The following is a 71564-nucleotide window of genomic DNA, read 5'->3' on the forward strand; positions in this document are numbered from 1 at the left end:
ACTATCATGTGTGCTGATAATGTATCATATTGCGGTAAAGTAAAAGTGTATTAAACATTAGTATACTTAAGGTACATTATTAAATGCGCTAACAGTAACCCCGCCCACAGGTGCTAACAGTAGCCCCGCCCACAGCCCCTGACACAAGCGGATCTTAAGTCTATACCAGCAACGTTTTGGTGCTACTTAAGAACCACTTTTCCTGGTTCAGAGCCAGTGCTTTGGCTGTCGAAAAAGAAAGAACTGGTTCTAAATTAGGCTCCGAACCTGCACTCAAACTGCCTCGGGGGAAAAGGGGCACTAGGGTATAAAAGGGAGAGCGGAATCACTAGACTTTGCCTTTACACTGTATGGACTCGACACTCTACACTATATGGACTCTACACTCTACACTGTGTAGACTCGACACTCTACACTGTGTAGACTCGACACTCTACACTGTATGGACTCGACACTCTACACTGTATGGACTCGACACTCTACACTGTATGGACTCGACACTCTACACTGTATGGACTCGACAACTCTGAGTCTGAGTGTGTTTTTTACATGTAGATCTCTCGTCTGTGTGCCAGTCTTGAGGTTGATCCCTGATCTGTCTGGTCCAGACCAACCCGAAGACGGTTACTTTGTCAAACCACACAACTGACTACTAGTGGTGAGAAATCTGGACAATCACGAGACTGAACCAGCGACGGGATTCTGAGCTTATCGATCTTTCCATCTTCAGACAATCTGCCCCAAAGTTACATGAAAGTTCTGGGAACTGACTGTGTGCTACAACACGTATGCTTTAATCATGTTAAACTACTTTAATCAAGCTTTGAGGAAAGCTGCCGCTGCATGCTGACGAGCACACTGAAGGGAACCTGTGCAGGTTAAAGCAAACTAAAAAGAGGAAATAAAGGCATTTGTCTGATGATTGATTGTCGAGAGGAAAAAAAAAGAAAAAAGAGGTTACAGACAGGTTACATGGGCGGTGGAAGAAGTAAAGATGGGAATGGGAATTTTTTAAGGTCCTGTAAACATTCTAATGTTCAAATTCATTCATTCATTTTCTACCGCTTATCCGAACTACCTCGGGTCACGGGGAGCCTGTGCCTATTTCAGGCGTCATCGGGCATCAAGGCAGGATACACCCTGGACGGAGTGCCAACCCATCACAGGGCACACACACACACACACACACACACTCTCATTCACTCATGCAATCACACACTACGGACAATTTTCCAGAGATGCCAATCAACCTACCATGCATGTCTTTGGACCGGGGGAGGAAACCGGAGTACCCGGACTAAACCCCCGAGGCACGGGGAGAACATGCAAACTCCACACACACAAGGTGGAGGTGGGAATCGAACCCCCAACCCTGGAGGTGTGAGGCGACGTGCTAACCACTAAGTCACCGTGCCCCCTATGTTCAAATTATGATGACTAATTATGGACCTGGTTCTGTATCACAATATCGCATGTGGGTGATGGACTGTGGGTTTCCAGAAAAAGGTAGTTTTAATAAAATTCATTAAGAAAAGTTGAGAGAAAAGTTGCATGAGGTTGCAAATAGTGAGGTTGAGAGTGAACTGGAGGGTTCTGGAGGGTTAGAGTGAACGCTGGCGCGTCTTGGCTGCCGCTGCTCTCCCGGATAACAATAATTATTAACATCATATACACTGCGTAGACTACAATGAGGATCTATTGTCTATGGCTTGTACTTGCCTGGACTGTACTACCTCTTGTACAGTCCGCAGTACTGTTTCAATACTCTGCTGCTGAACTTTTGAGTTTCCGTCCGTGTTTGTATGATTCAACACCTCCTGCACTGCTTGCTCATCCGGACATCTTATATCTGCCAAGACGGAAATACATTCATCGTGGCTCTCGGCGGAACTTCTGGTATAATAAATCCAGTGAAATAAAGTCGCTATGGTCAGCTGTTCGACGCCCACGAAGGAACGCCGGTCGCCGCGCCGGTCAGCGTGTGCTGGCAAACCCGGCTAATTCGGCTAACTGCAGACCAAGCAACAACAACACTGTGAGTTTCGGTCTTCTTAACATCCGCTCACTTACGAGTAAGGGGCATCTTGTGCAGGATCTCCTTGCAAATCGCAAGATTGATTTTCTCTTTTTAACCGAAACATGGCAGCAACAAAATGACTTTATTGCACTCAATGACGCCATTCCGCCAGGGTTTGTTTACATCTCTCAACCACGTGACTCTGGTCGAGGAGGCGGTCTGGCGATAATCTACCGTGAGAAGTGGAGACTGATGTCTTTGAATGTTTCTGCCTCCCACTCATTTGAGGCTGCTGTTTGTCAGCTCTCTGGATCTACTCCAACTATTATCAGTACTGTATATCGACCACCAAAGTTCAACAAGGATTTTATCCCTGACTTTGCTGCTTTTTTGAATCAAATAACTACACTCTCACCAAATATAATTCTTGTGGGGGATTTCAATATTCACATGGATGATGTTCACAACAATCTTACTAAAGAATTTACATCTTGTCTGGATAGCTTCGGACTGCAGCAGCATGTGAATTTTCCCACGCATTCTAAAGGACATACTTTGGATTTAATCTGTTGTTCAGGTGTCTCTCCAGACAACCTTAATGCAGACTTTTTTCCATGTACTGATCATCTGTTACTGTCTTTTAATGTTAATCTTCCACTTTTCAAATCGAAATCTGTACGCATGATATCATTTTGAAAAATCAAGGACATTCATTTGGACAGCTTGTCTTTAAGCATTGCAAGTCTTCCTAAGGCTGACAGCTGTTCCACTCCAGATAACTTGGTCTCTCATTATAATGATAGTCTCCATAATTTGCTTAATATTTTTGCCCCACTTAAGACTAGGACTGTTTCATTTGCTGTTACTGCACCCTGGTTCACTCCTTTTCTCAGGCAATTAAAAGCAAAAGGACGACGGCTTGAGAGACTTTTTAGAAGAACTGGCCTTACTGTGCACAAGGAAATGTATTCAGAACATATGTCTTACTATAAAGAAACTATTGCCAAAGCTAAATCTACATACTATTCTGGCTTAATTGGTTCTAATGAAGGGAATTCAAGGGTTCTTTGTTCTTTATTGAAAAATTTTACAACACCCCCCGATTCACTTCCCTCTCATTTGTATTCATCTGATTTTTGCAATACTTTAGCTTCATTCTTTACTTCAAAAATTGAAGACATTCATCATCAACTTATGGCCACTCCTGTTTCTACTGTCTCAGTTTTACCTGTTCCTACACAACTGTTCTCTGAGTTTATTCTACCCTCAATTGATGACATCTTAAAACTTATTCATCAATCTAAATCTTCAACTTGTGTTCTTGATCCTATACCAACTGTCCTTGTTAAGGCTACTGCTTCCTCTCTGTCCCCTTTTATCATGGGTATTATTTATTCTTCCCTTACCACTGGAGTTGTTCCTTCTATTTTCAAAACAGCTGCTGTAACTCCAATTCTAAAGAAACCAGGATTGGATACCAACAACCTTAATAATTTTCGTCCTATTTCTAATCTTCCTTTTATTTCTAAAATTTTGGAAAAAGTTGTTGCTGCTCAACTTCATATTCATTTGTCTGGCAACAATCTATATGAACAATTTCAATCTGGTTTTCGCCCATTTCATAGCACTGAAACGGCTCTATTGAAAATTACAAATGATTTGCTTATAGCAGCTGATTCTGGCTTACTATCCATCCTCCTACTCCTTGATCTGAGTGCAGCTTTTGATACAATTTCCCACAATATTCTTTTAGACAGGCTTTCCACTATTGGCATCACCAACACACCTCTGAAATGGTTTCATTCATATCTCTCTGATCGCACACAGTTCGTTCAACTAAAATCATTCACCTCTTCGACAGTTTCCGTTACCTCTGGTGTACCCCAGGGCTCTGTCCTGGGCCCTTTGCTATTTATTACTTACCTTTTACCCCTTGGACATATTTTTCATAAGCATCAGGTCAAGTTTCATTGCTATGCCGATGACACCCAGCTCTACCTTTCCACAAAACCACATTCCAAACTCCCTCCATCTGCTCTTACTGATTGTCTCATTGACATAAAATCATGGTTTTCAGCAAATTTTCTTAAACTAAATAGTAATAAAACAGAATTTCTCATTATAGGCACAAAATCTGTGCTTAACAAATTCTCAAATTTTCTTATTTCCATTGATTAATCTCTCATAGCTCCCTCATCTCAGGTTAAGAGTCTTGGTGTCATCTTTGATAGTACCCTTTCTTTCACCTCTCATGTAAATAATGTTACTCGGGCTGCATACTTTCACCTTCGAAATATCAATAGGCTTCGCTCCTTTCTCACGATCCAATCAACCACCACTCTTGTTCACAGTCTAGTAACCTCCCGGCTTGACTACTGTAATTCCCTTCTTATTGGGCTTCCTCACAAAACCCTTCATAAGCTGCAACTTGTTCAAAATTCTTCTGCCCGCATTATTACTCGTACTTCCTCTATCCATCATATTACACCTGATCTGGAACAGCTTCATTGGCTTCCCATTATTTTTCGTATTAAGTATAAAATTCTTCTTCTAACATTTAAAGCTATCCACAATCTTGCACCTTCATATCTTCTTGATCTTCTTCATACTCCAAAACAAACTCGTACTCTTAGATCTTCTTCTTCCACTCATTTCATTGTTCCCTCTGTCCGTCTTGTAACTATGGGGAATAGAGCTTTCAGTTACTCTGCACCTCAGCTCTGGAACTCACTTCCATCTGAACTCCGTAATATAGTTTCTCTTTCATTATTCAAATCTCAGCTTAAAACTCATCTGTTCAGTTTAGCTTATTCTACTCCATAATTTGTACTGCTGGTCTAATTTGTATCGCAATGTAGCTATTCGATTTTGATTGTCTTTGTTGTTTTTTGTACGGTGACCTTGAGTGTTCAAAGGCGCCTTTAAATAAAATGTATTATTATTATTATTAAAGAAAAAAAGGGAAAATAGACGAGAAGTAGATCGGGTTGTATATAATATTTGGGCAACTGAGGCCTAAACCAGAGCACACAAATTAATACACACAAACTAATTCACAATCTTCTTCTCTTCAGTGTTTTAAATCTTTTGCAGACCCAGACCTGGATGGCTGCCCACTCAGACCGCCACCTCATGCACCTCACAGACAAACAGTAACCAACCACCACCTTGTTACACCGCTGCGGCTTCTACACCCGACTAACAGACGGTTTCCTCTCCATCAGGATGTTACACACGCAGACACACACAAAGGAATGCAGCTCTCAGTAAAAATGCATATGACAAAAATCTCTTTATGTAGACAAAAGGACGAGAAAACAGTCTCCAGTTATCTCGCACGATTGACAGAAGTACACGATGCACACAGCGGCCTCGAACGCCCTGATAACATGGCTGCAGCTGCTGATCTCACACTTACAGGGGTGGGTAAGTCTGACTTTATTATGCAATGCGAGAAAGAAAAGCTTAAAGGTGGGGTCTCCGATGTTTGAAAGCCAATCACCAAAACAAACACGCCCCTAACCCAAACGGGTCCCACCCCTGTATCGATAGCTCCGCCCACACGTACATATGTAACCCAGGCAACTAACGGAAAGAAATGCCTTTATCATAGTTGAAGGGAAGAACAATACGATTGTAGATAAAACATTCATTCATTCATCTTCTACCGCTTCTACCATTCTACATCTTCTACCGCTTATCCGAACTACCTCGGGTCACAGGGAGCCGTCATCAGGCATCAAGGCAGGATACACCCTGGACAGAGTGCCAACCCATCACAGGGCACACACACGGGCACACACACACACTACGGACAATTTTCCAGAGATGCCAATCAACCTACCATCCTCCGGGGGAGGAAACCGGAGTACCCGGAGGAAACATGCAAACTCCACACACACAAGGCGGAGGCGGGAATCGAACCCCGACCCTGGAGGTGTGAGGCGAACGTGCTAACCACTAAGCCACCGTGCCCCTGTAGATAAACAAACAAACAAGCAAAAATGACACACAAGCATAATCATGTAAAGGACAAAGGCATATATTAGTTCTGTGTAACAAAACAAAACCAACGTTACTCACCTATCGAGAAGGAAGCCTGTTCCATGTCTAGCAAAAAATCAGAGTTTGCTGTTACACTTGTGAATGAAACCTGTGCTAAATATAATGAGCCCAGGTTTAAAGAAATGCCTGTGATTACACCTGTTGAACAAATACAGATACTGTTCCTAGTTGTCTCAGGAGCAGAACACTCTGTGATTGTGTGAATTTTACACTTCACCTAAAATGAGCAATCGCTCCCTGTTTATCAGGGACGTCAGTCATTCAGACATTCTCAGCGCCCTTAAGGTGCGAAACCGTAACTACACAGAGACCATTTGAATTCTCTTTTTGGTTTCTGAGTATTGATCAATAAATCTGTTGGGTCGAGATTTGATGTGCAAATAAAATTTAAATCTGATCAGCACATCACTAGGCTTTAATACAGAATGTGGAGATGACTCCTGCTTTGTAAAACAGTATCTCAGATCTCTGCATGTGTACTGATGGAAACTGTGTGCTTTTTCTTTTACTGATGTCACACACACTCTTGTGGGAAGAGCAAAAATTCTCATCTGTTCTTCTCACACAGACGACATAAACCCAGAAACTTTACACTGCACTGACCACAGACACGCACCAGATAAGAGCTGTGAGAAAGAGTGGTATAGGAAGTTAATTAAGCCAGATGTTCTGATGTTGAAGCGTTTGATATGGAGTGAGAACAGATAGATTAAGGTAGATTTATTTCAGGTTTCAGCTCGAGCTGGTTATTCACACCCATTCCAGATGAACCATGCATCTCCACAGCCAAATCCGCCGATGATGAGTGGGAAATTCTTTGGGTAAATGGATGTTACAGGTCACTCAGACTTATGACCGGGAACAAACTGAGCAGCCAGCTGTCTTTTACAGCTCAAAATTCAATGCATATATCACACCACTAAATTGTATGGTTAGGGCAAAGAGAGATGTGGAGATCCGACCTGATGATCAGATCCCAGCCCACGGTGAAAAATTGAAGCAACGTGTTTGTTCAGGGCCAGAACTGAAAAAAGGCTCAATATCCCCTAAAACCAGAAGCTATAGCAGGTATAACACCGGTGTTCAACTCCCTGTGTGTGTGAGAGAGAGAGAGTGTGTTTGTGTGTGTGTGTGTGTTTGTGTGTTTGTGTGTGTTTTTGTGTGTGTGTGTGTGTTTGTCTGTGTGTTTGTGTGTGTGTGTGTGTTTGTGTGTGTGTCTGTGTGTGTCACTCACACACATTTTTGAAGAATACAGTGCTGTGTGTGTGAAATCCAGCATCTTTTCCACAGTTCACTGATAACTATTTTCAAACGAGGGTTGATGACCTACTTATGAAACACTTCAACTAGCACACGTTCTCCCCTGTTTGTTGTGTGTGTGTGTGTGTGTGTGTGTGAGAGAGAGAAAGAGTGTGTTTGTGTGTGTGTGTGTGTGTGTGTGTGTGTGAGAGAGAGAGAGTGTTTGTGTGTGAAAGTGTGTGTGTGTGTGTGAGAGTGTGTATGTGTGTGTGAGAGAGAGAGAGTTTGTGTGCGTGTGTGTGAGAGAGAGAGAGAAAGAGTGTGTTTGTGTGTGTGTGTGTGTGTGAGAGAGAGAGAGAGTGTTTGTGTGTGAAAGTGGTTGATGACCTACTTATGAAACACTTCAACTAGCACACGTTCTCCCCTGTTTGTTGTGTGTGTGTTTATACACCAAAACAAAAAAAACCTGAACAGTGATTTAGACTCATGGACCATAAGTCTGTAACCTAGTGACCCAGAGTTAATGTATCCAGTGATAGAGACATAAACACTTCTGTACGTCGCTCTGTATAAGAGAGAGTCACATGCTGTAAATGTGTTAATGTTAATGTGTGTTAATGTAAACAAACACTAATTTTTTCATTAAAATGGAGATGTTTCCACTGAAGGAAGCCATAAGGATTCAATGTAGGGGGTTTTACAGCTGAATAGGAAGATAAGAACCTTAATTAACCAGTCCAGTAAAACCCTTAAACATGTGCGTGTGTGTGTGCGTGTGTGTGTATGTGTGTGTATGTGTGTGTACGTGTGAGTACGTGTGTGTACGTGCATGTGTGTGCGTGTGTGTATGCGTGTGTACGTGTGTGTATGTGTGTGTACGTGCATGTGTGTGTGCGTGTGTATGTATGTGTGTATGTGTTTGTGCATGTAAAATAGACACACAATACACACACATACATACATGTACATACATACATACATACATGCACATTGTGCGTGCGTGTGTGCGTATGTATGTGTGTATGTGTGCGTGTGTATGTGTATGTGTGTGTGTGTATGTGCATGTGTGTGTGTGTGCGTGTGTATGTATGTGTGTGTGTGCGTGTAAAATACACACACAATACACACACAATACACACAATTTCTCTGGACTCACAGTCTCCTCTTTTCTATTGTAATTATTTCACAGATTAATTTTCAGAAATATGCAAGGAGGATTGTTTGTGTGTTGAGGTTTAGAGATACACAGCGAGTGTGTGTGTGTGTGTGTAATCCTCAGGTTTCTTACATTACATCAGGAACTTAAAAACAGTGAAGAAGGTAGAGACCTGGGTTCTGTGCCCCAAAAAGCCTGGAACCTCGTGCTCTAGAACCTGTCAGGAGTTTAGTGTTCAGCTGAAACAGACGTCTCTGCAGGAGATTTGGTTGATGAATGAATCCTTGTTAAAATGTCGTGATGACACAAATCTCTGAGTCTTTATGACTGCTGATGGTTTTATTATCTAACATTACACACGTCTCAGGTTCCACTTAAATCAGTTTTAATGGAGTACATTAAAGAACGTGGGACGAACCTGTGACCTGTCGTCTGTGATGAATCCAGAACATCTGAACCATGTGAAGTCCTTGAGCTGCTCACGTGATTTACAAATTGTTCATTAATTGTGGGGATCTTGAAGGCGTGTTGTTCACACTGTGAGATATAACTAACACACACACACACACACACACACACACACACTGCAGTGCAGGAGAACAGGCTCAGGTAAGTGTTTTAGCATAACACAGGATATTAATGTTCACTTCATCAGTTTGGCGTCTTGTTGTTTCGCCTCTGATTATTTTAAACTCTGAGACTGGAGGCTTCTGAAATAAATGCCTCAGGAGATTGCACAAGTCATTAGATCTGTTTATTGTCAGTAGAGCATCTCTGGACACGTCCCTGTGAATTTGCGGTTGCTATAGAAACGATAAAGTATTAGAACAGTAATATAAAGCTGTGCTACTGTTACAGAGAATTAATGAACACCTTCTGACCGATCAGATCTCAGCAGCAGCTCTGTGGTGGTTTAGTGGTAAATAAACTGACGTTTCGGTTATTGGTGTGTAGAGAAGGTGCTGGGGGTGTTTATTACGGCAGTGTAATATTATGGGATGTTTTTGTGCTGACTTCACACACATGTAGAAAATCTCAAATGTGAAAATGGAGGAACTTCCAGGTCTGACCTTTTACTTTCACTTCTACATTACCCCTCCCCCCCACGTATGTATACACACACACGCACACACACGCACACACACACACACATACATACACACTCACACGCACACACACATGCACACACACATACACACACACAAGCACGCACGCACATACACACACACATACACACACACATACACAAGCACACATGCACATACACACACATGCACACACACGCATACATACACACACACATACACACACAAACACGCACACATACACACACACACACACACGGACACACATGCATACATACACACACTCATACACCCACAAACACGCACACATACACACACAAAAACATGCACACATACACACACACCTACACACACACATACACACACACACGGACACACATGCATACATACACACACACATACACACACACATACACACACAAACACGCACACATACACACACAAAAACACGCACACATACACACATGCATACACACACAAACACGCACACATACACACACAAAAACACGCACACACACACACACACACACACACCTACACACACACATACACACACACACGGACACACATGCATACATACACACACACATACACACACATACACACAAACACGCACAGATACACACACAAAAACACGCACACATACACACACACACCTACACACGCACACATACACACAGACACACGGACACACACGCACACCGCATTCATACATAAACACATCATTTCTGTTAATAAATGACTGATTGAATAGTTCAAATAATTCTATTTATAAACCTATAAATGAAAATAAAATTCTTTTTTAAATTTCCTCACTTTTTTCTTTGCACTGCTTATTTCTGGTCAGATCTGCTGCTGGTTACGTAAAACATTATATCTATGTATTGTGACCTGAATGTTTGTGTAGTTGCTGCTCTGTGCTCATAACTGCCTGCGGCTCTGACACGAACAGAGACGTCATGTGGAGCTGCAACAAGAATGTGAAGGATAATCTGATGTTCTCACTGATTCGTGCAATATTCTTCTTCTGTTCCTGTCATTATTCAGTCTGATGAAGAACCTGAGAAATTATTTATTCATTATTCCTCTTGAAACCAAAACAAAAGGAGAAGTAAATCATTTTTAAGGAAAACCGACAGGAAGCTGTGCAGGGAAACTCCGGGTATCATTAATGCTCATTATTACACAATCTACACATCAGTGGGACAGGATGCTGTGTGTGTGTGTGTGTGTGTGTGAGAGAGAGTGTGTGTGTCTGAGGAGTATCGAGCTGATGGTGAGAAGGATACTCGTCTCACACTGAGTTAGAGAGAGAGCGCAGTACAATGCCACCGACCGACATGAGTGAGTTTACTCTTTAATTATCTGTAAAGTTTAGCTTTAACATGTTATGTAAAGTCAGAGAGAGAGAGAGAGAGAGAGAGAGAGAGAGAGTGAGAGAGAGAGAGAGAGAGAGAGAGAGAGATTTGATTTTTAACTCAGCTTTATTAGATAAGCAATAAATTACAATACGTTAAAAACTAGCAGCACTTTTCCTTAAAAAATGTTATTTAGTGTAAAAGGGTGTTAAAAATGAGCTCATCATCATCAATAAAACAGATAACATTTGCATAACACCGTTTCAACATAAAAGTGCTCAAATCATTCATTGCCCTAAAAAAATTAATTCTATAAATAATAAATCTATATTCTATAAAAATTAAAATCCATTTTGACTCTAGCTTTCACTAGAGCCCTGAAAACAGAAATGGGACTGATTAAACCTTTTTTTTCTATTTTGTTTTTTCGACTCATGTAAATGGCCATCTTTGCTTCCTCGACAATAAAATTAATCAGTTCCCATTTCTGTTTTTCTCTTTTTTTGTACCCAGCTCCAAAAATAAAACCTACCTGGGACCATGTTTCACTAAAAGAGATAAAAAGTGTTTTCAGCAGCTCAAACAGAGGGTTAAGTCTTTTGCATTGTAAAAAACAGTGAAAAACATTTTCTGTTTCTGTGCAAAAAGGACAAGTCTTTAAAACATCTGGATTTATCTTAGAGATTAAAACATTGACCCCCACATGACCGCTCCATGTAAAATCCTCCACTGTAAATCACCTGCTCTCTTCCTTAGTGGTAATTTATAAAAAACTCTCCACGTCGGTTTAGTGTCATCTAAAACCCCCAGCTTGTCCCTCCACCGTGTCTTTCCTCCCCTCCAGCTTTCTTTTGTTTACAGTTTTCACACAACATTTGTAAATGTCTTTTCCTTTCGTATCATAAATAGGTAAAACATGTCTTTTTTCTACATCGAGGTACAACCCATTAAAGCCGTGAAGCTTTGGTAACAGTTCCAGTTCAGGGAAAGGGTCGCCTCTATCCGGTGTTTCAGTCCCTTCGTGATATTCCTTCAATAAAAGCAGTTCTTCTTTAGATAACCTGTTAGTCCATTTACTGATGTTGCTTTCAGTGTATCGCAGTGATCGTATCCCCAGTTCTTTGGCCACTGCTCCCGTGTTCTTGAAGTCTGGTCCTGCAGCATCCACCAGCCTCCTCAAGGTCGTGAAATTCCGGCACAGCAGAGTTTGTGTGAGGCCTGCAGAAGTGTCTCTGATGTCCAGTCGTCCTCCTCCCACCAAAGGCTCTTCTAGAAGCCAGTACAGTGAGACCGCCGGGCCTTGGGTTATGATGTCTGCGGCTGAGTCTACAAAGCTTTGTCTGTCGGGGAAGTGCTGGTCTATTTTAACTCCCTTCATGTTCTTCGTTTTTTGGAGAAAACTTTTTATCTCCTTAGCTGTGTATACACCTGCCCGTTCCTTATCATGTTTGGCCTCGTCACCGTCGGTGTCAGTGTTGGTGTCTTGCTCACTGCCCGACTGCATCACTGCTTCTTGACTGATTACAATTTCTTTTCCTTGTTCTGTCTCCACAAGCCCTTTCTTCCTAGTCTGAGGGCCACTACTGCTTTAGACTTCCTTTTGGATCTGACCACAGTGAAACCTGCATCAGCTGTGATCAGATCTGTGTTGTCTGTAGCTACAGACTCCTCGCTACTCTGATGTCCAACCGTCTCTGTGTTCTGTCCTGGATCGTCATTATTAAATTTTGGATTTTCCTGGTCTGCTTCTGGCCCAGTTGTTTCCTCCTTTCCTTCCCGACCTTCTGTGTTACTGCTTTGCTGTTTTATTTCCTCCTGCTTTTCTGTCTGTACACTGCTTTTCTCACTGTCATGCTTGTCTTTCCCATCCTGTGTTCCTGTCTCCTGACCACCATTAACCTCTTTCTCAGGACAGTTCCTGAACATATGTCCCTCCTGACCACCCAAAACACTTTAACACTCCGGAAGATGCAAAAATGACAAATTCCTCTCCATTTTCCTTGACTTTAAACACAATATTCAGATCCTCATCCCTGTTGTTCAAGATCATGTACACAAATCTCCTGTAGGACAAGATGTGCTTCATCTCAGGATCTTTGTAGCCTGTTGTAATTGGTTTTATCTCAGACACTGGTTTCCCAAACCTAGCCAGTTGTTCTAGCAGTACTTTATTGTCAATGTAGGAGGGGGACATTGGACAAAATAACCCTTTTCGAGGGGCTGCTGAGGGGGAAAACTTTGATTAGTGTGTCCTTAATCACAACTCCTCTAGCGACCACAAACTCAACTTTGTGGATCTCATCCACGAATATCACCACAGCCTTATTCATGCAGCCAGCAGAGACAATGCTCCTGCCGCCGATTAGCTTAGTCACCGCCGCGGCGCCTCCTCTACGGAGGGGGAGAGAGGGGGGGAGAGGGAGGGGGGAGACAGAGAGAGAGAGAGAGAGAGAGAGAGACAGAGACAGAGACAGAGAGGGATAGAGACAGCGAGAGGGGGAGAGAGAGAGGGGGAGAGAGAGACAGAGAGAGGGGGAGAGAGAGAGGGAGAGGGGGAGAGAGAGGGTGGGAGAGAGAGAGGGAGAGAGGGAGAGACAGAGAGAGGGGGAGAGAGAGAGGGAGAGGGGGAGAGAGAGAGGGGGAGAGAGGGGGGGGAGGGGGGAGACAGAGAGAGAGAGAGAGAGACAGAGAGAGAGACAGAGAGAGAGAGAGAGAGAGAGAGAGAGAGAGAGAGAGAGAGACAGAGCTCTGATCTGATCTTCTGTGTTTATTATTTCTTCTCCACTGATCTGTGCTGTGAATCACTTTATTTCCTGTTCTGTAACACAGCGTGTTCTCGAGCAGGTTACAGACTCCACATGTTGGTCATGTTCAGTAGATCCCTCTGCTGGATCAGATCTTGTCTCAACACACAGAAAAAGAACTTCTGATCTTCTGTACTAATGATTTATAGCCTGATCCACGTCCCACATTCACTAAAGTTACACACCACCCAGAAAGCAGAGCAACACTGAACATGTTATTGTCTTTCTTTTTAAAAGATCACACACACACACACACACACACACACACACACACACACACACACAGGTGATAAAGAGGAAATGATGTCAATAATAATAATCTCATTATATTCAGTTTATATAATATTTATTTCTCTCTATCTCTCCCTCTCTCTCTCTCCCTCTTACTTTCTCTCTCTTTCTCTCTCCCTCTCTCTGTCTCTCTCTCTCTCTCTCCCTCTTACTTTCTCTCTCTCTCTCTCTCTCTCTCTCTCTCTCTAACTTTCACTCTCTCCCCTCTCTTCATCTTCATCTGCCCCACCCCTCCCTCAGGGATGTCTGTGGATTTGGCTGGTCCACCCTCTCCCACTCCGTCCCTCATCGAGGTGAAGGAAGAGACGCGTTTGGTGTTGAAGAGTTTTCTCGGTCATGTTCTTGCTTTCGCTCCTGAAGATCGACCGGGGAGAATCGGGGGAGAATATCATGACCCCAACAAGTACAGGTACACACACAGACACACAGACACACACACTTTGTTTTGGTCACCTCAGTGCCCTTTGTACTGTCATCTTTTCACACTATTAAACTTCTCTCTCTCTCTTACACACACACACACACACACACAGACACAGTGTGGTGCCAAAAGAGATGCAGAGGCAAGATGAAAGCGGATGGGATTCTCTGGATGAGAAGATCAGTGCTGCGGAGGAGAAGAAACACGGCATCAAAAATCTGATAAAGAGGCGTCTGAGGCCACGCCCCTTTTCTCAACGACACACCAACAAGGACGCCAGCGCTGACCAATCACAGAACGGCTCTGTGTCTAACCAGGGAGAAGTTCCAGCTCCAGTGAAGAAAAATGTAGCTTCAGGGTCACAGGGCTATACAGAGGTAAAGAGGAATGGATGTGTTGATTCCTTGATTCAGTGATTTTTGACTCGTCGATTCTTTGATTCATTCAGGATTTTTTTTTGTATCCAAAATCTGTCTGTTTTCTGAAAGGATGAAAAACTCTCGGCATCTGACGAGGATGGAGAGCGGAAAGCAAACGAAAAAAAGAAAAAGAAGAGCAAACTGAAGCTGGTGGAACTTTTTAAGAAAAAAAGCACAAAGAAAGATGAGTCGCGTCCCCAGCGGCCGTCGTCACTTCCTGTGAAAGTGGATGTGGGGTCAGTTAAAACTCCGCAGTCGCCAAGTGAGTTAATGTTTGATGTTAAATAAACCTTCTTCCAGCTGAATGATGCTCTTCAGATGCAGATCTCAGTGTGGAGTAAATCACTTGTGTTTATAATCTGTGTGTGTGTGTGTGTTTTCCAGGAAAACATTGTGCAGAAGGAGGTGCAGGAGTTCGACTAACTGCATTGAACAATTACTGTATGATGGAGCTCACTGTGTGTGTGTGTGTGTGTGTGTGTGTGTGTGTGTGTGTGTGTGTGTGTGTGTGAGCTGTGAACACACCGAGCTGCATGTAAACACTACTGATGACACTTTTCTTGTCTCTTTTATACAGTCGTCTATTTTATGATTGAATGTTGAATGTTTCTTTTTTAATGTGCTGGGAGTTTTTTTTTTTAACCAAAATAGAAGTAAAAATAAAATAATATTAATAATAAAATAAAATTATAATCTGTCTGTATTATTTTTCTTTGTAACAGAAGATTTATTTGTTTGAACATTTATAAGTCTTTATTGTCGTTATTGTACACGGTCAGTAGTTCAGTAAATGTCTCTGACGCTCTGTAATAAGGACTAACATACATTTAAAAAAGAGTCAAACAGGAAGTCATCATCACTTTCATCACTTTATTTATAAAGCACATTTAAAACAGCCACAGGTCTGACCAAAGTGCTGTACAATAAAAAAGTGTTAATAAAAAAATACTCAGAAAAAATAAAAAGATATTAAGACAGGAGATAATAATAAAAAGCAAAATAGAATTAAACAAAAGTAAGAAGAAAATGAAAAGGAAAACTATAGAAATGCCGAGGAAAAGAGATACGTTTTTAAAAGGGACTTAAAGATGGACAGAGAGGGTGATAATCTTAATTCTATTGGCAAATCATTCCAAAGCTGTGGCCCAATTACTGAGAAAGCTCGATCGTGAAGTACGTAATGAAGAGTGAGAGATGGAAATGAACACAGATACAGTGGTTATAGATGTTTTCACAGCCCTGTAATAACTGCAGGATTTTCAGTAGTCAGAAGGTTAAACCTCTGCTTTAATCTCTGTCTGTCTTTAAGTCGATCTGTTCTCATCTCTGACACAAAAAGCAAGTCATTTTTTTTACTCATGGTCATAAATCTTGGTAAATAAACTGTAACTGAAGGTGTGTGTGTTTCTGAACCCCGTGTCTGTCACTGAGAAGTTCAGCATCAGTCGCCTCGCCTCTGTCCTGAGTTCTGTTCTGTTTCAGGTGTAAAGTCGGTTATTTTTACTACGCAGGTAAATACATCTACAGATTTGGCATATCGCTGAGCTTAAACTCCACAAAAACGATTTCTTTGGAGTTATCCGTCGTACGCTCCAGGAGGCAAGCAAAGTTCTCCTGGTCACACTGAACCACATCAGAGTATCCACTGGTGCCGTGATTGATGATGTATGGTTCAGCCCATCCTGCGGGATTTTTAGGAGTCTTATTCAAATAAATCCCAAGATTCTTTCTCTCCTTTTTGTCAGTTGTGTGTGAAAACATGAGCCATGTTTCAGTTCCATGCTGGAAGCTCACTACACTCCCCTGGCAGCCACTAGGGGGCTCCACCAATTTCTCATTACTTCTCCCATTACTTCTGATTTTTTGAAAACTCTCTCCTTTGTCCTCACTAAAAGCCTCCACTCTATGACCCTCAGTGCTTCTTGCACTGCAGTATAACACGTTCTTGCCCTCGCTATTCACCTCTGCCATCTCACACTCAATGGACTCGTCACTTAATTTATTTCCAACGCTCCAGTTAGAGCCATGATCGTCACTATAGAATGCAAAAGAATAGGGTTTAGTACAAGACGTATATTTATAATAAGCGTAAGCAGGAACGATGAGTCTGCCACCATCCTTCATCTGAAGGCCGTGTCCAGGTCCTACACCGAACGTGGCCCAATTATGGATCTCATCACCAATCACGCTTTCTGTCAAATCTGTCAATTCTGACCAAGTCTCACCACTGTCACTGCTAGTAATGTAACATAACCTAGCAGCGTTATTACCTGACTTTATCTGCTCTTGCTCAGTGATACTACCACGCACACAGATAAAGAACAGAAAGAGACGTTTGTTTTTTTCGTCATAGACAGGACACGGGTTCATGGTGCGATGATCCAGCATCTTTGCTTCTTTGAGCTCCTCAACACCTGACCACTGAAAAGAAAATGAGCAAATCAATGGCCATGATATTAAAACTTGGATTAGAGCATTTTTAAATGAAAGCTAGCCGTGTCTGCTTCAGCATTATCACCTGAACACTTCCATTCTGCCGCTTTCCCCTGTTGAGGACCAGCACTTTCGCATGCTCATCCTTGATTGAGGTTCGCTTCTCAGCAAAAGCCAGAAAGGTTTGGTCAATGTAGATTAGAGCTGGGATTCGGTAGAAATCCGAATCCTTATTTGTGAACACAGTTGTTGGGGACAATCCTGGTGTCTCTCTGTGTCTCCCTGTGCTGTTTTCCATTTCTCCAAACTGTGACTTTATCTGAAAACACATGAGATCAGAGTCAGATGAAGTGACTTTTCTGCTCCTGATGCAGCTTGTTTTTTATTCACAAGAACATCTTATTCTAATAGATTATTAAATGAATGACACTGTAGATCCTGTATCTGTATCTGTATCTGATTAAAGTGTTAAATCCCATCAGTTCAGCAGGAACAGCCCTAGAGGTTAGAGGGGATCGTGGTATTTCACTCATCTCTCAGTGTGACTACGGGGTGAAATCAGCAGGCGTGTGGAGGAGCACAGGACCGAGCTGCTGTATGAAAGGAGACTAAAAATATTTTACATGCAGGACAGAAGAAATGTTGACTTTCATTCATCCTAATTGTAGAAAAACATGTTAGATAATGGAATGAATATAAGTAAGTGTGTGTGTGTGTGTGTGTGTGTGTGTGTGTGTGTGTGTGTGTGTGTGTGTTTGTGTGTAACGCTAACAACATCTTAATTATCTCACTTCCTAATATCTACTGAATATATTTTGCATGCTGGAATCCTGAGCTGATTTCATGTTGCCTTTTGTCTGTGACCTCATCTCATGATTAGGGGCATTACTGGGGTTCGAAGGGATGTGGGGGTAATTATTATTACCTCACCAACTGTCCCAATGAATGAACGACTGTCCAATGTCCGTGTAGTAACAACAGTGCCACCTGCTGAACGGTAAAGGTACTGTTCTGTTTAACAGCTCGACACGTAGGTTTTAACGTGTAAACGTGTAAAATAAGCTCTAACGGACAGACGGTACTGGTACTGATATGTCTTGCACTTTATTTGTGGTGTAAAATGGTTTGTCTTCATAAGACCTGGGGCTTTAGACAGTACATGAGGGGATTAAACCCCACTCTCATAATAATTCTTTGTTCAGTTTGAATAAAGGATGTGTTGAGAACAGACACTGCACACCTAACACCAGCTCCTGTTCACACCTTTATTGCACATTTTTAATGGCTTTTGTTGCACATAAATCATGACACAGACCATCTTCCCAGTCTGTCTCACTGCAACACTGCTCGAACCCTGACTCTGTGGTTCTGCTGCTGCTCTGTGGTTCTTCTGCTGCTCTGTGGTTCTTCTCCAAACTAAAGCTAAACCTCAACTGGACTTGTACACAGCTCACTGTACAAATATTCACTAAAACTGCACACCTTTTGCTCCTTACTCAGAAACAGATGCCATATTCATCTCAGCGGTTGTAGTACATTCATACACTATAGTTTTCTATATTTGTCAATATATATTTTCCTTCTACAGCTAATTCCAGTTATTGTACAGTTTATTCCACGTCGTGTCTGTTTGTATTTTATTTTCATAATAAGTATCAAACAGCATTTGACTGCATGTGATAAAGAGGACGAATGTGGAAGTGAGAAATCAAACCTGAATTTAAATCTAAAACACCAAACTGTGTTAAAGCTGCGTGAGAACATGATACAGATGCTACTCACCTGCTCAGGTTGCTTCTGCACCACAGACGTTTGGTCCGTCTCTATTGTGGAGGTTCCTCAGAGCTGGAGAGAGAATGAAGTCAGCTACAATCTGCACTCAAGCAGAGATCTATCTATTAAAGGATGAAGTGCTGCAGAGAGAGTTGAAGAAAAGTCTCCTCTAAAGATGCAACACGGTTCAAGATGAATATATACTCAGAAATGGGTGTTGTCAATTTACATATTATTGAATATTCATAAGGAACCAAGAAAAGTGCTCAAATAATTGGATAATGTAATCTCAAATTTTTGCTATTCATGAGTTCCCAGAAATACCAGGGTATGACTTTCCTGTGTTGAAAGGGTGGAGTGTGTGGAGCAGAGGGCAGGGGGAGGTCCAGTGTCTCCAGTCTCTCATCTGAAACCAGCAAAATGTTGAATCTTGTTTCAGAAATCTATTTCACACAAAAAGAAATAAGGTGAAATTAGATAAGGGTGAAGGTGCAGCTAATTAATTATAAGTAATTATTGTCTACAGACCCTCAGAGCCATCATCTACATACTACATCACATTTAATTATCTTTCTTTCTTAATATTCCTATTGTAAGAAATTACAGATAAATGTACCCAGATTCCACTCCAAGATACACGTCGAAACGAGCTCATTTCCAAAAAGGTTTAAGTATCATAAGGTAAAACGTTTAGATCTCTAAATGAATAAAACTTGATTAAATCGTAAGTATGGGAGCAGCAGCGACAGGGTCTGTGACCGCGATTACCATTTAAAGTGACCATTTGGGTGATAACTGTAATACCAAGTCAAGGTCTATCTGACCACGATAAACACTTAAAGACACTCACTGTTTGGGAGACACTCAGTTCTCATGCACAATAAACATTTAAAGTCATCCGGCTAGATAACATTGTGTATCCCAGCCATTTGGAAGACACTCAGTTCTCACGTACAATACACATTTAAAGGGAAACACCATTTAAACTACAGAAAGGAAAACAGTATAAAATGCTTGAGCAGGACTTGTCCTGTGTTCTTACTGACGCTGATGAACCCAAAGTACTTCATGTATTTTGTCACTGCCACGTTGGGATAAACTACTTGTTCTTCATTAAGATCTACGGTTCAGATCGAAGATTAAGATTAACAGTTAACTAGCTAGCCTGTAGTCACAGAAACTGTGTATACGATTTAAGAAAGGTTTAGAGTTTGTAAAAATGCTGATTGTTAAGTACGTCTCTAAACACGGTTCTCAGGGAATGTTTGATGGAATAGAGAACGTTGTTGATAAACCGTATGAGTACGAGGGCTATTTCTAAGTTTGAAAATGACTCTAAAATGCCCAAGAACACAAAAGGAAAAATTGCCAATGCACTGCAAGCAGTTCTTGCATCGTACAAAGTCACTAGAAAGACTTTAAATGCATAAAGGCTGAAAATGACGACTATTGAAATACTCTAGAAAGAAGAAATGGTTATTATGCAGAATGAGATTAGAACACTCCTTAGAACAAACAACAGCATGCTTAGTTCATACATGGAAACATTGTTTAAAGATTTAGAGGAAGCAAAGTTTAGTTGTCAATTCCTGATAAAAAAAAACAAAAAAAAAACTGCACAACTAGCAGCAGTAAGTTTGTATATAGCATGTTGTGTAATCAAATTCCTGAAATGTTAGAAAGTAATGAGAACTCGGAAAGAGATTCTCAGTAAGTCAGCAGTCAATATTCTGACTCTACAGTTAGATTTCCTATGGCACCAATTCACTCAACTACAACTGTGTGCTCTGTAGAGTTTAAAGCAATAACACGAGGTAGTGTGGTTTTGTCCGACGTACTGAGACATTGTTTTAAACTAATGTTTTAAGTCCAAAAGTGCTGTGGCTAAGAAGACTGTTTTAAAATATAACAAAAAAACCTGATGTACTGAGGTTTTGTCCGACTTACTGTGAATGTGTTACATTTTAAACTGTTTGTTTGTTAGTGTTTGTGAGGTGTGAGTATTTTTGTTTGAGTGTTGTGAGTGTTTTTGTTTGTGTTGTGAGTGTTTTTGTTTGAGTGTTGTGAGTGTTTTTGTTTGTGAGGTGTGAGTGTTTGTTTGTGAGGTGTGAGTATTTTTGTTTGCGAGGTGTGAGTGTTTTTGTTTGAGTGTTGTGATTGTTTTTGTTTGTGAGTTGTGAGTGTTTTTGTTTGAGTGTTGTGAGTGTTTTTGTTTGTGAGTTGTGAGTATTTTTGTTTGCGAGGTGTGAGTGTTTTTGTTTGAGTGTTGTGAGTGTTTTTGTTTGTGAGGTGTGAGTGTTTTTGTTTGTGAGGTGTGAGTGTTTTTGTTTGAGTGTTGTGAGTGTTTTTGTTTGTGAGGTGTGAGTGTTTGTTTGTGAGGTGTGAGTATTTTTGTTTGCGAGGTGTGAGTGTTTTTGTTTGAGTGTTGTGAGTGTTTTTGTTTGTGAGTTGTGAGTGTTTTTGTTTGTGAGTTGTGAGTGTTTTTGTTTGTGTTTTGTGAGTGTTTTTGTATGAGTGTTGAGTGTTTTTGTTTGTGCTTGGTTGTGAGTGTTGTGTTATTGTTTGTGTATGTTTGTGAGTGGTTGTGAGTGTTTATATTTGAGTGTTGTGAGTGTTTTTGTTTGAGTGGTTGTGAGTGTTATTTGTGTTATTGTTTGTGTATATTTGTGAGTGCTTAAACTCTTAACACGGTTAGCACAACATCCGTCTTTGTAGGCTATACAATTAACACATTTCTTGTTGCTTTGATACAAAATGCATACAGTTAACACCAATTTAAAATGCTTGAACTTCTTTTACACACAAACTCAACCAAGACCAAAACAATGTCATTTTACAGTCAAATTTACAAATGCTTTCACACTGTATGTCAGAACAGATAACATCATGTTCTAAACATAACTTATATAGACTAAAGTCAAAGTCAACAGCTGTTCATATTGTGAATTGAAACACAAATATATTCCCTGTATTTTATTCCATTGCTAATGAGAAACAGCTTATTGCAGTTATGCAAATATATAAACCACTGCTGATTTCCATCTAGGACCCACACTCAGGTGTTGAGGTTTGTTCAATCGCATGCTCATATGTTCTAAAAGAGGACTCTTTGGGCTGATCTTGTGTGGAAAAGGAACAATCTAGAGCAACACAAAGAGGGAAAGAAAGAAAGAAAGAAAGAAAGAAAGAAAGAAAGAAAGAAAGAAAGAAGGAAAAAAAAATGTCTGCACGAGGGAGAGGAAGACGAGTACCAGGACAAGGGAGAGGAGTTAGAATGTGTGGTGGCGCTCAAAGAAGGACCAGAGCTACTGTAGGGTAACTGATCAAATAAGAGCTACTCTCATTGACCATGTCATAAACCACGGGCTATCATACAGAGAGGCTGGTGAACGAGTACAGCCAAATCTCAGCCGGGACACAGTGGCATCCATTGTCAGTATTTTCAGAGAAACCAACAGGTAGGATTTTGCTTCTCCTACAGCAAAGTGTAAATAATTTGACCATTTACTGTACTAGAGTGACTGTATGCCTCCGGTCTCTAATATGTAACTGTATTTTGTCCCTCTAAGGATTCAACGTCTACCTCAGAATGTGGCCAAATGCAGAAGCCCGGGCAGATTAGAAGATTACTTTGTTTTTTTTACAGTACTATAATTCTGGTGCTTTTTCTGTTTGTATATCTTGCAGTAATGTCCTTTTGCAAATAAAGTCTTTACTGCAGCAATTCTGTGTCTGTATTTTACATAAACTGTACATTTTATAAAGCTACTCTGAGATGGTCATTCGTTTTTTGTATTGAATTTCTGCAGCAAAAGAAACAAAATGCATGCATTTACTAAACCCAACAAAACAAAAATGTAGAGAGGCTTCAAAAGAAACTACAGTGCAAAACACGACCTATGATCAATACAATATACTGTCTATTGTATAAGGGAAGAACTGACACATAAAATAATGTAGTTTCTGTCATTTCAGCTGATGATAGTGTTTTTTTTGTCATTGTGTTATGATTGACTAAATGTTCCTGTTGGAAGAGAACGTTTATTTGTTTATTTATATGGATCCCATTAGCTGAAAGTCTGCGCAATCAGCTAGTCTTCCTGGGGTCCAAACACTACAACAACAACATTTCAATCATCACAATTGATATATATACACCTATACACATTACATATATATACACATACATACACATACGCATACTCATACATACATAAAATCTGGTTTTGATTCATAACAGGACTAGACATAAATACAATATGATTTATAATTACATTAATCAAGACATATAAAAACCTACATCAACACATAACACCGTAGACTACTTTTAAATAACAGCTTATTATGAAGCTGACGAACTTCAATGGGAATGTTATTCCAGATGACAATAGCTCTATACAGGACAGTTTTCTTCATAAAATTAGTTTTTGGGTGGGGAGTCATTATATGACCTTTATTTGCCTTTCTGGTGTTATGATCGTGCACAGAATTACAGTACACTATTTGATTAAACAGAGAAATAGGCATTTTCATTGTCAATGTATTATATATCATGGTGCTTAAAGTAACTGTTATTCTTTGGTTTAAAGTGAGCCATGAAGGAGTAGAATACATCTGATCTCTACTTGTTTTAATTGAGCAGCCCAGAACAAGTCTTGCTGCTTTATTTTGCACAATTTGTATTTTTGTCAAGTCCTTTTTAGATGCAGAGGACCACACCTCAGTACAGTATGACAAATGACATAATATAATGACTCTGTAATTATTTTTAAAGTGTCCCGATTTACATAATGGCAACATTTTTTTGTTACTGCAATGCCGCATCCCATTCTGTTAACAATAGTATTTATGTGATCTGTCCAAGAAAGACTACTATCAATAACCAAACCCAACAGTTTAGCCTTCTCTACTTGTTGTATTCTTTGCCTGGCTATATGTAACTTTAATTCCGATCCAAGCATCAATTTTTGTTTTGATCCAATAATCATACTTTTAGTTTTGGATATATTTAATACTAATTTGTTTCCACTAACCCACTCATACACCGAATCTAATTCTCTAGAAAGAACATGATTAATTTTATCACATGAATCTGAAGCATAGTAAACAGTTGAGTCATCTGCAAACATTGTCATTGATGCTTTTTTAACAGTTAAGGGCAAATCATTAATAAAAACAGAAAACAAAAGAGGACCCAAACAACTTCCTTGTGGTAAACCGCATGCTAAAGCTTTATAATTAGATAAAGAACCATTATAAAAAACCCGCTGAGTTCTGTAGGAAAGATAACTTTTCATCAGTGCAATAGCAGAAGGAGTGAAGCCATAGCTCTTCAATTTCTTAATTAAAATATTGTGGTCTATTACATCAAAAGCGGCACTGAAGACCACACCAACTAATTCAGAATTATCCATACTTCTAAGCCATCCATCAGTCATCTGTGTGAGAGCCGTACATGTAGAATGTGCCTTTCTATATGCATGCTGAAACATAGTCATCAAATTATTTTTCTGGAAATATTTACTAATTTGTGTACGAATAATCCTTTCCATAACTTTACTGAGTGCAGGCAAAATACTTATAGGTCTGCAGTTTTGCCCATTATAAGATAATCGATTGTCTTTTATCAATGGAATAATTTTCCCTTCCTTCCACAGAGTGGGATAAATCCCACTCACTATACACTGATTAAATATATGACACAACGGATCAGCAATATATTCGGCTGTTTTATTCAATACTAGGCTGTCCAAGTTGTCTGTGCCTGGACTACCATATGTTGGAAGAGACTTTAACAGGGCCATCACTTCTGCAGTTTGCACACAATTAAAGTTAAAGTTACACATTTTATTAGCCATGATTTCCTTTTTGATCAGTTCACAGTAATTAAAATCTTGTGTTCCAAAACCTTTTCTTAAATTACTAACTTTATTTATAAAATAATCATTAAAATAGTCTGCAATATCTTTAGATTCTGTTATAAAACCTCCATCAGACTCTACAAAAGAAGGGGATGCATTTCTATTTCTACCCAGAATTTCATTTAAGATATGCCAAAGCTTATTACCATCATGTTTAACACTATCAATTCTGTTTTTGTAATACTCTTTCTTTTTCCTTTTATTCATTTTAGTAACTTGGTTCCTTAATTTACAATATTTTAATCTGTCCTCTAATAATCTTGTTTTCACAGCCACTTGTTTAGCCTCATCTCTTTGCGTCATCATATTTTTCAATGTTGAATCAATCCACCTTGCAGTATGTGTTTTTCTTACCATATTTTTCATCGGTGCATATTTATTAACAATGCTCAAAAGCATACTCATAAAAACATCCAAGGAAGCTCCTGGGTTGTGGCCACTGTACACATGTTTCCAATTGACATTTTTAACTTCTCCCACAATCCTTTCAATGGCAGATACTTTATAAAACCTTTTATAAGTACCAAAAATAGCTTTAGCTTTAGGGACTTTAGCTAAACGTGTTAGTGTTTTGAATAATTATTTGATTTTGAAACGTGTTTGCAGTGTTTTGTTAGACAAAGTGTATTGTGTTGGTTTATTATTGTATTTTGAAAATTATTTTTGGGGTTTAGTTTACAATGTGTGATTTTGAGCATGAAATTAACCGTTTTGCCAATTGTGTGTTTTACTAAACCCAACAAAACAAAAATTTAGAGAGGATCTAAAAGAAACTACAGTGCAAAACACGATCTATGATCAATACAATATACTGTCTATTGTATAAGGGCAGAACTGACACATAAAATAATGCAGTTTCTGTCATTTCAGCTGATGATAGTGTTTTTTTTGTCACACGTCACAAACACTCACACCTCGCAAACAAAAATACTCACACCTCACAAACAAACACTCACACCTCACAAACAAAAACACTCAACACTCAAACAAAACACTCACACCTCACAAACACTCACACCTCACAAACAAAAACACTCACAACACTCAAACAAAAACACTCACACCTTACAAACAAAAACACTCACAACACTCAAACAAAAACACTCACACCTCACAAACCAAAACACTCAAACCTCACAAACAAAAACACTCACAACACACAAAGAAAAACACTCACACCTCAAAAACAAAAACACTCACACCTCACAAACAAAAACACTCACAACACTCAAACAAAAACACTCACACCTCACAAACACTAACAAACAAACAGTTTAAAATGTAACACATTCACAGTAAGTCGGACAAAACCTCAGTACATCAGGTTTTTTTGTTATATTTTAAAACAGTCTTCTTAGCCACAGCACTTTTGGACTTAAAACATTAGTTTAAAACAATGTCTCAGTACGTCGGACAAAACCACACTACCTCGTGTTATTGCTTTAAACTCTACAGAGCACACAGTTGTAGTTGAGTGAATTGGTGCCATAGGAAATCTAACTGTAGAGTCAGAATATTGACTGCTGACTTACTGAGAATCTCTTTCCGAGTTCTCATTACTTTCTAACATTTCAGGAATTTGATTACACAACATGCTATATACAAACTTACTGCTGCTAGTTGTGCAGTTTTTTTTTGTTTTTGTTTTTTTTATCAGGAATTGACAACTAAACTTTGCTTCCTCTAAATCTTTAAACAATGTTTCCATGTCTGAACTAAGCATGCTGTTTTTGTTTGTGAGGTGTGAGTGTTTTTGTTTGTGAGTTGTGAGTATTTTTGTTTGTGAGGTGTGTGTTTTTGTTTGAGTGTTGTGAGTGTTTTTGTTTGAGTGTTGTGAGTGTTTTTGTTTGTGAGGTGTGAGTGTTTTTGTTTGAGTGTTGTGTTTTTGTTTGAGTGTTGTGAGTGTTTTTGTTTGTGAGGTGTGAGTGTTTTTGTTTGTGAGGTGTGAGTGTTTGTTTGTGAGGTGTGAGTGTTTTTGTTTGTGAGGTGTGAGTGTTTGTGAGGTGTGAGTGTTTTTGTTTGTGTGTTGTGAGTGTTTTTGTTTGAGTGTTGAGTGTTTTTGTTTGTGCTTGGTTGTGAGTGTTATTTGTGTTATTGTTTGTGTATGTTTGTGAGTGTTTTTGTTTGTGAGTTGTGAGTGTTTTTGTTTGAGTGTTGTGAGTGTTTTTGTTTGTGAGTGTTTTTGTTTGAGTGTTGTGAGTGTTTGTGAGTGTTTGTGTTTGTGAGTGAGTGTTTATGAGTGTTTATGAGTGTTTATGAGTGTGAGTGAGTGTTTGTGAATGTGAGTGAGTGGTTGTGAGTGTTTGTGAGTGTTACTTTAGTTGAACTCGAGGCCAGATGCAGTGTGTCTGTGTCCAAAGCAGGGAGACTTTTGAGTTTAAAAGCCCGACGTTTTGTGGCTGTTTTGTTTGTTTGTGTCTGAAGTACTGGAGCTGTGGATAACAGTTAGTCTATTTGACTAACAGTTAACTAGCTAGCCTGTAGTCACAGAAACTGTGTATACGATTTAAGAAAGGTTTAGAGTTTGTAAAAATGCTGATTGTTAAGTACGTCTCTAAACACGGTTCTCAGGGAATGTTTGATGGAATAGAGAACGTTGTTGATAAACCGTATGAGTACGAGGGCTATTTCTAAGTTTGAAAATGACTCTAAAATGCCCAAGAACACAAAAGGAAAAATTGCCAATGCACTGCAAGCAGTTCTTGCATCGTACAAAGTCACTAGAAAGACTTTAGATGCATTAATCCAAGATGGCAGCACTGTGTTTGTCTTGTCTGATTTGTTAGTCTGCAGTTTGTTTGGTTTTTTTTTAATACAAGTTGTACATTTTTTACACCTTGTACATCTTGTATTTTAAAAGTGAGTGTTTATTGTAAGAAGCCGCTTTGAAATCGGACTCATTGAGTCTGGATTGGAGTCGGACCGCGTTGGGTGAAGCGTGCTATCTGTTGCACTACCCCGGGACTCGCTTTGGAAAGCGGTTGTGTTAAACATCGGTGAATGGAAAGTTACGGCTGTTTCGTGAAGAACTCCCAGATATTAAACTAACTGGAGCTCACAGGTCATTGTAGCGGCGGGGATCTCTGCAGCCAAGGGTCGTGGAATTACATCTGTCTGAGCGAGCTTGTTTCGAAGTTTGTCTGCACGATATTCACTTCTACGTTGATATCATGAAAGTGCTCCTTTTTTGTGGGGTGATCTTCATGCCCGGTCTATGGGACATACCGAGGAAAGCGGAAGATAAGACGAGTCATTTGCTGCGCTTCCATATGTATCTGCCAACAAAATGTACGGACAGTATTTTCATATTTCGGGCTGTTAGTAATTCCGTGTTAATGGACATAAGGACAAAGAGCTCACCTTGTAATCCTTCATTAAAAAATCTAAGGAAGCGATAATTGATAATGTTGTTGCTTTTACTGGCCGGTATTAATCCAAATCCTGGTCCAGTTGGAAGTGTTTTAACTCCTTTGGATTTTTCAAATAGATCAGGCCTTGGTATTGTACACTTAAATGTTCGTAGCCTGTTGTCAAAATTAGATCAAGTACAAATATGGGCCAAGATGACCAAAGCTGATGTTTTGGTTATTTCTGAGACGTGGCTAAAAAAATCAATCTCAAGCCACGACATTGCATTAGAGGGGTATAATGTGTTTCGGGCTGATCGTAAAAGTAAAGGGGGTGGGGTTGATATATCAAATCAAACTTTCATGTTACTGTTCTTAAATCAGTTTCTATCCCTAAACAGTTTGAGCTTTTGGCTATTGATCTGGAATATGGAAAGGATTGTCATTTATGTATAGTTTGGTTGCTATAGACCACCAGCAGCCATCAGTGACGCTCTCACCTCACTGTCAGCTGTTTTATCTGACCTGCTTTCAAAAGACCTTGTTATATTGGGGGATTTGAATTGGAACTGGTTAACATCAAACTCAGATCAGTTTAAAGCATATAGTGACTCTGTGAATTTTACTCAACTTATTGAATCACCTACACGACCAAATTATAAGAATCCAAGTAAGGCCACTTTAATAGATTATTATACTAACAAACAAACCCCATAAATACACACATACAGGGGTTTTTCCTGATGATGTCAGTGATCATTGTACTGTTGTCGTTATAAGGGATTGTAAAATTCCCAAAGTAAAACCTAGACTTATTACAAAAAGGAGCTTTTAAACTGTTTGATAAACAAGGTTTTTTTTTTTTTTTTTTGCATTTGTTTGCATCTGATTGGGATATATTGTTTTTAATACCTAATGTGTCCACTGCATGGCAGTATTTTCACACTTTATTTTTGAAGATTGTAAACAGGCATGCACCTGTTAGGACATTCAGAGTAAAGGGACGTGATAACCCATGGTTCTCACATGAATTATCTGACCTCCTTCATGAAAGAAATTTGGCTTGGGCCATAGCGAGGAAATCGGATACAGAAAGAGATTGGGTAGCATTTAGAACATTGAGAAACAAATGTACAGCTCTCATGCGTAGATCGAAATCTGAATATTATCTAAATGAAACCACACAAAATCTCAATAACCCTATTAAATTTTGGAAGACCATCAAATCACTTTCTCCCTCCACGTTATATAATGATTTTCCTGATCAAATTTTAGTAAAAGATAGCTTTCTTACTAGTAGGACGGATATGGTAAATGTTTTTAATAAGCATTTCATTTCTTCAGGTTCAATTTTTCATGAAATTCCTCTGAGTGTTATACAAAATCCATCTCCGCTTCTGAGAGAAGACAGCTCTACTTTTAAATTTTCTACTATTTCAAGAAGTGAAGTTTTAAAGGCTTTAAAAAAACCTGGATATTAAGAAGTCTGCAGGACCTGATGAAATTGAGCCATATTTTTTAAAATTAGCTGCTGAGATTATTGCTGGCCCACTATCTTATATTTTTAATTTATCATTGGATCAGAATGTTATTCCTGATGTCTGGAAATCTGCTTTGGTTGTTCCCCTGCTGAAAGGTGGAGATCCAACCATCTTAAATAATTATAGACCGATTTCCAAGTTATCAGTGATAGTCAAAAATTTTAGAATCTATTGTCAGTGAACAGCTAAAGGAATTTTTATCTAGCAATAGTATTTTGTTCAGGTATCAGTCCGGTTTCAGAAAGAATCATAGTACGGTAACTGCCACTATGAAAGCTCTAAATGACATTACTTGTGCCCTAGATAGTGGAAGATCATGTGCTGCAGTGTTTATTGATTTGGCTAAAGCTTTTGACACTGTCACAATCATGGTATTCTCCTATCGCGTCTACACAGTATCGGTCTTTCTGAAACCGCATTAGGTTGGATTAGGAACCACTTAAAGAACAGGTGTCAAAGGGTGCAAATTTAAGGGGTTTCTCTCTGACAAGCTTTGTATTGAATCTGGCGTGCCACAGGGGTCCATTTTGGGTCCCCTGTTGTTTACATTATATATAAACAATCTTGGTGATAATTTATTAGATGCAAGCATTCATTTATATGCTGACGATACCATCATTTATTGCTTTGCACCATCCATTAATAGCTGCATCTTAAAGTTGCAGGAAGCATTTGCAATAGTTCAGCATAACCTTATCTCTTTAAAATTAGTTCTGAATGATAAGAAAACAAAATATATGATCTTCTCGAGGAAATATAAGTGTGTATCTTCTCTTCCGTCGCTTTACACTCTACAGGGTAATTCTATAGAGCTAGTTTCCTCCTATAAATATCTAGGTTTTGTGTTGGAAGAGGACTTATCATTTAAGTTACATGTTAAACATTTGTTGCCTAAGCTAAGGTTACAACTGGGGTTTTACTTTCGAAATAGTGCTTGTTTTTCACAGTCGGCAAAGAGAAAGTTGGTGGAAGCTACCTTCTTACCTGTCTTAGATTATGGAGATGTTTTTTACAGAAACACCACTAAGGCTCTTTTATAATCATTGGACTCTGTTTATCACTCTGCTTTAAGATTTATAACTCGTACCAATCATTATACTCATCACTGTGCACTGTACTGTATGAAATGGTAGGTTGGCCTTCGCTTCACTTAAGAAGATACAAGCATTGGCTTATATTAGTGTACAAGGCCATAGTTGGCCAGCTTCCTTCTTACATAAATAGTCTACTAACTGTCAGTAGTCAAGGGCATAATCTGCGTTCAAGTAGATATATTCTTTTGAATGTTCCCTTAATGAAGACAGAGTTTGGAAAAACTGCTTTTACTTATAGTGCATCAACTGCTTGGAATGAGATTCAAAGATCATTGAAATTGAGCGTACTTATCTCAATGAATGAGATTAAGCTGTATCTCAACCGAACATTCCAAACTGTCTGCACTTGTTCTTAATTTTGTTTTAATCTTGTTTTATTGTTGTTGGAAATGTGTGTGTTGTGATTATTGTTCTATGTACTTAATTTGTTTGATGTTGTCTATTGTGTGCTGCTACCTTGGCCAGGGCTCACTTGTAAATGAGATATTTATCTCAATGTGATTTTATCCCTGGTTAAATAAAGGTATAATAAAAAATAAATAAAATTAAAGGCTGAAAATGAGCAACTGCAATCTAGACTAGATGATGGGATTATCTCTAAAAGAGATGACCAGACTAGTGAAATACTCTGGAAAGAAGAAAAGGTTAGGATGCAGAATGAGATTGTACGCCTTAAAACTAACAACAGCATGCTTAGTTCATCTGTGGAAAAATTGTTCAAAGATTTAGAGGAAGCAAAGTTTGCTTATCAATTCCTCATAAAAAAATAGCACAACTGCACAACTAGCAGCAGTAAGACATCTAGTTCAAGTTCAAAGTGTTTCTTGTCATCTGCACAGACAGAAAGCATGTTTCACTGCACAATGAAATTCTTACTTTGCCGTCCACACTAAATGTCATACAGTAAAAGATCAAATAGAATAAAAAATAAGAGCAAAAAATAAAAGCAATAAAGATGAGGTACAGTTCTTAATAGAGGCAATAAAAAGTGAGGTGGTGCAGTTCTGAAAGAACTTGTGAGTGTGATGCCTTGGAAAAATAATCACCCCACACTAACTATGAAGCTTGTGATATCATCCTAGTGCATGTCCACAATAATCTTACACGAGTAATAGTTTTAAACAGGAGAACCACAACTCTCAATCTCTGTTCTATCTTTGTTAATGATAACCACATGTTAACACTTTGTCCGATTAATGATACTTTACTTTGTATAATACCAGAGACAGATCGGTTCATAGGAAAATATTACTTTCCATATGAAAATTTCACCCTACAGACAATGTCATTGATTCCAGAGGAACATCTAGGCTTTGAGGCAGATGTCCCAGAATTTGATTTTGAGTTACCAAAATATATAATAATATGTTATTATATAATATGATAATGTCATTATGTCATAATGCAAATAAAGGATGACCATATTGTCAAAAGTCTTGTAGGAAAAGATAATATTTTGACTAAACAAATGCATGATGGTGACTTTAAATTATTGCCTATTCTGGCTTCTCAGGTGAGGTTTGGATTAGGGATGAGTGAGTACAGCATTATCTGTATCTGTATCTGTATCTGTTAACCATATGAATTATCTGTATCTGTATCTGTACTCGGAGTGGGTGGGACCTAACCCGGAAGCAGGCGGGGCGTGTCTTGAAATGGGCGGGGCTTTAACCGGTATGTTATTTTAAGCATGCAATTGATATGGGTTGATCAGAAATTGTTATATTTATCGCTGATTAGAAAAATATTTACAGGACAGCATCAGGATTGAGCTTCAGATCAATGGTTTTGATCACGATAGCAAACGAACTATATTACAGAACAAGTTTTGCAACAATGAAAACAAAACAATGCAGTGCAATTATGAAGTAAAATGTAATGAACAACATAACTTTCTTTTTTAACTTTTCATTGTTTTATGATCAGTGTGATTTTTTTTTTATTTTTTTGGTTCTTTTTTTATTTCCACATCAGGTGTGTGTATGTGAGTGTGTGTGTGTGTGTGTGTAGCTTATTAATTAATTTGTACTATTTATAACACTAGCTTACTACCTTTATGTTTTTATGAAATACAGCAAAAACGTGTCAGACACTCAGTGTCTGGTTACTGGTTAGAGACAGCTGAAGGTTTAAAAAAGAAAAAAAATCTCCGACAGGCAGAGACGCAATGCGAGTCACATTCTACCAAGCAAGCACCACGTCTGAACGAACCCACGTTTACCAGAACTCTACTGGTTAGTATGTACGTATTATTAACGTTACAACCCGAAGTAAAAAGCTGAAGAAACCCTAAACGTTAACGGAAAAGACCCGCGAACCCGAGTGACTGAGGGAGAGACAGAGAGCTGTTCTGTGTGTGACTGTGAGTGAGCAGAGCGAGACACAGCAACACAATACATCTGTATGTGTGTAGGGGAGGGGCGCTGTGACTAGCCTATCACTGTAGGGGAGGGGCGCTGTGACTAGCCTATCACTGTAGGGAAGGGGCGCTGTGACTAGCCTATCACTGTAGGGGAGGGGCGCTGTGACTAGCCTATCACTGTAGGAGAGGGGCTGTGACTAGCCTATCACTGTAGGGGAGGGGCTGTGACTAGCCTATCATAGAACGCTGACACAATCAGATACCCAATGATGATTTTCATTCAATCCGAGCACAGATATTGACTCGTATTACTCGTATAATACTCGTACTCGGCAGAAGTGCTTTATCTGTACCGGATACATCTCTAGTTTGGATGAAGGGATTCTCTGAGGGAATCAAAAGAACCAAACCTAAGACCTGCCCCCTAACGTGTCCCCTAGGACCGGTCCACAGGACTTTCGGCTGACGGAAATGCGTCGTCCAGATCGGAGATGCCGCAGCAGGATCCCGAGGAAAAAGAAGATCTGACCAAGAGGTCCTTCAAATTCTTGTTCTTCCTGTAGGCAGAAACCAAGTGAAATCTTTGCAGCGGTGAGTGTTCACTCTGAACCTTCTGAAAATGATCTTTAACGGTAAAATTCACTATTATAGACCGGATGTTATACGTGGTAATAAACGGGATGACATCCTCGGTGTCGGGCTTCACGGTCGGTCCCTGACTGTGTAGATAATGTAAAGTGTGATTTTTAACTTTACGGAGGAACCTTTTGGAGTAGCCTCTCATTCGAAGGGCTCTAAAAAGAGTACGAGTGGCCCCTTCAAAATCCTCCCGTCTGGAACAAATTCTATGGAACCGAATCAGTTGGGATTTGACCAACCCTGCAAATGTGTGCCTAGGATGAAAACTATGTTTGTGAAGAAGACAATGTGTATCAGTTGGTTTGAAATACACTTTTGTCAATAATGTCTTACTGTCCTCAGACGTAGGAGAAAAGAACACCGTAGTGTCCAAAAAATCGACCGAATCACTGTGCATATGTGCCTTAAGTCTAATAGTCCTATGATGTGTGTTAGCTAGAGCAACAAAGCAATTAAACGACTCCAAACCGTGGAGCCAGACACCAAAGATGTCATCCAAGTACCTGAAGTAAAGAATAGGAATCTCCGTAAGTTTGGATAGCAACGTATATTCCCAATGAGCCATATAAATGTTAGCATAAGAAGGAGTAAACATCTTGCCCATCGCCGTGCCCTGAATTTGTAAATAGTACTGGGAAAGATTTGCCCCGAATCTTCTCAATGAAATCATACGTGTCTTTTAGATAACTATTGTTGTAAACTTTTTCCAGAGAAGACCAGGAGACTTGGATATCCTTGTGCAGTAGTCTTTATTGTAGATACACGATGAAACGAGTCTGCAAGTCAGAGCGTACTGGCACGGGCGCTGCAGTCATCAAGTCTGACTTAAAGTTGTAATACATTGTAAATATACACATTTTAGGGGGCAGTCCAATCAGATAGAGACAAAACACTCGGGTGACAATCAAAGCATGAAAGGATGTAACAGCCCCCACACCAGATCCTGGAATTTCACCCACCCTTAATCCCATTAACATAACAGTCTTTCTCAGACCCCTTCATTATCATAGAAACGAGTTCACTTCTAATGCTTGGCATTCCTTCTTGACTCAGACCTTGAAACCCATTGCCACCTTAAACAATGGGACAAATGGTGCAAAGAGACAGATGATACCCTGAGTTACCTTGTCCCTTTCCTTTGATATTTATGAGATACAGGAACCACAAGTCTAATGTGAAGTTTGAATTTAACTAGCATTGTAACTTTTGTAACTGTTGATTTGGCTTCTACATGATCCACAAAATATGCTAGAACTAAAAGGAAATAAAACAATGACTTAAAATTATTTTCCCACAATTCCCCCTTTGAGAGTTCTAATAACTCTCACAATAGATTTGTCAATAATAATAACAAAGTTAAAATCATGCTCAGTTTTCTATTTACAAAATATATCTGGCTTGAGTGCTTTAACATATAGCCAGAATTCTTGCAACTTTGAGTTGCAGGCAAAAGAAAACTTCTTAAGGGCAATAGTTCTTTGTTGTTTTCTAGAGTCCAAAGCTTCTGCAGTGCACATTGTAGCTTGATATATGATGTCCCTTTTGTCATCAGGTAAATGAAGACAGTAAGAATTGTTGTTGTCTGCCAGTCCTGAGCAGTTGTTCTGCAGATGTCTTCAGATGTCAGTGCTTTGGTGCTTCTGTTGCCTTGGTTGTCGCAGTGCTTTTCAGTCCTTGTATCTGTAACACAAACATAAGAAGGCGAGCAAGAGAGAAGCAGGAGAGCAATATTTCCATACTACAGTTTATATTCAGGATCTATGTGATCATATAGTTTTTAGTTTCAAAATCTCTGTGATCGTATAGTTTTTTTAGTTTACTTTCCCTAATCTGCAGTGTTATGACACCTAAGGACCAGTTAGGTAGGGATAAGCTAATAAAAGGGGAATTCTATAAGGAAGTCTTCACCACCGGGTTGACCCCCGAGGCCTACTGCCTTCGGTTCCTCCCTGGGCTCCTTACTGGTCTGTGTGTCCTAGTCTATCCCTGCAGGTGATAGATCTACTTAACAGTGTGAGACATGAGTCCTGAGACTTTTTCCTTGAAATAGTAGCATTCTGGCAACTTCCTTTTCCTGTAAAATAGATCCTGTTTGCTCTCTGTACTTGACCTGATGCTTGTGGTCTATATGGACAATGAAGATTCCACTTCATTTTAAGCATTCGGGCAACTTCTTTCAATGATTTCAAAATCTACAACTACAGAGACATCAGTTTTTCCCTTACATAGGTTCATTGAGATTTAATCTACCTGTAAGTGTTAAAAAGGCCCTGGTGGGGCTGGGGTATGTGCTGCTGATGGGATGTTATTCTGTTGGCATACAACCGTGTTTGTCTGGCTCTGTGGCTATACCTCTAAAAGCCGGATTCCAGGATTCCACCAGTGATTTGACAAAGGTTGAATCATTGCTGCTGGACTAATGTGACCTAAGTTATGTAACTGCTGAGCCAAATATGGCAGAAGTGATTCTGGTGCCATATATTTTCCCCCTTTGGTCCAGCAGCCTGTAAAATCAACCATGGCTCCCTTATCTAACCATTTCCATGCTTCATACATTGGAACATCTTTGTAGAGGTCTGTTTTTTTAGCAGCTACGTCTGCAAGAGCTTTACCCTGTGATTCTGCAGTGTTAGGTTTAGAATCTGGGAGATGACTAGAAGCTACTACATCAGATACAGAGGTCATTGCTTTTCCTGCTCTATTATTCCCTCCAATGACTTGAGCTGAACCATCAACAAACAATTCAAAATCAGCATTATTTAGCAGAGTCTCTGCAATAGCCTTTGAAGATGAGTGTGTAAGCATAACACAGTCATTAGTCATTTCTTCATCCTCTAAAGGAACATCAGTCATTGCAGACCTCACACAAGAGGATGGGTTAGTGACAGGGGCATGGTCCAAAACCAAGTTGAGGGCTGTGAGAGTAGTTAACCAATTTCCCCAACAGGAGGAGGTGATTTTAGCTTGATTCTTTGATGTGGATACTGAATTTGGGCACCTGACTTTTATTGTTTGGCCTAAAACTGCATTTGTACAGGCCTGAACAAACTGTCCTAGGGTTTCACTAGAAAGAGGATGAACTACCTCTGGGTTATAAGCAGGCTGGGTGGGTGAGGGGTTATGTTGTAAATTTCTTCTGCTATCTTGCTGCTTTTTCCTACAGTATTTTACCCAGTGCCCTGATTTTCCACAATAGTTACATGTTCCCTCTCTCTTAGGGAATCCGGGTTCTTGCCTAGTCTCTGCATAGGAATTATTTAGCAATGCTGCGGCTGTTCTGACTTTTATCTTAACATCAGAATCCCTTTCCCAGATGGCTAACCTGTCCAAGTTGCTGTAGGCAAAGCATTCCTGTACTCTGATGAAAGGCCATCAAACCATGCCCTGACTAATGGTCCCTTATCATCTAATACATCATCTGGACTGTTAGCTATTCCACTGTATGCAACAGCTGATTGACAAAATCTTTCAGTGTATTCACTTACAGTTTCTTCCTTTTTTTGCACACAACTAGTGACTCTGGCCCATATTCTCAAATCCATATCATGGATTTGAGAAAGTGGATTCAAAAAATGGTCGACATATTGTGCCGAATTATACCACTCGATTCCGCAGTCGGAAACAATAGGGCGACCCTGGGGAACCTCAAAAGGAACAGTCCATGCCTCGGGATCTTTGTGCACCTTTGGAAGCAAATAAAAGCGACGGGGCCGTGGTGGATTCGGCCCTATAAGGTACATTTTTTGTTTGTGATTGATATAACCCTCATTCTGTAGTTGCTGAAAAATATCAACCAATAAAGACTGTGTTTGATTTTGTATCGAATGTGGTAATTTAACATAATGATCTGTATTATCAAGTTGTCGACGAGCTTCTAATAAATATTGCTGTTTGTCTAAAACGACCACCGCAGAACCTTTATCAGCCGGTTTTATAACAATCTCAGTATTGTTCTTTAATTGTATTAAAGCTGATCTCTGATCTGGAGCCAAATTGTCCCTGTCTGACAACGACCAATTGAGTTGAGTAACTGTACTATAATTCTTACCTATTCATTTTGAAATTGGTAAAGAAATTGTCTCAATTCTGGGGGTCCAATTTGATTTATTGAGAAATGGTAAACGTTCTGTGTTCGATTCATAATCAAAATAATCTAACAATTTCAACGTTCTGTTGAAGGCATGGACGTCCTCCAAGAGCTCACCAGGGACCACCCTCCGTGGCGTCGGCACAAAAGTCAAACCCCTGCTCAAAAGCTGTTCCTGCGAATCTGTGAGTACAAATGTTTTAGAAAGATTAATAATGTTATTTTGTACGGTGTGTTTAATAGAAATACACTTTTCCGAGTCTAGCAGTTTAATTGGTCAGACCAATATGCAAAGATGTCGATCGCCGTCTGCCTAGTCCAGTGGACCGGATCCTTAGGGTCCACCCTGAACCTGAGAGGAGAAAGTTCGTTAAGAAACTTTGAATTATTGCAGATAAACTCATTGAGTTTTCTGAGATTCTCCTGTTGAGAGGCAGGGAGCAGATCAGAGAAATGAATAACAGGGGTATAAACTGTCGCATTAGGAAAAGCCGTCGCCGCCGATCTCCACAACTCCTGTAGTTGTTTTTTGGACGTCTGTTGGAACAGCTGATCTTTGTTGTTGATACCCAGAGCCAAAATCACTTTCTGAGTGTTCGGGTTGGGCGTCAGTTTCTGCAGGATCTTGGCAATGTGTAAAAAATTAGCACCCGGAAAACTATCTATCTGTACTGAAGGATTATGAAAATGTGGGATACGGGCCAGATTAGAATCTCCGATAAATACTATAGGTTTATAAACCTTCAGGTACCACTCCTGAATCTTTCTGGTGGACCTCGGATGTTTAACGGGAAAGCGGGGGGCCCCAGTTCTATCAATGTCAGCATGTTGAACAGGAACCACCTTGAGCGAAACATCTCCTAATGAAGTGTCTGCGGATTGTGAAAAAGACAGGTCTAATGGTACCACGGAAGGCCGGGGAGAAAATGAAACTAAAGTCGAGGCTTCAGGTAAGACCTTAGTCAAGGGAGCTGAGTCCTTTATTTCGCCTTTCATCATAGCCTCTTTGACTAATCCTGGACTAGCCTCCCTGGTGGAGTCAAAATTTACTGTGCAAGGCAAAATAGTTTGTGATATCGGGACAGCTACATTACTAATGACCAAATCACATGATTGTATCTCGCTATCAACCTGTATGTCAACAATCCTATCCATCTGACGAGGATGGAGAGCGGAAAGCAAACGAAAAAAAGAAAAAGAAGAGCAAACTGAAGCTGGTGGAACTTTTTAAGAAAAAAACCACAAAGAAAGATGAGTCGCGTCCCCAGCGGCCGTCGTCACTTCCTGTGAAAGTGGATGTGGGGTCAGTTAAAACTCCGCAGTCGCCAAGTGAGTTAATGTTTGATGTTAAATAAACCTTCTTCCAGCTGAATGATGCTCTTATTTTGTGTTGCTTATTGTGTTCTGTTCGTGTGAAAGTTTGCGAGTTGTAATCTCCACTAATGTTTACGCAGATTATTTATAATGGGTGAAAATCATTCTGTTTATGATTACGTCTCATAAGCGTGTGTAAAAATCTGCCCTCCCTCTCCAGCGCACCCTCCTGAGTTCTACAATGGCGTGGCAAAAAAACTGGACCGAATCGCTCAGCAAAGCGTGAAGAGAAAATCGCCGACTAAACCTGAACCCATCCAGCCCAGAAGTAATGAACACACACATCCTCATTTAGACGAGTCCTCCTGCATTCCAACATTTATATACTCATCTTGTTTTTTTTTATCCATAACTCTGGTTTGTTCTGACTTCATCCTGATTGTACACAGAAGACAATAAAGAAGCCATCGTACAGCAGCTCGTCCACATACTGACAACGGAAGGAGACAGCATTAATGAGAAGGTGAGCAGGATACAGTGAATGTCACATGATCTGTCTGATGTTAGGCCTTCACACTCACTCACTCATCTTTCACTTATTCATTCATTTATCTATTAATACACACTTATCACACACTCATTCCACTTTAAGTCACTGATTCACAAACTCACTCATTCACTCACTCACTGAGTCACTCATTGCTTCACTCAGAGATTGACTCAATCACTGATTCATTCACTAACTGACTCATTTACTGATTTATACACTAATTGACTCACATACTAGTTCATTTACAGATTGACTCACTCACTGATTCATTCACTAATTGACTCACCCACTGATTCATTCACTAATTGACTCACCCACTGATTTATTCACAGATTGACTCACTCACTGATTTATACACTAATTGACTCACATACTAGTTCATTCACTGATTGACTCATTTACTGATTCATTCACTCACTGACTCATTTACTGAGTGTGTGTGTAAGTGTTAGACGTGTTGGATATTTATTTTTACAGATTAAAGCTAATCCTCTGCTGCATAAGTCTCTGAGCCGGATGTCCTACGCGTCCTTCGCCAGGCTGCTCGACTCCTGTGCCAACGAAGCTGTAGACCCGCCCCTTCCTGTGTCCGAGAGCCCCACCTTGCGGCGTGTGGCCATCACCATGGAGATGACCCGACGGGTCGTCATGACGACGGGCGTGACGCAGCGTGTGGAAGGATATGCTGAGCGCTACATGGAGAACTTCGCTCCCTGGGTGAAGAGTCAGGGAGGATGGGTAAGGAGCAGAGACTCTCGTTCATTCACCCACTCCCTCTCTTTTTGTCTCCCTATCATTCATTCCTATCTTCCTGTTTTTTAATCTGTTTTTTTTTCTCATTCTTCTGTTGTTGGTGCTGTAATCTATTTCCACACTCTAGATCTATTAGATGGTTCAGTGTGTAGCTGTTCATCTCACCAGCAGGTGGCAGTGTGGAGTAAATCACTTGTGTTTATAATGTGTGTGTGTGTGTGTGTGTGTGTGTTTTACAGGAAAACATTGTGCAGAAGGAGGTGCAGGATTTCGACTAACTGCATTGAACAATTACTCTATGATGGAGCTCACTGTGTGTGTGTGTGTGTGTGTGAGCTGTGAACACACCGAGCTGCATGTAAACACTACTGATGACACTTTTCTTGTCTCTTTTATACAGTCGTCTATTTTATGATTGAATGTTGAATGTTTCTTTTTTAATGTGCTGGGAGTTTTTTTTTTAACCAAAATAGAAGTAAAAATAAAATAATATTAATAATAAAATAAAATTATAATCTGTATTATTTTTCTTTGTAACAGAAGATTTATTTGTTTTAACATTTATAAGTCTTTATTGTCGTTATTGTACACGGTCAGTAGTTCAGTAAATGTCTCTGACGCTCTGTAATAAGGACTAACATGCATTTAAAAAAGAGTCAAACAGGAAGTCATCATCACTTTCATCACTTTATTTATAAAGCACATTTAAAACAGCCACAGGTCTGACCAAAGTGCTGTACAATAAAAAAGTGTTAATAAAAAAATACTCAGAAAAAATAAAAAGATATTAAGACAGGAGATAATAATAAAAAGCAAAATAGAATTAAACAAAAGTAAGAAGTAATTAAAGTAAGAAGAAAATGAAAAGGAAAACTATAGAAATGCCGAGGAAAAGAGATACGTTTTTAAAAGGGACTTAAAGATGGACAGAGAGGGTGATAATCTTAATTCTATTGGCAAATCATTCCAAAGCTGTGGCCCAATTACTGAGAAAGCTCGATCGTGAAGTACGTAATGAAGAGTGAGAGATGGAAATGAACACGGATACAGTGGTTATAGATGTTTTCACAGCCCTGTAATAACTGCAGGATTTTCAGTAGTCAGAAGGTTAAACCTCTGCTTTAATCTCTGTCTGTCTTTAAGTCGATCTGTTCTCATCTCTGACACAAAAAGCAAGTCATTTTTTTTACTCATGGTCATAAATCTTGGTAAATAAACTGTAACTGAAGGTGTGTGTGTTTCTGAACCCCGTGTCTGTCACTGAGAAGTTCAGCATCAGTCGCCTCGCCTCTGTCCTGAGTTCTGTTCTGTTTCAGGTGTAAAGTCGGTTATTTTTACTACGCAGGTAAATACATCTACAGATTTGGCATATCGCTGAGCTTAAACTCCACAAAAACGATTTCTTTGGAGTTATCCGTCGTACGCTCCAGGAGGCAAGCAAAGTTCTCCTGGTCACACTGAACCACATCAGAGTATCCACTGGTGCCGTGATTGATGATGTATGGTTCAGCCCATCCTGCGGGATTTTTAGGAGTCTTATTCAAATAAATCCCAAGATTCTTTCTCTCCTTTTTGTCAGTTGTGTGTGAAAACATGAGCCATGTTTCTTTTCCATGCTTGAAGCTCACTACACTCCCCTGGCAGCCACTAGGGGGCTCCACCAATTTCGCATTACATCTGATTTTTTGAAAACTCTTTCCTCCGTCCTCACTAAAAGCCTCCACTCTATGACCCTTAGTGCTTCTTGCACTGCAGTATAACACGTTCTTGCCCTCGCTATTCACCTCTGCCATCTCACACTCAATGGACTCGTCACTTAATTTATTTCCAACGCTCCAGTTAGAGCCATGATCGTCACTATAGAATGCAAAAGAATAGGGTTTAGTACAAGACGTATATTTATAATAAGCGTAAGCAGGAACGATGAGTCTGCCACCATCCTTCATCTGAAGGCCGTGTCCAGGTCCTACACCGAACGTGGCCCAATTATGGATCTCATCACCAATCACGCTTTCTGTCAAATCTGTCAATTCTGACCAAGTCTCACCACTGTCACTGCTAGTAATGTAACATAACCTAGCAGCGTTATTACCTGACTTTATCTGCTCTTGCTCAGTGATACTACCACGCACACAGATAAAGAACAGAAAGAGACGTTTGTTTTTTTCGTCATAGACAGGACACGGGTTCATGGTGCGATGATCCAGCATCTTTGCTTCTTTGAGCTCCTCAACACCTGACCACTGAAAAGAAAATGAGCAAATCAATGGCCATGATATTAAAACTTGGATTAGAGCATTTTTAAATGAAAGCTAGCCGTGTCTGCTTCAGCATTATCACCTGAACACTTCCATTCTGCCGCTTTCCCCTGTTGAGGACCAGCACTTTCGCATGCTCATCCTTGATTGAGGTTCGCTTCTCAGCAAAAGCCAGAAAGGTTTGGTCAATGTAGATTAGAGCTGGGATTCGGTAGAAATCCGAATCCTTATTTGTGAACACAGTTGTTGGGGACAATCCTGGTGTCTCTCTGTGTCTCCCTGTGCTGTTTTCCATTTCTCCAAACTGTGACTTTATCTGAAAACACATGAGATCAGAGTCAGATGAAGTGACTTTTCTGCTCCTGATGCAGCTTGTTTTTTATTCACAAGAACATCTTATTCTAATAGATTATTAAATGAATGACACTGTAGATCCTGTATCTGTATCTGTATCTGATTAAAGTGTTAAATCCCATCAGTTCAGCAGGAACAGCCCTAGAGGTTAGAGGGGATCGTGGTATTTCACTCATCTCTCAGTGTGACTACGGGGTGAAATCAGCAGGCGTGTGGAGGAGCACAGGACCGAGCTGCTGTATGAAAGGAGACTAAAAATATTTTACATGCAGGACAGAAGAAATGTTGACTTTCATTCATCCTAATTGTAGAAAAACATGTTAGATAATGGAATGAATATAAGTAAGTGTGTGTGTGTGTGTGTGTTTGTGTGTAACGCTAACAACATCTTAATTATCTCACTTCCTAATATCTACTGAATATATTTTGCATGCTGGAATCCTGAGCTGATTTCATGTTGCCTTTTGTCTGTGACCTCATCTCATGATTAGGGGCATTACTGGGGTTCGAAGGGGTGTGGGGGTAATTATTATTACCTCACCAACTGTTCCAATGAATGAACGACTGTCCAATGTCCGTGTAGTAACAACAGTGCCACCTGCTGAACGGTAAAGGTACTGTTCTGTTTAACAGCTCGACACGTAGGTTTTAACGTGTAAACGTGTAAAATAAGCTCTAACGGACAGACGGTACTGGTACTGATATGTCTTGCACTTTATTTGTGGTGTAAAATGGTTTGTCTTCATAAGACCTGGGGCTTTAGACAGTACATGAGGGGATTAAACCCCACTCTCATAATAATTCTTTGTTCAGTTTGAATAAAGGATGTGTTGAGAACAGACACTGCACACCTAACACCAGCTCCTGTTCACACCTTTATTGCACATTTTTAATGGCTTTTGTTGCACATAAATCATGACACAGACCATCTTCCCAGTCTGTCTCACTGCAACACTGCTCGAACCCTGACTCTGTGGTTCTGCTGCTGCTCTGTGGTTCTTCTGCTGCTCTGTGGTTCTTCTGCTGCTCTGTGGTTCTTCTCCAAACTAAAGCTAAACCTCAACTGGACTTGTACACAGCTCACTGTACAAATATTCACTAAAACTGCACACCTTTTGCTCCTTACTCAGAAACAGATGCCATATTCATCTCAGCGGTTGTAGTACATTCATACACTATAGTTTTCTATATTTGTCAATATATATTTTCCTTCTACAGCTAATTCCAGTTATTGTACAGTTTATTCCACGTCGTGTCTGTTTGTATTTTATTTTCATAATAAGTATCAAACAGCATTTGACTGCATGTGATAAAGAGGACGAATGTGGAAGTGAGAAATCAAACCTGAATTTAAATCTAAAACACCAAACTGTGTTAAAGCTGCGTGAGAACATGATACAGATGCTACTCACCTGCTCAGGTTGCTTCTGCACCACAGACGTTTGGTCCGTCTCTATTGTGGAGGTTCCTCAGAGCTGGAGAGAGAATGAAGTCAGCTACAATCTGCACTCAAGCAGAGATCTATCTATTAAAGGATGAAGTGCTGCAGAGAGAGTTGAAGAAAAGTCTCCTCTAAAGATGCAACACGGTTCAAGATGAATATATACTCAGAAATGGGTGTTGTCAATTTACATATTATTGAATATTCATAAGGAACCAAGAAAAGTGCTCAAATAATTGGATAATGTAATCTCAAATTTTTGCTATTCATGAGTTCCCAGAAATACCAGGGTATGACTTTCCTGTGTTGAAAGGGTGGAGTGTGTGGAGCAGAGGGCAGGGGGAGGTCCAGTGTCTCCAGTCTCTCATCTGAAACCAGCAAAATGTTGAATCTTGTTTCAGAAATCTATTTCACACAAAAAGAAATAAGGTGAAATTAGATAAGGGTGAAGGTGCAGCTAATTAATTATAAGTAATTATTGTCTACAGACCCTCAGAGCCATCATCTACATACTACATCACATTTAATTATCTTTCTTTCTTAATATTCCTATTGTAAGAAATGACAGATAAATGTACCCAGATTCCACTCCAAGATACACGTCGAAACGAGCTCATTTCCAAAAAGGTTTAAGTATCATAAGGTAAAACGTTTAGATCTCTAAATGAATAAAACTTGATTAAATCGTAAGTATGGGAGCAGCAGCGACAGGGTCTGTGACCGCGATTACCATTTAAAGTGACCATTTGGGTGATAACTGTAATACCAAGTCAAGGTCTATCTGACCACGATAAACACTTAAAGACACTCACTGTTTGGGAGACACTCAGTTCTCATGCACAATAAACATTTAAAGTCATCCGGCTAGATAACATTGTGTATCCCAGCCATTTGGAAGACACTCAGTTCTCACGTACAATACACATTTAAAGGGAAACACCATTTAAACTACAGAAAGGAAAACAGTATAAAATGCTTGAGCAGGACTTGTCCTGTGTTCTTACTGACGCTGATGAACCCAAAGTACTTCATGTATTTTGTCACTGCCACGTTGGGATAAACTACTTGTTCTTCATTAAGATCTACGGTTCAGATCTAAGATTAAGATTAACAGTTAACTAGCTAGCCTGTAGTCACAGAAACTGTGTATACTATTTAAGAAAGGTTTAGAGTTTGTAAAAATGCTGATTGTTAAGTACGTCTCTAAACACGGTTCTCAGGGAATGTTTGATGGAATAGAGAACGTTGTTGATAAACCGTATGAGTACGAGGGCTATTTCTAAGTTTGAAAATGACTCTAAAATGCCCAAGAACACAAAAGGAAAAATTGCCAATGCACTGCAAGCAGTTCTTGCATCGTACAAAGTCACTAGAAAGACTTTAAATGCATAAAGGCTGAAAATGACGACTATTGAAATACTCTAGAAAGAAGAAATGGTTATTATGCAGAATGAGATTAGAACACTCCTTAGAACAAACAACAGCATGCTTAGTTCATACATGGAAACATTGTTTAAAGATTTAGAGGAAGCAAAGTTTAGTTGTCAATTCCTGATAAAAAAAAACAAAAAAAAACTGCACAACTAGCAGCAGTAAGTTTGTATATAGCATGTTGTGTAATCAAATTCCTGAAATGTTAGAAAGTAATGAGAACTCGGAAAGAGATTCTCAGTAAGTCAGCAGTCAATATTCTGACTCTACAGTTAGATTTCCTATGGCACCAATTCACTCAACTACAACTGTGTGCTCTGTAGAGTTTAAAGCAATAACACGAGGTAGTGTGGTTTTGTCCGACGTACTGAGACATTGTTTTAAACTAATGTTTTAAGTCCAAAAGTGCTGTGGCTAAGAAGACTGTTTTAAAATATAACAAAAAAACCTGATGTACTGAGGTTTTGTCCAACTTACTGTGAATGTGTTACATTTTAAACTGTTTGTTTGTTAGTGTTTGTGAGGTGTGAGTGTTTTTGTTTGAGTGTTGAGTGTTTTTGTTTGTGAGGCGTGAGTGTTTTTGTTTTTGAGGTGTGAGTGTTTTTCTTTGTGTGTTGTGAGTGTTTTTGGTTGAGTGTTTTTGTTTGTGAGTTGTGAGTGTTTTTGTTTGTGAGGTTTGAGTGTTTTGGTTTGTGAGGTGTGAGTATTTTTGTTTGAGTGTTGTGAGTGTTTTTGTTTGTGAGGTGTGAGTGTTTTTGTTTGAGTGTTGTGAGTCTTTTTGTTTGTGAGTTGTGAGTGTTTTTGTTTGCGAGTAGTGAGTGTTTTTGTTTGAGTGTTGAGTGTTTTTGTTTGTGAGGTGCGAGTGTTTTCGTTTGCGAGTTGTGAGTGTTTTTGTTTGCGAGGTGTGTGTTTTTGTTTTTGAGTTGTAAGTGTTTTTGTTTGTGAGGTGTGAGTATTTTCGTTTGAGTGTTGAGTGTTTTTGTTTGTGCTTGGTTGTGAGTGTTGTGTATGTTTGTGAGTGGTTGTGAGTGTTTATATTTGAGTGTTGTGAGTGTTTTTGTTTGAGTGGTTGTGAGTGTTATTTGTGTTATTGTTTGTGTATATTTGTGAGTGCTTAAACTCTTAACACGGTTAGCACAACATCCGTCTTTGTAGGCTATACAATTAACACATTTCTTGTTGCTTTGATACAAAATGCATACAGTTAACACCAATTTAAAATGCTTGAACTTCTTTTACACACAAACTCAACCAAGACCAAAACAATGTCATTTTACAGTCAAATTTACAAATGCTTTCACACTGTATGTCAGAACAGATAACATCATGTTCTAAACATAACTTATATAGACTAAAGTCAAAGTCAACAGCTGTTCATATTGTGAATTGAAACACAAATATATTCCCTGTATTTTATTCCATTGCTAATGAGAAACAGCTTATTGCAGTTATGCAAATATATAAACCACTGCTGATTCCCATCTAGGACCCACACTCAGGTGTTGAGGTTTGTTCAATCGCATGATCATATGTTCTAAAAGAGGACTCTTTGGGCTGATCTTGTGTGGAAAAGGAACAATCTAGAGCAACACAAAGAGGGAAAGAAAGAAAGAAAGAAAGAGGGAAAAAAAAATGTCTGCACGAGGGAGAGGAAGACGAGTACCAGGACAAGGGAGAGGAGTTAGAATGTGTGGTGGCGCTCAAAGAAGGACCAGAGCTACTGTAGGGTAACTGATCAAATAAGAGCTACTCTCATTGACCATGTCATAAACCACGGGCTATCATACAGAGAGGCTGGTGAACGAGTACAGCCAAATCTCAGCCGGGACACAGTGGCATCCATTGTCAGTATTTTCAGAGAAACCAACAGGTAGGATTTTGCTTCTCCTACAGCAAAGTGTAAATAATTTGACCATTTACTGTACTAGAGTGACTGTATGCCTCCGGTCTCTAATATGTAACTGTATTTTGTCCCTCTAAGGATTCAACGTCTACCTCAGAATGTGGCCAAATGCAGAAGCCCGGGCAGATTAGAAGATTACTTTGTTTTTTTTACAGTACTATAATTCTGGTGCTTTTTCTGTTTGTATATCTTGCAGTAATGTCCTTTTGCAAATAAAGTCTTTACTGCAGCAATTCTGTGTCTGTATTTTACATAAACTGTACATTTTATAAAGCTACTCTGAGATGGTCATTCGTTTTTTGTATTGAATTTCTGCAGCAAAAGAAACAAAATGCATGCATTTACTAAACCCAACAAAACAAAAATGTAGAGAGGCTTCAAAAGAAACTACAGTGCAAAACACGACCTATGATCAATACAATATACTGTCTATTGTATAAGGGAAGAACTGACACATAAAATAATGTAGTTTCTGTCATTTCAGCTGATGATAGTGTTTTTTTTGTCATTGTGTTATGATTGACTAAATGTTCCTGTTGGAAGAGAACGTTTATTTGTTTATTTATATGGATCCCATTAGCTGAAAGTCTGCGCAATCAGCTAGTCTTCCTGGGGTCCAAACACTACAACAACAACATTTCAATCATCACAATTGATATATATACACCTATACACATTACATATATATACACATACATACACATACGCATACTCATACATACATAAAATCTGGTTTTGATTCATAACAGGACTAGACATAAATACAATATGATTTATAATTACATTAATCAAGACATATAAAAACCTACATAAACACATATCACTGTAGACTACTTTTAAATAACAGCTTATTATGAAGCTGACGAACTTCAATGGGAATGTTATTCCAGATGACAATAGCTCTATACAGGACAGTTTTCTTCATAAAATTAGTTTTTGGGTGGGGAGTCATTATATGACCTTTATTTGCCTTTCTGGTGTTATGATCGTGCACAGAATTACAGTACACTATTTGATTAAACAGAGAAATAGGCATTTTCATTGTCAATGTATTATATATCATGGTGCTTAAAGTAACTGTTATTCTTTGGTTTAAAGTGAGCCATGAAGGAGTAGAATACATCTGATCTCTACTTGTTTTAATTGAGCAGCCCAGAACAAGTCTTGCTGCTTTATTTTGCACAATTTGTATTTTTGTCAAGTCCTTTTTAGATGCAGAGGACCACACCTCAGTACAGTATGACAAATGACATAATATAATGACTCTGTAATTATTTTTAAAGTGTCCCGATTTACATAATGGCAACATTTTTTTGTTACTGCAATGCCGCATCCCATTCTGTTAACAATAGTATTTATGTGATCTGTCCAAGAAAGACTACTATCAATAACCAAACCCAACAGTTTAGCCTTCTCTACTTGTTGTATTCTTTGCCTGGCTATATGTAACTTTAATTCCGATCCAAGCATCAATTTTTGTTTTGATCCAATAATCATACTTTTAGTTTTGGATATATTTAATACTAATTTGTTTCCACTAACCCACTCATACACCGAATCTAATTCTCTAGAAAGAACATGATTAATTTTATCACATGAATCTGAAGCATAGTAAACAGTTGAGTCATCTGCAAACATTGTCATTGATGCTTTTTTAACAGTTAAGGGCAAATCATTAATAAAAACAGAAAACAAAAGAGGACCCAAACAACTTCCTTGTGGTAAACCGCATGCTAAAGCTTTATAATTAGATAAAGAACCATTATAAAAAACCCGCTGAGTTCTGTAGGAAAGATAACTTTTCATCAGTGCAATAGCAGAAGGAGTGAAGCCATAGCTCTTCAATTTCTTAATTAAAATATTGTGGTCTATTACATCAAAAGCGGCACTGAAGACCACTCCAACTAATTCAGAATTATCCATACTTCTAAGCCATCCATCAGTCATCTGTGTGAGAGCCGTACATGTAGAATGTGCCTTTCTATATGCATGCTGAAACATAGTCATCAAATTATTTTTCTGGAAATAATTACTAATTTGTGTACGAATAATCCTTTCCATAACTTTACTGAGTGCAGGCAAAATACTTATAGGTCTGCAGTTTTGCCCATTATAAGATAATCGATTGTCTTTTATCAATGGAATAATTTTCCCTTCCTTCCACAGAGTGGGATAAATCCCACTCACTATACACTGATTAAATATATGACACAACGGATCAGCAATATATTCGGCTGTTTTATTCAATACTAGGCTGTCCAAGTTGTCTGTGCCTGGACTACCATATGTTGGAAGAGACTTTAACAGGGCCATCACTTCTGCAGTTTGCACACAATTAAAGTTAAAGTTACACATTTTATTAGCCATGATTTCCTTTTTGATCAGTTCACAGTAATTAAAATCTTGTGTTCCAAAACCTTTTCTTAAATTACTAACTTTATTTATAAAATAATCATTAAAATAGTCTGCAATATCTTTAGATTCTGTTATAAAACCTCCATCAGACTCTACAAAAGAAGGGGATGCATTTCTATTTCTACCCAGAATTTCATTTAAGATATGCCAAAGCTTATTACCATCATGTTTAACACTATCAATTCTGTTTTTGTAATACTCTTTCTTTTTCCTTTTATTCATTTTAGTAACTTGGTTCCTTAATTTACAATATTTTAATCTGTCCTCTAATAATCTTGTTTTCACAGCCACTTGTTTAGCCTCATCTCTTTGCGTCATCATATTTTTCAATGTTGAATCAATCCACCTTGCAGTATGTGTTTTTCTTACCATATTTTTCATCGGTGCATATTTATTAACAATGCTCAAAAGCATACTCATAAAAACATCCAAGGAAGCTCCTGGGTTGTGGCCACTGTACACATGTTTCCAATTGACATTTTTAACTTCTCCCACAATCCTTTCAATGGCAGATACTTTATAAAACCTTTTATAAGTACTAAAAATAGCTTTAGCTTTAGGGACTTTAGCTAAACGTGTTAGTGTTTTGAATAATTATTTGATTTTGAAACGTGTTTGCAGTGTTTTGTTAGACAAAGTGTATTGTGTTGGTTTATTATTGTATTTTGAAAATTATTTTTGGGGTTTAGTTTACAATGTGTGATTTTGAGCATGAAATTAACCGTTTTGCCAATTGTGTGTTTTACTAAACCCAACAAAACAAAAATTTAGAGAGGATCTAAAAGAAACTACAGTGCAAAACACGATCTATGATCAATACAATATACTGTCTATTGTATAAGGGCAGAACTGACACATAAAATAATGCAGTTTCTGTCATTTCAGCTGATGATAGTGTTTTTTTTGTCACACGTCACAAACACTCACACCTCGCAAACAAAAATACTCACACCTCACAAACAAACACTCACAACTCACAAACAAAAACACTCACAACACTCAAACAAAACACTCACACCTCACAAACCAAAACACTCAAACCTCACAAACAAAAACACTCACAACTCACAAACAAAAACACTCAACCAAAAACACTCACAACACACAAAGAAAAACACTCACACCTCAAAAACAAAAACACTCACAACACTCAAACAAAAACACTCACACCTCACAAACACTAACAAACAAACAGTTTAAAATGTAACACATTCACAGTAAGTCGGACAAAACCTCAGTACATCAGGTTTTTTTGTTATATTTTAAAACAGTCTTCTTAGCCACAGCACTTTTGGACTTAAAACATTAGTTTAAAACAATGTCTCAGTACGTCGGACAAAACCACACTACCTCATGTTATTGCTTTAAACTCTACAGAGCACACAGTTGTAGTTGAGTGAATTGGTGCCATAGGAAATCTAACTGTAGAGTCAGAATATTGACTGCTGACTTACTGAGAATCTCTTTCCGAGTTCTCATTACTTTCTAACATTTCAGGAATTTGATTACACAACATGCTATATACAAACTTACTGCTGCTAGTTGTGCAGTTTTTTTTTTGTTTTTATTTTTTTTATCAGGAATTGACAACTAAACTTTGCTTCCTCTAAATCTTTAAACAATGTTTCCATGTATGAACTAAGCATGCTGTTTTTGTTTGTGAGGTGTGAGTGTTTTGGTTTGTGTGGTGTGCGGGTTTTTGTTTCTGTTTTGTGAGTGTTTTTGTTTGTGAGTTGTGAGTGTTTTTGTTTGAGTGTTGTGAGTGTTTTTGTTTGTGAGGTGTGAGTGTTTTTGTTTGAGTGTTGTGAGTGTTTTTGTTTGAGTGTTGTGAGTGTTTTTGTTTGTGAGGTGTGAGTGTTTGTTTGTGAGGTGTGAGTATTTTTGTTTGTGAGGTGTGAGTGTTTTTGTTTGAGTGTTGTGAGTGTTTTTGTTTGGGAGGTGTGAGTGTTTTTGTTTGTGAGGTGTGAGTATTTTTGTTTGTGAGGTGTGAGTGTTTGTTTGCGAGGTGTGAGTGTTTTTGTTTGAGTGTTGTGAGTGTTTTTGTTTGAGTCGTTGTGAGTGTTATTTGTGTTATTGTTTGTGTATGTTTGTGAGTGTTTTTGTTTGTGAGTTGTGAGTGTTTTTGTTTGAGTGTTGTGAGTGTTTTTGTTTGAGTGTTGTGAGTGTTTGTGTTTGTGAATGTTTGTGAGTGGTTGTGCGTGTGAGTGAGTGTTTGAGTGTTTGTGAGTGTTTATGAGTGTGAGTGAGTGTTTGTGAATGTGAGTGAGTGGTTGTGAGTGTTTGTGAGTGTTACTTTAGTTGAACTCGAGGCCAGATGCAGTGTGTCTGTGTCCAAAGCAGGGAGACTTTTGAGTTTAAAAGCCCGACGTTTTGTGGCTGTTTTGTTTGTTTGTGTCTGAAGTACTGGAGCTGTGGATAACAGTTAGTCTATTTGACTAACAGTTAACTAGCTAGCCTGTAGTCACAGAAACTGTGTATACGATTTAAGAAAGGTTTAGAGTTTGTAAAAATGCTGATTGTTAAGTACGTCTCTAAACACGGTTCTCAGGGAATGTTTGATGGAATAGAGAACGTTGTTGATAAACCGTATGAGTACGAGGGCTATTTCTAAGTTTGAAAATGACTCTAAAATGCCCAAGAACACAAAAGGAAAAATTGCCAATGCACTGCAAGCAGTTCTTGCATCGTACAAAGTCACTAGAAAGACTTTAGATGCATTAATCCAAGGGTCGTGGAATTACATCTGTCTGAGCGAGCTTGTTTCGAAGTTTGACTGCACGATATTCACTTCTACGTTGATATCATGAAAGTGCTCCTTTTTTGTGGGGTGATCTTCATGCCCGGTCTATGGGACATACCGAGGAAAGCAGAAGATAAGACGAGTCATTTGTTGCGCTTCCATATGTATCTGCCAACAAAATGTACGGACAGTATTTTCATATTTCGGGCTGTTAGTAATTCCGTGTTAATGGACATAAGGACAAAGAGCTCACCTTGTAATCCTTCATTAAAAAATCTAAGGAAGCGATAATTGATAATGTTGTTGCTTTTACTGGCCGGTATTAATCCAAATCCTGGTCCAGTTGGAAGTGTTTTAACTCCTTTGGATTTTTCAAATAGATCAGGCCTTGGTATTGTACACTTAAATGTTCGTAGCCTGTTGTCAAAATTAGATCAAGTACAAATATGGGCCAAGATGACCAAAGCTGATGTTTTGGTTATTTCTGAGACGTGGCTAAAAAAATCAATCTCAAGCCACGACATTGCATTAGAGGGGTATAATGTGTTTCGGGCTGATCGTAAAAGTAAAGGGGGTGGGGTTGATATATCAAATCAAACTTTCATGTTACTGTTCTTAAATCAGTTTCTATCCCTAAACAGTTTGAGCTTTTGGCTATTGATCTGGAATATGGAAAGGATTGTCATTTATGTATAGTTTGGTTGCTATAGACCACCAGCAGCCATCAGTGACGCTCTCACCTCACTGTCAGCTGTTTTATCTGACCTGCTTTCAAAAGACCTTGTTATATTGGGGGATTTGAATTGGAACTGGTTAACATCAAACTCAGATCAGTTTAAAGCATATTGTGACTCTGTGAATTTTACTCAACTTATTGAGTCACCTACACGACCAAATTATAAGAATCCAAGTAAGGCCACTTTAATAGATTATTATACTAACAAACAAACCCCATAAATACACACATACAGGGGTTTTTCCTGATGATGTCAGTGATCATTGTACTGTTGTCGTTATAAGGGATTGTAAAATTCCCAAAGTAAAACCTAGACTTATTACAAAAAGGAGCTTTTAAACTGTTTGATAAACAAGGTTTTTTTTTTTTTTTTTGCATTTGTTTGCATCTGATTGGGATATATTGTTTTTAATACCTAATGTGTCCACTGCATGGCAGTATTTTCACACTTTATTTTTGAAGATTGTAAACAGGCATGCACCTGTTAGGACATTCAGAGTAAAGGGACGTGATAACCCATGGTTCTCACATGAATTATCTGACCTCCTTCATGAAAGAAATTTGGCTTGGGCCATAGCGAGGAAATCGGATACAGAAAGAGATTGGGTAGCATTTAGAACATTGAGAAACAAATGTACAGCTCTCATGCGTAGATCGAAATCTGAATATTATCTAAATGAAACCACACAAAATCTCAATAACCCTATTAAATTTTGGAAGACCATCAAATCACTTTCTCCCTCCACGTTATATAATGATTTTCCTGATCAAATTTTAGTAAAAGATAGCTTTCTTACTAGTAGGACGGATATGGTAAATGTTTTTAATAAGCATTTCATTTCTTCAGGTTCAATTTTTCATGAAATTCCTCTGAGTGTTATACAAAATCCATCTCCGCTTCTGAGAGAAGACAGCTCTACTTTTAAATTTTCTACTATTTCAAGAAGTGAAGTTTTAAAGGCTTTAAAAAAACCTGGATATTAAGAAGTCTGCAGGACCTGATGAAATTGAGCCATATTTTTTAAAATTAGCTGCTGAGATTATTGCTGGCCCACTATCTTATATTTTTAATTTATCATTGGATCAGAATGTTATTCCTGATGTCTGGAAATCTGCTTTGGTTGTTCCCCTGCTGAAAGGTGGAGATCCAACCATCTTAAATAATTATAGACCGATTTCCAAGTTATCAGTGATAGTCAAAAATTTTGGAATCTATTGTCAGTGAACAGGAAAAGGAATTTTTATCTAGCAATAGTATTTTGTTCAGGTATCAGTCCGGTTTCAGAAAGAATCATAGTACGGTAACTGCCACTATGAAAGCTCTAAATGACATTACTTGTGCCCTAGATAGTGGAAGATCATGTGCTGCAGTGTTTATTGATTTGGCTAAAGCTTTTGACACTGTCACAATCATGGTATTCTCCTATCGCGTCTACACAGTATCGGTCTTTCTGAAACCGCATTAGGTTGGATTAGGAACCACTTAAAGAACAGGTGTCAAAGGGTGCAAATTTAAGGGGTTTCTCTCTGACAAGCTTTGTATTGAATCTGGCATGCCACAGGGGTCCATTTTGGGTCCCCTGTTGTTTACATTATATATAAACAATCTTGGTGATAATTTATTAGATGCAAGCATTCATTTATATGCTGACGATACCATCATTTATTGCTTTGCACCATCCATTAATAGCTGCATCTTAAAGTTGCAGGAAGCATTTGCAATAGTTCAGCATAACCTTATCTCTTTAAAATTAGTTCTGAATGATAAGAAAACAAAATATATGATCTTCTCTTCCGTCGCTTTACACTCTACAGGGTAATTCTATAGAGCTAGTTTCCTCCTATAAATATCTAGGTTTTGTGTTGGAAGAGGACTTATCATTTAAGTTACATGTTAAACATTTGTTGCCTAAGCTAAGGTTACAACTGGGGTTTTACTTTCGAAATAGTGCTTGTTTTTCACAGTCGGCAAAGAGAAAGTTGGTGGAAGCTACCTTCTTACCTGTCTTAGATTATGGAGATGTTTTTTACAGAAACACCACTAAGGCTCTTTTATAATCATTGGACTCTGTTTATCACTCTGCTTTAAGATTTATAACTCGTACCAATCATTATACTCATCACTGTGCACTGTACTGTATGAAATGGTAGGTTGGCCTTCGCTTCACTTAAGAAGATACAAGCATTGGCTTATATTAGTGTACAAGGCCATAGTTGGCCAGCTTCCTTCTTACATAAATAGTCTACTAACTGACAGTAGTCAAGGGCATAATCTGCGTTCAAGTAGATATATTCTTTTGAATGTTCCCTTAATGAAGACAGAGTTTGGAAAAACTGCTTTTACTTATAGTGCATCAACTGCTTGGAATGAGATTCAAAGATCATTGAAATTGAGCGTACTTATCTCAATGAATGAGATTAAGCTGTATCTCAACCGAACATTCCAAACTGTCTGCACTTGTTCTTAATTTTGTTTTAATCTTGTTTTATTGTTGTTGGAAATGTGTGTGTTGTGATTATTGTTCTATGTACTTAATTTGTTTGATGTTGTCTATTGTGTGCTGCTACCTTGGCCAGGGCTCACTTGTAAATGAGATATTTATCTCAATGTGATTTTATCCCTGGTTAAATAAAGGTATAATAAAAAATAAATAAAATTAAAGGCTGAAAATGAGCAACTGCAATCTAGACTAGATGATGGGATTATCTCTAAAAGAGATGACCAGACTAGTGAAATACTCTGGAAAGAAGAAAAGGTTAGGATGCAGAATGAGATTGTACGCCTTAAAACTAACAACAGCATGCTTAGTTCATCTGTGGAAAAATTGTTCAAAGATTTAGAGGAAGCAAAGTTTGCTTATCAATTCCTCATAAAAAAATAGCACAACTGCACAACTAGCAGCAGTAAGACATCTAGTTCAAGTTCAAAGTGTTTCTTGTCATCTGCACAGACAGAAAGCATGTTTCACTGCACAATGAAATTCTTACTTTGCCGTCCACACTAAATGTCATACAGTAAAAGATCAAATAGAATAAAAAATAAGAGCAAAAAATAAAAGCAATAAAGATGAGGTACAGTTCTTAATAGAGGCAATAAAAAGTGAGGTGGTGCAGTTCTGAAAGAACTTGTGAGTGTGATGCCTTGGAAAAATAATCACCCCACACTAACTATGAAGCTTGTGATATCATCCTAGTGCATGTCCACAATAATCTTACACGAGTAATAGTTTTAAACAGGAGAACCACAACTCTCAATCTCTGTTCTATCTTTGTTAATGATAACCACATGTTAACACTTTGTCCGATTAATGATACTTTACTTTGTATAATACCAGAGACAGATCGGTTCATAGGAAAATATTACTTTCCATATGAAAATTTCACCCTACAGACAATGTCATTGATTCCAGAGGAACATCTAGGCTTTGAGGCAGATGTCCCAGAATTTGATTTTGAGTTACCAAAATATATAATAATATGTTATTATATAATATGATAATGTCATTATGTCATAATGCAAATAAAGGATGACCATATTGTCAAAAGTCTTGTAGGAAAAGATAATATTTTGACTAAACAAATGCATGATGGTGACTTTAAATTATTGCCTATTCTGGCTTCTCAGGTGAGGTTTGGATTAGGGATGAGCGAGTACAGCATTATCTGTATCTGTATCTGTTAACCATATGAATTATCTGTATCTGTATCTGTACTCGGAGTGGGTGGGACCTAACCCGGAAGCAGGCGGGGCGTGTCTTGAAATGGGCGGGGCTTTAACCGGTATGTTATTTTAAGCATGCAATTGATATGGGTTGATCAGAAATTGTTATATTTATCGCTGATTAGAAAAATATTTACAGGACAGCATCAGGATTGAGCTTCAGATCAATGGTTTTGATCACGATAGCAAACGAACTATATTACAGAACAAGTTTTGCAACAATGAAAACAAAACAATGCAGTGCAATTATGAAGTAAAATGTAATGAACAACATAACTTTCTTTTTTAACTTTTCATTGTTTTATGATCAGTGTGATTTTTTTTTTATTTTTTTGGTTCTTTTTTTATTTCCACATCAGGTGTGTGTATGTGAGTGTGTGTGTGTGTGTGTGTGTAGCTTATTAATTAATTTGTACTATTTATAACACTAGCTTACTACCTTTATGTTTTTATGAAATACAGCAAAAACGTGTCAGACACTCAGTGTCTGGTTACTGGTTAGAGACAGCTGAAGGTTTAAAAAAGAAAAAAAATCTCCGACAGGCAGAGACGCAATGCGAGTCACATTCTACCAAGCAAGCACCACGTCTGAACGAACCCACGTTTACCAGAACTCTACTGGTTAGTATGTACGTATTATTAACGTTACAACCCGAAGTAAAAAGCTGAAGAAACCCTAAACGTTAACGGAAAAGACCCGCGAACCCGAGTGACTGAGGGAGAGACAGAGAGCTGTTCTGTGTGTGACTGTGAGTGAGCAGAGCGAGACACAGCAACACAATACATCTGTATGTGTGTAGGGGAGGGGCGCTGTGACTAGCCTATCACTGTAGGGGAGGGGCGCTGTGACTAGCCTATCACTGTAGGGGAGGGGCGCTGTGACTAGCCTATCACTGTAGGGGAGGGGCGCTGTGACTAGCCTATCACTGTAGGAGAGGGGCTGTGACTAGCCTATCATAGAACGCTGACACAATCAGATACCCAATGATGATTTTCATTCAATCCGAGCACAGATATTGACTCGTATTACTCGTATAATACTCGTACTCGGCAGAAGTGCTTTATCTGTACCGGATACATCTCTAGTTTGGATGAAGGGATTCTCTGAGGGAATCAAAAGAACCAAACCTAAGACCTGCCCCCTAACGTGTCCCCTAGGACCGGTCCACAGGACTTTCGGCTGACGGAAATGCGTCGTCCAGATCGGAGATGCCGCAGCAGGATCCCGAGGAAAAAGAAGATCTGACCAAGAGGTCCTTCAAATTCTTGTTCTTCCTGTAGGCAGAAACCAAGTGAAATCTTTGCAGCGGTGAGTGTTCACTCTGAACCTTCTGAAAATGATCTTTAACGGTAAAATTCACTATTCTGGTAATAAACGGGATGACATCCTCGGTGTCGGGCTCCACGGTCGGTCCCTGACTGTGTAGATAATGTAAAGTGTGATTTTTAACTTTACGGAGGAACCTTTTGGAGTAGCCTCTCATTCGAAGGGCTCTAAAAAGAGTACGAGTGGCCCCTTCAAAATCCTCCCGTCTGGAACAAATTCTATGGAACCGAATCAGTTGGGATTTGACCAACCCTGCAAATGTGTGCCTAGGATGAAAACTATGTTTGTGAAGAAGACAATGAGTATCAGTTTTGAAATACACTTTTGTCAATAATGTCTTACTGTCCTCAGACGTAGGAGAAAAGAACACCGTAGTGTCCAAAAAATCAACCGAATCACTGTGCATATGTGCCTTAAGTCTAATAGTCCTATGATGTGTGTTAGCTAGAGCAACAAAGCAATTAAACGACTCCAAACCGTGGAGCCAGACACCAAAGATGTCATCCAAGTACCTGAAGTAAAGAATAGGAATCTCCGTAAGTTTGGATAGCAACGTATATTCCCAATGAGCCATATAAATGTTAGCATAAGAAGGAGTAAACATCTTGCCCATCGCCGTGCCCTGAATTTGTAAATAGTACTGATTATCAAATTCAAAATCATTCCTAGTCAAATTGATCTCCAAAAGCACCAAATCGTCAGGTCGAGCGGGGTCCGGATGTCTACCAAAACACTCACGGACCGCGCTCAGACCCAAACGGGTGTCAATGTTGGTATAAAGCGATTCAATATCGGCTGTAAAGAGAAAAGCATGACTCGGGAAAGATTTGCCCCGAATCTTCTCAATGAAATCATACGTGTCTTTTAGATAACTATCATGGATTTGAGAAAGTGGATTCAAAAAATGGTCGACATATTGTGCCGAATTATACCACTCGATTCGACCCTGGGGAACCTCAAAAGGAACAGTCCATGCCTCGGGATCTTTGTGCACCTTTGGAAGCAAATAAAAGCGACGGGGCCGTGGTGGATTCGGCCCTATAAGGTACATTTTTTGTTTGTGATTGATATAACCCTCATTCTGTAGTTGCTGAAAAATATCAACCAATAAAGACTGTGTTTGATTTTGTATCGAATGTGGTAATTTAACATAATGATCTGTATTATCAAGTTGTCGACGAGCTTCTAATAAATATTGCTGTTTGTCTAAAACGACCACCGCACAACCTTTATCAGCCGGTTTTATAACAATCTCAGTATTGTTCTTTAATTGTATTAAAGCTGATCTCTGATCTGGAGCCAAATTGTCCCTGTCTGACAACGACCAATTGAGTTGAGTAACTGTACTATAATTCTTACCTATTCATTTTGAAATTGGTAAAGAAATTGTCTCAATTCTGGGGGTCCAATTTGATTTATTGAGAAATGGTAAACGTTCTGTGTTCGATTCATAATCAAAATAATCTAACAATTTCAACGTTCTGTTGAAGGCATGGACGTCCTCCAAGAGCTCACCAGGGACCACCCTCCGTGGCGTCGGCACAAAAGTCAAACCCCTGCTCAAAAGCTGTTCCTGCGAATCTGTGAGTACAAATGTTTTAGAAAGATTAATAATGTTATTTTGTACGGTGTGTTTAATAGAAATACACTTTTCCGAGTCTAGCAGTTTAATTGGTCAGACCAATATGCAAAGATGTCGATCGCCGTCTGCCTAGTCCAGTGGACCGGATCCTTAGGGTCCACCCTGAACCTGAGAGGAGAAAGTTCGTTAAGAAACTTTGAATTATTGCAGATAAACTCATTGAGTTTTCTGAGATTCTCCTGTTGAGAGGCAGGGAGCAGATCAGAGAAATGAATAACAGGGGTATAAACTGTCGCATTAGGAAAAGCCGTCGCCGCCGATCTCCACAACTCCTGTAGTTGTTTTTTGGACGTCTGTTGGAACAGCTGATCTTTGTTGTTGATACCCAGAGCCAAAATCACTTTCTGAGTGTTCGGGTTGGGCGTCAGTTTCTGCAGGATCTTGGCAATGTGTAAAAAATTAGCACCCGGAAAACTATCTATCTGTACTGAAGGATTATGAAAATGTGGGATACGGGCCAGATTAGAATCTCCGATAAATACTATAGGTTTATAAACCTTCAGGTACCACTCCTGAATCTTTCTGGTGGACCTCGGATGTTTAACGGGAAAGCGGGGGGCCCCAGTTCTATCAATGTCAGCATGTTGAACAGGAACCACCTTGAGCGAAACATCTCCTAATGAAGTGTCTGCGGATTGTGAAAAAGACAGGTCTAATGGTACCACGGAAGGTCAGGGAGAAAATGAAACTAAAGTCGAGGCTTCAGGTAAGACCTTAGTCAAGGGAGCTGAGTCCTTTATTTCGCCTTTCATCATAGCCTCTTTGCCTAATCCTGGACTAGCCTCCCTGGTGGAGTCAAAATTTACTGTGCAAGGCAAAATAGTTTGTGATATCGGGACAGCTACATTACTAATGACCAAATCACATGATTGTATCTTGCTATCAACCTGTATGTCAACAATCCTATCCATCTGACGAGGATGGAGAGCGGAAAGCAAACGAAAAAAAGAAAAAGAAGAGCAAACTGAAGCTGGTGGAACTTTTTAAGAAAAAAAGCACAAAGAAAGATGAGTCGCGTCCCCAGCGGCCGTCGTCACTTCCTGTGAAAGTGGATGTGGGGTCAGTTAAAACTCCGCAGTCGCCAAGTGAGTTAATGTTTGATGTTAAATAAACCTTCTTCCAGCTGAATGATGCTCTTATTTTGTGTTGCTTATTGTGTTCTGTTCGTGTGAAAGTTTGCGAGTTGTAATCTCCACTAATGTTTACGCAGATTATTTATAATGGGTGAAAATCATTCTGTTTATGATTACGTCTCATAAGCGTGTGTAAAAATCTGCCCTCCCTCTCCAGCGCACCCTCCTGAGTTCTACAATGGCGTGGCAAAAAAACTGGACCGAATCGCTCAGCAAAGCGTGAAGAGAAAATCGCCGACTAAACCTGAACCCATCCAGCCCAGAGGTAATGAACACACACATCCTCATTTAGACGAGTCCTCCTGCATTCCAACATTTATATACTCATCTTGTTTTTTTTTATCCATAACTCTGGTTTGTTCTGACTTCATCCTGATTGTACACAGAAGACAATAAAGAAGCCATCGTACAGCAGCTCGTCCACATACTGACAAAAGGAGACAGCATTAATGAGAAGGTGAGCAGGATACAGTGAATGTCACATGATCTGTCTGATGTTAGGCCTTCACACTCACTCACTCATCTTTCACTTATTCATTCATTTATCTATTAATACACACTTATCACACACTCATTCCACTTTAAGTCACTGATTCACAAACTCACTCATTCACTCACTCACTGAGTCACTCATTGCTTCACTCAGAGATTGACTCAATCACTGATTCATTCACTAACTGACTCATTTACTGATTTATACACTAATTGACTCACATACTAGTTCATTTACAGATTGACTCACTCACTGATTCATTCACTAATTGACTCACCCACTGATTCATTCACTAATTGACTCACTCACTGATTTATTCACAGATTGACTCATTCACTGATTTATACACTAATTGACTCACATACTAGTTCATTCACTGATTGACTCATTTACTGATTCATTCACTCACTGACTCATTTACTGAGTGTGTGTGTAAGTGTTAGACGTGTTGGATATTTATTTTTACAGATTAAAGCTAATCCTCTGCTGCATAAGTCTCTGAGCCGGATGTCCTACGCGTCCTTCGCCAGGCTGCTCGACTCCTGTGCCAACGAAGCTGTAGACCCGCCCCTTCCTGTGTCCGAGAGCCCCACCTTGCGGCGTGTGGCCATCACCATGGAGATGACCCGACGGGTCGTCATGACGACGGGCGTGACGCAGCGTGTGGAAGGATATGCTGAGCGCTACATGGAGAACTTCGCTCCCTGGGTGAAGAGTCAGGGAGGATGGGTAAGGAGCAGAGACTCTCGTTCATTCACCCACTCCCTCTCTTTTTGTCTCCCTATCATTCATTCCTATCTTCCTGTTTTTTAATCTGTTTTTTTTTCTCATTCTTCTGTTGTTGGTGCTGTAATCTATTTCCACACTCTAGATCTATTAGATGGTTCAGTGTGTAGCTGTTCATCTCACCAGCAGGTGGCAGTGTGGAGTAAATCACTTGTGTTTATAATGTGTGTGTGTGTGTGTGTGTGTGTGTGTTTTACAGGAAAACATTGTGCAGAAGGAGGTGCAGGAGTTCGACTAACTGCATTGAACAATTACTCTATGATGGAGCTCACTGTGTGTGTGTGTGTGTGTGTGTGTGTGTGTGTGTGTGTGTGTGTGAGCTGTGAACACACCGAGCTGCATGTAAACACTACTGATGACACTTTTCTTGTCTCTTTTATACAGTCGTCTATTTTATGATTGAATGTTGAATGTTTCTTTTTTAATGTGCTGGGAGTTTTTTTTTTTAACCAAAATAGAAGTAAAAATAAAATAATATTAATAATAAAATAAAATTATAATCTGTATTATTTTTCTTTGTAACAGAAGATTTATTTGTTTTAACATTTATAAGTCTTTATTGTCGTTATTGTACACGGTCAATAGTTCAGTAAATGTCTCTGACGCTCTGTAATAAGGACTAACATGCATTTAAAAAAGAGTCAAACAGGAAGTCATCATCACTTTCATCACTTTATTTATAAAGCACATTTAAAACAGCCACAGGTCTGACCAAAGTGCTGTACAATAAAAAAGTGTTAATAAAAAAATACTCAGAAAAAATAAAAAGATATTAAGACAGGAGATAATAATAAAAAGCAAAATAGAATTAAACAAAAAAAGTAAGAAGTAATTAAAGTAAGAAGAAAATGAAAAGGAAAACTATAGAAATGCCGAGGAAAAGAGATACGTTTTTAAAAGGGACTTAAAGATGGACAGAGAGGGTGATAATCTTAATTCTATTGGCAAATCATTCCAAAGCTGTGGCCAAATTACTGAGAAAGCTCGATCGTGAAGTACGTAATGAAGAGTGAGAGATGGAAATGAACACAGATACAGTGGTTATAGATGTTTTCACAGCCCTGTAATAACTGCAGGATTTTCAGTAGTCAGAAGGTTAAACCTCTGCTTTAATCTCTGTCTGTCTTTAAGTCGATGTGTTCTCATCTCTGACACAAAAAGCAAGTCATTTTTTTTACTCATGGTCATAAATCTTGGTAAATAAACTGTAACTGAAGGTGTGTGTGTTTCTGAACCCCGTGTCTGTCACTGAGAAGTTCAGCATCAGTCGCCTCGCCTCTGTCCTAAGTTCTGTTCTGTTTCAGGTGTAAAGTCGGTTATTTTTACTACGCAGGTAAATACATCTACAGATTTGGCATATCGCTGAGCTGAAACCTCACAAAAACGATTTCTTTGGAGTTATCCGTCGTACGCTCCAGGAGGCAAGCAAAGTTCTCCTGGTCACACTGAACCACATCAGAGTATCCACTGGTGCCGTGATTGATGATGTATGGTTCAGCCCATCCTGCGGGATTTTTAGGAGTCTTATTCAAATAAATCCCAAGATTCTTTCTCTCCTTTTTGTCAGTTGTGTGTGAAAACATGAGCCATGTTTCATTTCCATGCTGGAAGCTCACTACACTCCCCTGGCAGCCACTAGGGGGCTCCACCAATTTCGCATTACTTTTCATTATTTGAAAACTCTCTCCTTTGTCCTCACTAAAAGCCTCCACTCTATGACCCTTAGTGCTTCTTGCACTGCAGTATAACACGTTCTTGCCCTTGATAGTCACCTCTGCCATCTCACACTCAATGGACTCGACACTTAATTTATTTCCAAATTTCCAGGTAGTGCCTTTATCGTCACTATAGAATGCAAAAGAATAGGGTTTGGCAGGACAACAGAGTGTAGCACAACAACAGAGATTAACACAACATGTATAAGCGTAAGCAGGAACGATGAGTCTGCCACCATCCTTCATCTGAAGGCCGTGTCCAGGTCCTACACCGAACGTGGCCCAATTATGGATCTCATCACCAATCACGCTTTCTGTCAAATCTGTCAATTCTGACCAAGTCTCACCACTGTCACTGCTAGTAATGTAACATAACCTAGCAGCGTTATTACCTGACTTTATCTGCTCTTGCTCAGTGATACTACCACGCACACAGATAAAGAACAGAAAGAGACGTTTGTTTTTTTCGTCATAGACAGGACACGGGTTCATGGTGCGATGATCCAGCATCTTTGCTTCTTTGAGCTCCTCAACACCTGACCACTGAAAAGAAAAATGAGCAAATCAATGGCCATGATATTAAAACTTGGATTAGAGCATTTTTAAATGAAAGCTAGTCGTGTCTGCTTCAGCATTATCACCTGAACACTTCCATTCTGCCGCTTTCCCCTGTTGAGGACCAGCACTTTCGCATGCTCATCCTTGATTGAGGTTCGCTTCTCAGCAAAAGCCAGAAAGGTTTGGTCAATGTAGATTAGAGCTGGGATTCGGTAGAACGTATTTGTGAACAGAGGTGTTGGGGACAATCCTGGTGTCTCTCTGTGTCTCCCTGTGCTGTTTCCCATTTCTCCAAACTGTGACTTTATCTGAAAACACATGAGATCAGAGTCAGATGAAGTGACTTTTCTGCTCCTGATGCAGCTTGTTTTTTATTCACAAGAACATCTTATTCTAATAGATTATTAAATGAATGACACTGTAGATCCTGTATCTGTATCTGTATCTGATTAAAGTGTTAAATCCCATCAGTTCAGCAGGAACAGCCCTAGAGGTTAGAGGGGATCGTGGTATTTCACTCATCTCTCAGTGTGACTACGGGGTGAAATCAGCAGGCGTGTGGAGGAGCACAGGACCGAGCTGCTGTATGAAAGGAGACTAAAAATATTTTACATGCAGGACAGAAGAAATGTTGACTTTCATTCATCCTAATTGTAGAAAAACATGTTAGATAATGGAATGAATATAAGCAAGTGTGTGTGTGTGTGTGTGTGTGTGTGTGTGTGTGTTTGTGTGTAACGCTAACAACATCTTAATTATCTCATTTCCTAATATCTACTGAATATATTTTGCATGCTGGAATCCTGAGCTGATTTCATGTTGTCTTTTGTCTGTGACCTCATCTTATGATTAGGGGCATTACTGGGGTTCGAAGGGATGTGGGGTTTAGTCCCCTGTGACTGTGACTCACCAGCAGGTGCATTATTATTACCTCACCAACTGTCCCAATGAATGTCCGTGTAGTAACAACAGTGCCACCTGCTGAACGGTAAAGGTACTGTTCTGTTTAACAGCTCGACACGTAGGTTTTAACGTGTAAACGTGTAAAATAAGCTCTAACGGACAGACGGTACTGGTACTGATATGTCTTGCACTTTATTTGTGGTGTAAAATGGTTTGTCTTCATAAGACCTGGAGCTTTAGACAGTACATGAGGGGATTAAACCCCACTCTCATAATAATTCTTTGTTCAGTTTGAATAAAGGATGTGTTGAGAACAGACACTGCACACCTAACACCAGCTCCTGTTCACACCTTTATTGCACATTTTTAATGGCTTTTGTTGCACATAAATCATGACACAGACCATCTTCCCAGTCTGTCTCACTGCAACACTGCTCGAACCCTGACTCTGTGGTTCTGCTGCTGCTCTGTGGTTCTTCTGCTGCTCTGTGGTTCTTCTGCTGCTCTGTGGTTCTTCTCCAAACTAAAGCTAAACCTCAACTGGACTTGTACACAGCTCACTGTACAAATATTCACTAAAACTGCACACCTTTTGCTCCTTACTCAGAAACAGATGCCATATTCATCTCAGCGGTTGTAGTACATTCATACACTATAGTTTTCTATATTTGTCAATATATATTTTCCTTCTACAGCTAATTCCAGTTATTGTACAGTTTATTCCACGTCGTGTCTGTTTGTATTTTATTTTCATAATAAGTATCAAACAGCATTTGACTGCATGTGATAAAGAGGACGAATGTGGAAGTGAGAAATCAAACCTGAATTTAAATCTAAAACACCAAACTGTGTTAAAGCTGCGTGAGAACATGATACAGATGCTACTCACCTGCTCAGGTTGCTTCTGCACCACAGACGTTTGGTCCGTCTCTATTGTGGAGGTTCCTCAGAGCTGGAGAGAGAATGAAGTCAGCTACAATCTGCACTCAAGCAGAGATCTATCTATTAAAGGATGAAGTGCTGCAGAGAGAGTTGAAGAAAAGTCTCCTCTAAAGATGCAACACGGTTCAAGATGAATATATACTCAGAAATGGGTGTTGTCAATTTACATATTATTGAATATTCATAAGGAACCAAGAAAAGTGCTCAAATAATTGGATAATGTAATCTCAAATTTTTGCTATTCATGAGTTCCCAGAAATACCAGGGTATGACTTTCCTGTGTTGAAAGGGTGGAGTGTGTGGAGCAGAGGGCAGGGGGAGGTCCAGTGTCTCCAGTCTCTCATCTGAAACCAGCAAAATGTTGAATCTTGTTTCAGAAATCTATTTCACACAAAAAGAAATAAGGTGAAATTAGATAAGGGTGAAGGTGCAGCTAATTAATTATAAGTAATTATTGTCTACAGACCCTCAGAGCCATCATCTACATACTACATCACATTTAATTATCTTTCTTTCTTAATATTCCTATTGTAAGAAATTACAGATAAATGCACCCAGATTCCACTCCAAGATACACGTCGAAACGAGCTCATTTCTAAAAAGGTTTAAGTATCATAAGGTAAAACGTTTAGATCTCTAAATGAATAAAACTTGATTAAATCGTAAGTATGGGAGCAGCAGCGACAGGGTCTGTGACCGCGATTACCATTTAAAGTGACCATTTGGGTGATAACTGTAATACCAAGTCAAGGTCTATCTGACCACGATAAACACTTAAAGACACTCACTGTTTGGGAGACACTCAGTTCTCATGCACAATAAACATTTAAAGTCATCCGGCTAGATAACATTGTGTATCCCAGCCATTTGGAAGACACTCAGTTCTCACGTACAATACACATTTAAAGGGAAACACCATTTAAACTACAGAAAGAAAAACAGTATAAAATGCTTGAGCAGGATTTGTCCTGTGTTCTTACTGACGCTGATGAACCCAAAGTACTTCATGTATTTTGTCACTGCCACGTTGGGATAAACTACTTGTTCTTCATTAAGATCTACGGTTCAGATCTAAGATTAAGATTAACAGTTAACTAGCTAGCCTGTAGTCACAGAAACTGTGTATACTATTTAAGAAAGGTTTAGAGTTTGTAAAAATGCTGATTGTTAAGTACGTCTCTAAACACGGTTCTCAGGGAATGTTTGATGGAATAGAGAACGTTGTTGATAAACCGTATGAGTACGAGGGCTATTTCTAAGTTTGAAAATGACTCTAAAATGCCCAAGAACACAAAAGGAAAAATTGCCAATGCACTGCAAGCAGTTCTTGCATCGTACAAAGTCACTAGAAAGACTTTAAATGCATAAAGGCTGAAAATGACGACTATTGAAATACTCTAGAAAGAAGAAATGGTTATTATGCAGAATGAGATTAGAACACTCCTTAGAACAAACAACAGCATGCTTAGTTCATACATGGAAACATTGTTTAAAGATTTAGAGGAAGCAAAGTTTAGTTGTCAATTCCTGATAAAAACAAAAACAAAAACAAAAAAAAACTGCACAACTAGCAGCAGTAAGTTTGTATATAGCATGTTGTGTAATCAAATTCCTGAAATGTTAGAAAGTAATGAGAACTCGGAAAGAGATTCTCAGTAAGTCAGCAGTCAATATTCTGACTCTACAGTTAGATTTCCTATGGCACCAATTCACTCAACTACAACTGTGTGCTCTGTAGAGTTTAAAGCAATAACACGAGGTAGTGTGGTTTTGTCCAACGTACTGAGACATTGTTTTAAACTAATGTTTTAAGTCCAAAAGTGCTGTGGCTAAGAAGACTGTTTTAAAATATAACAAAAAAACCTGATGTACTGAGGTTTTGTCCGACTTACTGTGAATGTGTTACATTTTAAACTGTTTGTTTGTTAGTGTTTGTGAGGTGTGAGTGTTTTTGTTTGAGTGTTGTGAGTGTTTTTGTTTGTGAGGTGTGAGTGTTTTTGTTTGCGAGTAGTGAGTGTTTTTGTTTGAGTGTTGAGTGTTTTTGTTTGTGAGGTGCGAGTGTTTTCGTTTGCGAGTTGTGAGTGTTTTTGTTTGCGAGGTGTGTGTTTTTGTTTTTGAGTTGTAAGTGTTTTTGTTTGTGAGGTGTGAGTATTTTTGTTTGAGTGTTGAGTGTTTTTGTTTGTGCTTGGTTGTGAGTGTTGTGTTATTGTTTGTGTATGTTTGTGAGTGGTTGTGAGTGTTTATATTTGAGTGTTGTGAGTGTTTTTGTTTGAGTGGTTGTGAGTGTTATTTGTGTTATTGTTTGTGTATATTTGTGAGTGCTTAAACTCTTAACACGGTTAGCACAACATCCGTCTTTGTAGGCTATACAATTAACACATTTCTTGTTGCTTTGATACAAAATGCATACAGTTAACACCAATTTAAAATGCTTGAACTTCTTTTACACACAAACTCAACCAAGACCAAAACAATGTCATTTTACAGTCAAATTTACAAATGCTTTCACACTGTATGTCAGAACAGATAACATCATGTTCTAAACATAACTTATATAGACTAAAGTCAAAGTCAACAGCTGTTCATATTGTGAATTGAAACACAAATATATTCCCTTTATTTTATTCCATTGCTAATGAGAAACAGCTTATTGCAGTTATGCAAATATATAAACCACTGCTGATTCCCATCTAGGACCCACACTCAGGTGTTGAGGTTTGTTCAATCGCATGATCATATGTTCTAAAAGAGGACTCTTTGGGCTGATCTTGTGTGGAAAAGGAACAATCTAGAGCAACACAAAGAGGGAAAGAAAGAAAGAAAGAAAGAAAGAAAGAAAAGAAAGAAAGAAGGAAAAAAAAATGTCTGCACGAGGGAGAGGAAGACGAGTACCAGGACAAGGGAGAGGAGTTAGAATGTGTGGTGGCGCTCAAAGAAGGACCAGAGCTACTGTAGGGTAACTGATCAAATAAGAGCTACTCTCATTGACCATGTCATAAACCACGGGCTATCATACAGAGAGGCTGGTGAACGAGTACAGCCAAATCTCAGCCGGGACACAGTGGCATCCATTGTCAGTATTTTCAGAGAAACCAACAGGTAGGATTTTGCTTCTCCTACAGCAAAGTGTAAATAATTTGACCATTTACTGTACTAGAGTGACTGTATGCCTCCGGTCTCTAATATGTAACTGTATTTTGTCCCTCTAAGGATTCAACGTCTACCTCAGAATGTGGCCAAATGCAGAAGCCCGGGCAGATTAGAAGATTACTTTGTTTTTTTTACAGTACTATAATTCTGGTGCTTTTTCTGTTTGTATATCTTGCAGTAATGTCCTTTTGCAAATAAAGTCTTTACTGCAGCAATTCTGTGTCTGTATTTTACATAAACTGTACATTTTATAAAGCTACTCTGAGATGGTCATTCGTTTTTTGTATTGAATTTCTGCAGCAAAAGAAACAAAATGCATGCATTTACTAAACCCAACAAAACAAAAATGTAGAGAGGCTTCAAAAGAAACTACAGTGCAAAACACGACCTATGATCAATACAATATACTGTCTATTGTATAAGGGAAGAACTGACACATAAAATAATGTAGTTTCTGTCATTTCAGCTGATGATAGTGTTTTTTTTGTCATTGTGTTATGATTGACTAAATGTTCCTGTTGGAAGAGAACGTTTATTTGTTTATTTATATGGATCCCATTAGCTGAAAGTCTGCGCAATCAGCTAGTCTTCCTGGGGTCCAAACACTACAACAACAACATTTCAATCATCACAATTGATATATATACACCTATACACATTACATATATATACACATACATACACATACGCATACTCATACATACATAAAATCTGGTTTTGATTCATAACAGGACTAGACATAAATACAATATGATTTATAATTACATTAATCAAGACATATAAAAACCTACATTGACACATATCACTGTAGACTACTTTTAAATAACAGCTTATTATGAAGCTGACGAACTTCAATGGGAATGTTATTCCAGATGACAATAGCTCTATACAGGACAGTTTTCTTCATAAAATTAGTTTTTGGGTGGGGAGTCATTATATGACCTTTATTTGCCTTTCTGGTGTTATGATCGTGCACAGAATTACAGTACACTATTTGATTAAACAGAGAAATAGGCATTTTCATTGTCAATGTATTATATATCATGGTGCTTAAAGTAACTGTTATTCTTTGGTTTAAAGTGAGCCATGAAGGAGTAGAATACATCTGATCTCTACTTGTTTTAATTGAGCAGCCCAGAACAAGTCTTGCTGCTTTATTTTGCACAATTTGTATTTTTGTCAAGTCCTTTTTAGATGCAGAGGACCACACCTCAGTACAGTATGACAAATGACATAATATAATGACT

The 71564-nt window shown here is 38.9% G+C and overlaps 6 protein-coding genes across 6 annotated transcripts; 3 read left to right on the top strand and 3 right to left on the bottom strand.

Moving 5' to 3' along the window:
• Nucleotides 1-10751: 10751 nt before the first annotated feature.
• On the top strand, nucleotides 10752-15278 carry LOC132861495 (uncharacterized). The gene is made up of 5 exons (XM_060893051.1): nucleotides 10752-10906; nucleotides 14256-14424; nucleotides 14549-14813; nucleotides 14925-15134; nucleotides 15240-15278. The coding sequence occupies exons 1-5, from the start codon at nucleotides 10888-10890 to the stop codon at nucleotides 15276-15278; spliced, it is 702 nt and encodes a 233-aa protein (XP_060749034.1). The 5' UTR covers nucleotides 10752-10887.
• Nucleotides 15279-15711: 433 nt separating this feature from the next.
• LOC132861470 (sialidase-3-like) lies at nucleotides 15712-19520 on the bottom strand. Its single transcript, XM_060893004.1, has 3 exons — nucleotides 19071-19520; nucleotides 17374-17607; nucleotides 15712-17276 (listed from the first exon to the last, which is right to left on the bottom strand). Exons 2-3 carry the CDS (start codon nucleotides 17584-17586, stop codon nucleotides 16377-16379), a joined length of 1113 nt encoding a protein of 370 aa, XP_060748987.1. The 5' UTR covers nucleotides 17587-17607; nucleotides 19071-19520; the 3' UTR covers nucleotides 15712-16376.
• Nucleotides 19521-39161: 19641 nt separating this feature from the next.
• Nucleotides 39162-41116, top strand: LOC132861496 (bcl-2-like protein 12). Its single transcript, XM_060893052.1, has 5 exons — nucleotides 39162-39381; nucleotides 39587-39694; nucleotides 39816-39889; nucleotides 40394-40654; nucleotides 40909-41116. Exons 1-5 carry the CDS (start codon nucleotides 39162-39164, stop codon nucleotides 40945-40947), a joined length of 702 nt encoding a protein of 233 aa, XP_060749035.1. The 3' UTR covers nucleotides 40948-41116.
• A 227-nt stretch (nucleotides 41117-41343) lies between these two features.
• Nucleotides 41344-45140, bottom strand: LOC132861481 (sialidase-3-like). Its single transcript, XM_060893029.1, has 3 exons — nucleotides 44694-45140; nucleotides 43010-43243; nucleotides 41344-42912 (listed from the first exon to the last, which is right to left on the bottom strand). Exons 2-3 carry the CDS (start codon nucleotides 43220-43222, stop codon nucleotides 42025-42027), a joined length of 1101 nt encoding a protein of 366 aa, XP_060749012.1. The 5' UTR covers nucleotides 43223-43243; nucleotides 44694-45140; the 3' UTR covers nucleotides 41344-42024.
• Nucleotides 45141-61502: 16362 nt separating this feature from the next.
• On the top strand, nucleotides 61503-63480 carry LOC132861497 (bcl-2-like protein 12). The gene is made up of 5 exons (XM_060893053.1): nucleotides 61503-61722; nucleotides 61928-62035; nucleotides 62157-62227; nucleotides 62732-62992; nucleotides 63249-63480. Exons 1-5 carry the CDS (start codon nucleotides 61503-61505, stop codon nucleotides 63285-63287), a joined length of 699 nt encoding a protein of 232 aa, XP_060749036.1. The 3' UTR covers nucleotides 63288-63480.
• A 228-nt stretch (nucleotides 63481-63708) lies between these two features.
• LOC132861472 (sialidase-3-like) lies at nucleotides 63709-67548 on the bottom strand. The gene is made up of 3 exons (XM_060893007.1): nucleotides 67115-67548; nucleotides 65406-65630; nucleotides 63709-65307 (listed from the first exon to the last, which is right to left on the bottom strand). Exons 2-3 carry the CDS (start codon nucleotides 65607-65609, stop codon nucleotides 64393-64395), a joined length of 1119 nt encoding a protein of 372 aa, XP_060748990.1. The 5' UTR covers nucleotides 65610-65630; nucleotides 67115-67548; the 3' UTR covers nucleotides 63709-64392.
• Nucleotides 67549-71564: the final 4016 nt, after the last annotated feature.

This window comes from Tachysurus vachellii, chromosome 18 (genome assembly GCF_030014155.1).
Source record: "Tachysurus vachellii isolate PV-2020 chromosome 18, HZAU_Pvac_v1, whole genome shotgun sequence".
NCBI classification, from domain to species: Eukaryota; Metazoa; Chordata; class Actinopteri; order Siluriformes; family Bagridae; genus Tachysurus; species Tachysurus vachellii.

Bases quoted from the DNA above. Each gene is read 5' to 3' on its own strand.
- LOC132861472 (XM_060893007.1), bottom strand. From the start codon at position 65,609: ATGGGAAACAGCACAGGGAGACACAGAGAGACACCAGGATTGTCCCCA. The intron at 65,308-65,405 runs GTGATAATGCTG...TTTTCTTTTCAG, and splicing joins GGCAGAATGGAAGTGTTCAG to TGGTCAGGTGTTGAGGAGCT.
- LOC132861495 (XM_060893051.1), top strand. The intron at 14,425-14,548 runs GTACACACACAG...ACACACACACAG, and splicing joins CATGACCCCAACAAGTACAG to ACACAGTGTGGTGCCAAAAG. The intron at 15,135-15,239 runs GTTAAATAAACC...TGTGTTTTCCAG, and splicing joins CAAGTGAGTTAATGTTTGAT to GAAAACATTGTGCAGAAGGA.
- LOC132861496 (XM_060893052.1), top strand. From the start codon at position 39,162: ATGATTGTATCTCGCTATCAACCTGTATGTCAACAATCCTATCCATCT. The intron at 39,382-39,586 runs GTGAGTTAATGT...CTCCCTCTCCAG, and splicing joins TAAAACTCCGCAGTCGCCAA to CGCACCCTCCTGAGTTCTAC. The intron at 39,890-40,393 runs GTGAGCAGGATA...TTATTTTTACAG, and splicing joins GAGACAGCATTAATGAGAAG to ATTAAAGCTAATCCTCTGCT.
- LOC132861481 (XM_060893029.1), bottom strand. From the start codon at position 43,222: ATGGAAAACAGCACAGGGAGACACAGAGAGACACCAGGATTGTCCCCA. The intron at 42,913-43,009 runs GTGATAATGCTG...TTTTCTTTTCAG, and splicing joins GGCAGAATGGAAGTGTTCAG to TGGTCAGGTGTTGAGGAGCT.
- LOC132861497 (XM_060893053.1), top strand. From the start codon at position 61,503: ATGATTGTATCTTGCTATCAACCTGTATGTCAACAATCCTATCCATCT. The intron at 61,723-61,927 runs GTGAGTTAATGT...CTCCCTCTCCAG, and splicing joins TAAAACTCCGCAGTCGCCAA to CGCACCCTCCTGAGTTCTAC. The intron at 62,228-62,731 runs GTGAGCAGGATA...TTATTTTTACAG, and splicing joins GAGACAGCATTAATGAGAAG to ATTAAAGCTAATCCTCTGCT.
- LOC132861470 (XM_060893004.1), bottom strand. From the start codon at position 17,586: ATGGAAAACAGCACAGGGAGACACAGAGAGACACCAGGATTGTCCCCA. The intron at 17,277-17,373 runs GTGATAATGCTG...TTTTCTTTTCAG, and splicing joins GGCAGAATGGAAGTGTTCAG to TGGTCAGGTGTTGAGGAGCT.